Consider the following 68204-nt stretch of genomic DNA (forward strand, 5'->3'; position numbering starts at 1 on the left):
ATGGACTATGTCAGCCAGTGGATCCTGAAGAGATTTCATCGTGCTTGGAATGGCGAGATTGGCAACAATACAGAACAGCTGAACTATCGAAACCACTTGAGCAGTACTCTCGGAGCATGCCCCACATCGGGACCCTGGGATGTTCAAGAAGGTGAGTGCGGCTTTTCCGTTTGTTTCTTACCTTCCTCCAGATACAGGAAGGAAAAAAGAGAATGTGAAAATAATGGTCTTACCCACTTTCTTGTAGCACTTGTCTCTTTGTGCCCTAATCAATTATACAAAGATCATCAAAGTTAAAAAACAAAGAAAACAAAACAAAAACCTTGCTGTGCCACAATCCCAGCTCCCCATGACTGTGACATTTCCCGAAAGAAAATAAGGAAACAAATTTTCCTGTGGGTTAAGGTACCTGCTGACTTTTTTTTCCTGTTGACTCTTGAAATGTTCAGTGTTATTGTCCCCAGTCAGGTGAAACTCAGGTGGAAATACGTCACATTCTGAACTGGCTATAACCTGTCATTAAACCATTAAATGCTAAGAATACAGTCAAGGTAAATGTGCCAGCCAATAATCTGCAGTTATGCACTCTGAGTTAACAAGCTGGGGAAGGGCAGGTGTTTGCACAGAGCCTGACTACCCTTTGCTGCTACACAGAGAATGGTTGTGACCCACACTGGGCTGCTGATTTCTTCTGGCAGCTTGAACTGCTACAAAAAACAAACAAAACATAAGGCAACATTACATTATGGATTAAAAAAAAAAGATTTATTTACTTTTCCTGAAGATCAGAATTACAGAGAGAGGGAGGGAAAGACAGATCTTCCATCTGTGGGTTTGGTTCATTCCCCAAATGGCCACCATGGCTGGAGCTGAGCCTGTCTGAATCCAGGAGCCAGAAGCTTTCCCAGTCTCCTACATGGGTGCAGACCCCAAGGGCTTGGACCGTTCTCCACTGCTTTCCCAGGCTATTAGCAGGGAGCTGGATCAGAAGATAGACCTATCAAAATGCTGACATAAGGAAGGCATGGGGAGAGGGAAGAGTTTCTTTTTTTGGGTGGTGGGGAGGTTAGCATTTCGTGTACACTTAAGAAATAGAACATTTAAGAGTCTCATGCTCTACCGACTAAGCTAGCCAGGTTTAAGTACAGAACATTTAAAAATGAGTTTTATATAGTAGACACTAGATTTGAAAAGAGTAGAGGTAGAATCTGACTAAAAAGAGTAGGAATCTTTTATGATTTATGTGGCAAGACATTTTCATTTTCCATTCTGTTATCACCAGGAATGGGAGATATTCCCAGATTTCTGTGAATCCTGGAGTGTCAGTGCTGGGAAGGACTAATAAGGTGGTTTGTACAGTTCCTTCATTCTACAAAAGATAAGGTGACTCAGGGAATCAGCACAGTCTCAGAGATGCTTGCAGACATAATAATTGAGCTTATGGGATTGGCAGTCTGGATTTGTTATAATAGGAGGAAAGCCAGAGCTGGTCAAGTCAGGCTCCAAGGAGAAAAGATAGGCACCACCTGTTATGTGCTCTCCTCCATCGATCCTTTAGTGGAGCCTTCACACCTAGATTTTCTGCACTATCGCCCAGCTCTGCTGGGGCCTTGTGTAAGGACAGTAACTCGTGCACCCCTCAGAGATCGATCTGCCTCTAGCTGTTTACTACAAGCTGCCAGAAAGCTATTGGGTATCCTGATGTGCCAACAGCTGAGACTCAGTGTGGTTGTCTTGCACATCCTCCAGCATTTTGCATTCCGTATGTTGTGCTTTTTCTACCTTGTGTTATTACCATGTTAAGCTTCCAGGGGCAGCAGTTTGGTCTTAGGCGAGTACCCTGTCTGGTGCCTGGCAGTGCCATGTGTGCAGCCAGATGTTGCTGAGTTCCTGGCTTCGAGCGCCTTCTCTTCCTGGAAGATAGACTGGATCTGTGCCCTCACTTTCCAGTCTCTCACCAGCAGAATTGTTTATTTCCAGTTTTTGTTCATGCACTGTCTGTATTGCCTCCTAACAGAAAATGTGCCTCAGGAATGGGGCATGCTTTTCCGGGCTTGATCTTTCTGGAATTTGAAGGGAGGAATAAGTTCATGTTCATATACTTCCCTTCTATATTATTTCATTTTTTGGATTTCTTGTCCTGACTTCATTTTTTTAAAAGTCGTTGAAAACATATATTGGTTTTGAGAAACAGGTTTACAAAGAGAGAAAGAAGAGACAGGGAGATCTTTTATCTGCTGGTTCACTTCCAAAATGACTGCATGGCCAGAGCTGAACCAATCTGAAGCCAGGAGCCAGGAACCTCTCTGGATCTCCACATGGGTGTAGGGTCCAAGGCTTTGGCCATCCTCTGCTGCTTTCCCAAACCACAAGCAGGGAGCTAGATGGAAAGTGGAGCAACCAGGATAAGGATTGGCACCCATATGGGATGCAGGCACTTGCAGGCTGCATGTTAGCCCGTTGAGCCAGTTGAGCCAGTGTGCCAGCCTCTCTTGTTTCTAACTTATTCCTAGATCTGAACAGGAAATCAGACCCAAAGGTGTGATTAGATTCTGGTTACATAGTTTGAGTAAACACACTTTATGTACTGGTTTCCTGTGAGTGATATGACACCTTATCAGAAACCTAATGGCTTGAAACAACAGACTCATAAAAAAAAAAAAAAAAAAAAAACAGGTCTGGTGGCATGGCCTAGCAGCTAAAGTCCTCACCTTGATCGCGCCAGGATCCCATATAGGTGCTGGTTCTAATCCCGGCAGCCCTGCTTCCCATCCAGTTCCCTGCTTGTGGCCTGGGAAAGCAGCAGAGGACGGCCCAAGGCACTGGGACCCTGCACCTGCGTGGGAGACACAGAAGAGCTCCTAGCTTCAGAAGAGCACAACTCCAGCCATTGCACTCACTTGGAGAGTGAATCACTGGGTGGAAGATCTTCCTCTCTGTTTCTCCTCCTCTCTATATATATATCTGACTTTGAAATAAGAATAAATAAATCTTAAAAAAAAAAAAGAAAGAAAGAAAAGAAACTGGCTAACAGACATGGCAGTGGAAGTCTAAAATCCATTTCTGTTGGGCTAAAATCACTGAATCAACACGGGCCTGTTCCCTCTGGAGGCCATTCTTGTCGTTCCACCTGCTGGGAGCTGCCGCCTTTGCTGGAGGTGGTGGCTTGTGGTCACATTACTGCATCAAACCTCCCTCGACCTCCCTCTTGGAGGACTCCTGTCCCAGCTGCAGTGCCCACCTGGGGACGGTCCTTAATTGAATTGCGCCTGCAGCGATCCTGCCTTAGTGCCCCGCCCCACACGGTGACATTCTTGGCTTCCAGGGTTTGAGTCCAGGACATCTTCTGGGTGATCAGTTTTCAGCTTCCACCTAGCACAGACTTAAAAATACTTCTTAAGGGACCATGGTGTCTGCTTCTCTCATTCTTTCTGATCCCAGCTTGATCACCAGATTAAATAGAGACCCCCAGGTCTCCATTGTAGAAGTGTTTTCCTCCTCACTCCCTGGCTCTGAGTGAGGATGTGGCAATTAATTCTTCGGCATCATGTGAATGAGTCCAGTTCCCCATCAACTTACCTTATGTGCTGACTTTAGCAGCCGTTGTTGATGGTTGTCTGACTAATCTCACTGGAGTTTACAAAGAGTGACTTTCTGCTTTGATTATTCTTCCAACAGTTACTAGCTGGCCTTCTTTGTAAAATAAGTAATAAATATATCATCTTATCAATTGGTGGTTGCCTGACATGGACAAACACTAGAGGCAGTATAAGTGATTCATTATTTTCCTTTGTTTACAATACTATGGTGGGCAGAAGAAATTGATGTAAAAGTCTTCACTAATGACACCAAATTAATTTCCCCCTCTCTTTTGTAGAAATGAGAGCAGGAAACTTTGTTCTTGTTCCTTTAATCTTTTTTAAAGATTCATTTTTATTATTTTTTTATTGGAAAGGCGGATATACAGAGAGGAGAGACAGAGAGGAAGATCTTCCGTCCGATGATTCACTCCCCAAGTGAGCGCAACGGGCTGATGCTATGCCGATCCAAAGCCAGGAGCCTCTTCTGGGTCTCCCACATGGGTGCAGGGTCCCAAAGCTTTGGGCCGTCCTCAACTCCTCTCCCGGGCCACAGGCAGGGAGCTGGAAGGGAAGCGGGGCTGCCGGGATAGAACCGGCGCCCATATGGGATCCTCGGAGTGCAAGGCGATGACCTTAACCACTTGAGCCACCGCACCAGGCCCAAGGGTTCCTTTAATCTTAACCAGATTTCCTTGGAAACACGGAAATGCCAAAGCACTGGCCCTACCCTTTGTCTCTCCTTCTAAAATTATGGCCAAGGAACTGGTGCAAGGATTAACATAGCCGGACACTCCCAGAGAACTCAATGCAGTATCCAGATATACCTCTGCACCCCACACGGGTACAGGGTCCCAAAGCTTTGGGCCGTCCTTGACTGCTTTCCCAGGCCACAAGCAGGGAGCTGGATGGGAAGTGGAGCTGCGGGGATTAGCACCGGCACCCATATGGGAAGGTGAGGACTTTAGCCGCTAGGCCACTCCGTCGGGTCCATAAATAAATGTTTTTTTTAAAATGGTAGAAGTCAAACAACTGGTAAACAGAACATAAGATAAGACCGTTGGTTTGGACTGAAATCCTGCACCAGGCATAGCAAAACAAGACCATAGCTTCTATTCACTAAGCTGACACTAAATCTCTTTTCTGATCTTTCAGGAAATCAGGAGGGAAATGAGGGTCACATCTCCAAACAGGGACCAGTGCTAATCCTCTGCCTGTACATGAGCATCCCGTATGCGGGTTGGTTCAAGTTCCCCGCTCCACTTTCCATCCAGCTCCCTATATATGGCTTGGGAAAGCAGTGGAAGATGGTTCAGGTCCTTGGAACCCTGCACCCACATGGGAAACTCAGAAGAAGCTCCTGGCTCCTGGCTCTCAACTCTTTATTGGCTCAGCTCCAGGCGTTGCTGGCCATTTGGAGAGTGATCCAGTGGATGAAGATCTCTCTCTCCCCTTTCCAGAAAATAAATGAATCCCTTTTTTTATTTTTTATAATGATTACATGGTTGATCAGGGTAGGAAGGATCAAGGGTTAGGGAAAATTGGGTGAACTCATGGTTTCCAAATTTTCTATTTCTTCTTGTTGTTTCTGGGGAAAGGGAAGAGACAAAGGGCGAAGACACACGACAATCCAAACATCCCAACACTCAGGGATGAGGAACCGCCACCTCACATCAACCCAAGTCTCAATGTGTGCATATTCCGAGGCTTCTGCCCAAGTGGTTTGGATAATTCTGAAATACTGTCGATTTCTCCAATCCAAGGATGATGCAGCTCTCCCAGGGTCCCTCAGCCAGCATAAGTCTCAAGTCTCCATTTTTTGCTATCATCGTTTGACTGCAGTAGTTGTCCAGTCTGTTCTGTTCTTCTGCTACAGCACCAAATGAGCTGCCATATTCTCCTTTTACATCAGGATCTGCATCCATTGCTTCACTCTTCTCACTGAGGAGGGCATGTTCCGGCAGGTGAGCCCAAGGACCCAGGCCAGGCATCCCAAGCCTTGCCAGATCCCCACCCCTGGGGCTCACTAACCTAGCACCCACGTCCCAGGCAGGCCTCAAGACCCAAAAATAAATGAACCTTAAAAGCAAAATCTGTGAACAGGTCCATCTTAACTGGCATGATAAGTCCCTATATTTTAGCTTGTGCAGGAAAAATGACTTAGAAACCACCTGACTGCTTTATGCGCTTCCCTTTGGCTTTTCTCAGGCTCACTCTTTCTTTCTTTCTTTCTTTCTTTCTTTCTTTCTTTCTTTCTTTCTTTCTTTCTTTCTTTCTTTCTTTCTTTCTTTCTTTCTTTCTTTCTTTCTTTCTTTCTTTCAAGATTTATTTCACTTTTTGGTTGTTATTAGATAAACAGACAAGAGAAATATTTTCTGTCTGCTGTTTCACTCCTCATATGGCAGCAACAGCCAGAGCTGAGCTAATCTGAAGCTAGGATCCAGGAGCTTCTTCTAGGTCTCCCACGTGGGTCCCAAAGCTTTGGGCCGTCCTCGACTGCTTTCCCAGGCCACAAATAGGGAGCTGGATGGGAAGTGGAATAGTGGGGCCACAAACTGGTGCCCTTATGGGATCCCAGTGTGTGCAAGGTAAGGATTTAGCCACTAGGCTACCGTGCCAGGCCCCCTTAGACCTCATTATTTATAAACCAAACTTTGCTCAGTTTACAGAGTACTCATTCTAGGTTATAGAATAAGCCATTACACGATTCTAGAACAGCAAATAAATGCCAGGAAGAACTTGAAGTTTGTCATAATTTTAGCTTTTTACACACACACACACACACACATACACTTGTAAATTGCTTGTTCATAGGAACACTGCAAAGCATTCTTGGCTAGACACCAAAGCTAGGGCAGGCAGCTGCTCTAGCTGTTATCCCACATCAAAACGGGTGCATTTGCAATCTGACTTCCTGCCTACATACAGCTTGGGAGGCACTAAGTGATGATTCAATGTTTGGGTCTCTGCCACCTCTGTGGGAGACCCGGCTGAATTCCCAGCTCCTGGGCTTGGCCTGGCCCCGTCAGCTGCTGTAGACATTTGGGAGTGAACCAGCAGATGAGACCTTTCTCTTTTTCAAAAAACTCAAACAAAAAATACTGAAGCGAAAAAGCTAACCATATTGTTACCGAACAAAACACCCAGTCATTTCTGCTCACTGCTGGACCACCAAATCATCAAGAAGGATTTATTTCAGGAAGCTGAGCTGATGGTCATGAGGAAAGAAAGATCCCTTGATCCAAAATGTGCTCTTTCTGCCAAACAGAAAGGCAAAGAGAATTTGTAATGAGACAGGGTGGCTGCAGCAGGTGGTAATGGAGTATTACCAAAAGAAAAAAAAGCCTGATCAGTCGATAACGGTGGATTTTCAGGATTGTTTCGATGCTAGTCCATCCAAGAAGCCCAGGGCTGGTGGAGTGCAGGGTTCTGGTTCTGAAACTTACCATCACTTGGGTGGAGCTTCCTCCTTAGTGGGATTCAACCAGTGTCTGCCACTTTGATTTGATTTGTTTTTAAGATTGATTTCTTGGGCCCGGCGTGATGGCCTAGTGGCTAAAGTCCTTGCCTTAAACGTGTCAGGATCCTATATGGACTCCAGTTCTAATCCTGACAGCTCCACTTCCCATCCAGCTCCCTGCTTGTGACCTGGGAAAGCAGTTGAGTACAGCCCAAAGCCTTGGGATCCTGCACCCACACAGGAGACCTGGAAGAAGTTCCAGGCTCCTGGTTTCGGATCGGTGTAGCACCGGCCATTGTGGGTACTTGGGGAATGAATCATCAGACAGAAGATCTTCTTCTCTGTCTTTTCTCCTCTCTGTATATCTGACTTTGCAATAAAAATAAATAAATTTTTTTAAAAAGATGGATTTCTTTCATTTATCTAAAAAGTAGAGCACCAGAGAGAAAGACAGAGAGAGACAGAAAGATCTTCCATTCACTGATTCCCTTCCCAAGTGGCTGTAATAGTCAGGTCTTGGCCAGACCAAAGCCAGGAGCTGGAAGCTTCATCCCAGTCTCACATCTGGAATCCAACTGGCGCTTCAATATGGAATGATGATGCTGCAACGTCAACCTCCTCTCATTTGATATTTTAAAAATATTACATTAAGGGGAAGGTGGTTTGGCAAAGTGTTTAAATCACGGTTCAGGACACCTGAAAGTCATTTTGATGCTGATTCTCGCTAACGCATACCTTGGGAGGCAGCAGGTGAACACTCAAGTATTGAAGCGCATGCCCCTCACATGGGAGACTCAGAATTAATTTTAGGCTCTTGGCCTTGACCCAACTGTTGTGGGCATTTGGGAAAGAACCAGCAGATGAAAGATGGTCTCTCAATCCGTTTCTCTCTGTGTCTCTGCCTCTCAAATAAATCACTTGATTTTAAAAAATAAAAGATTGCATTAGGACATTATTTAGGGGTTAGCATTTCGGTGCTGCATATTCAGCCACTGCCTGCAATGTTAGCATCCCATATGAGTGCTAATTCAAGTCCTGGCTGCTCCCTGCTCCTTTGAGCTTCTTGCTCACATACCTAAGAAAGCAGCTGAGGACGGCTCTGCTAATTTTGTGGGAGTTGCAGGTTCCTGGCCAATGCAGCCATTTGAGGAGTGAACCAGCAAAGCAATCCCTCCCCCTCTCTGTAACTCTTTGAGAAATATAGGTAAATCCTATTAAATTTTTTTCTTGCCCCCTGGAGTTTTACATATTTGGCAGGTGCCTCATTTAGTCCTGCTTTGTTAGGGAGAGGGCCTTTGTACATAACTTCCAACCCTTCTCATGCCCCTGATCTTGTCTCCTGATTGCAAACTTGTGATTTACTGAAACCATGAGTTAGGCACTGGTTTTCGCCAAGACTCCCAGGGAAAAAGCTAGAAGTTTCAGGAATCTTTTCCTCCTCCTTTTTTTCTTCTTCATTATCTTCTTCATCATCTTCTTTTTTCTATCATTTGCAGCTTCTAAGGGTTTCTCTTTTTCAATTCACAGTTCATTCTTCCCCTCAAGTTTGTTTTTCAAAATGCACTATCCAGATGTTGGTGTGATGGCTTGGTTGCTTAAACTTCTGCCTGCAATCTAGCATCCCACACAGGTACCAGTTCGAATCCCAGCTGCTCCACTTCTGATTCAGGTTCCTGCTAGTGTGCCTGGAGAAGCAGTGGAGGATGGCTCAGGGAGCTGGATCAGAAGTGAAACACACAGAACTTAGGTAGTGGCTTTTGCCACCATGCCACAGCACTGACCCATCAACTTCAAGTCTTTCAGTTAGTTGGGTTCACCAAGCAGTGGTTAAACTCTCCCCACTTCCACTCTCTGACCTTTGTAGACATTTCAGAGATCTCGGAATTTTTTTTTTTTAATAGAATACCAGAAAAGAGAACACATGTCCTTTCATTTCTCTTTTTTACATTTTTAAAATTATTTTTTGTTAAACATTTATTTATAGAGGGCTGGCACAATGATTCAACTGGTTAATCCTTCCATTGAAAGTACCCAGATTTCATATGGGTGCTAGTTCGTGTCCCCTGCTCCACTTCCATCCAACTCTCTGCTTGTGGCCTAGGAAAGCAGTAGAAGACGGCCCACATTTGGAACCCTGAACCCGGGTGGGAGTCCTGGAGAAGGCAACTGACCTTGGATCGGCTCAGCTCTGGCCATTGCAGCCACTTGGAGAATGAACCAGTGGATGGAAAATTTTTCTTTCTCTCTCTTTTTGTAAACATGCCTTTTCAGTAAAAAATAAATAAATCTTGTGGGTCTCCCACACAGTGCAAGATCTCAAGGCTTTGGGCCATCCTCCACTGATTTCCCAGGCCAGAAGCAATGAGCTGGATGAGAACTGGAACAGCCATGACACATATGAGATTCCAGTGCTTGCAGGGAAAGTATTAGCCAATTGACTCATTGCACTGGGTCCCTCTTCTCTTTTGAAATGTCAAAAGAAGAAGCTGGGCCCAACACGGTGGTCTAACGGCTAATGTCCTTGCCTTGAATGCGCCAGGATCCCACACTGGCGCTGGTTCTAATCCCAGCAGCTCCACTTCCCATCCAGCTCCCTGCTTGTGGCCTGGGAAAGCAGTCGAGGACAGCCCAAAGACTTGGGACCCTGCACCCATGTGGGAGACCTGGAGGAAGTTCCTGGCTCCTGGCTTCAGATTGGCACAGCACCAGCCATTGCAGTCACTTGGAGCGTGAATCATCAGATGGAAGATCTTCCTCTCTGTCTCTCCTCCTCTCTGTATATCTATGCCTTTCCAATTAAAATAAAATAAACCTTTTTTTTTTTTTTTTAAACAAAAGAGGCCATTGTTGTGGCACGAGTCAAGTTGCTTCCTGCAATGTCGGAATCCCACAAGAGCACTGGCCTTTAAGTTCACTTCCAATGCAGCTCCCTCCTAACACACCTGGGAAAGCAACAGAAGATGGCTAAAGTACTTGGGTCCCTCTACCCACACAGGAGATCCAGAGGAAGCTTCTGGATCCTAGTTTAGGCCTGATGCAGCCTTAACTCTGGGGGTGGTCTGGGTAGTAAACAGTGGATAGAAGATTCTGTGTGTGTGTGTGTGTGTGTTTGTGTGTGTGTGTGTGTGTATCTGTCTTTCCCTCTCTCTGTAACTCTGCCTTTTAAATAAATAAACACATAAATAAACTTATAATGTTAAAAAGAAGTGCAGAGCTGCCAGAGTCCAGCTCCAGCCAAGTTCAGAACTCGTAAAGGGTGCGTGGAGGAGGCATAGAGAGGAAAGAAATGGACCACTGCAATTTCAGGATGATAATGGACAATGCAAGTGAGAGAGGAGTTAGACTGGGTAGTAGGCAGTTAGGGTATTCTGGGTCCCCGAGTAAAAGAGAATTTCCCCACCATGTCTTGGATTCACCAGGGCAAAGGACAGGGGTGCTATTAACATACCAATTCCCCACCTGAAGTATCGGCCATTACCTCCGGCCATTGTGGGAGGACCTCAGGCTGATCTCATTGAAAGGAGAGCAGGAAGAAGTAATACACACATGCCTAAGGCCTGGAATGTCCTGTGTCTGGCACCTCTGTGGCCTTTTGTCCCAAGGCCAGGTACCATGGAAACCAGGAATTTTCTTTGTTCATGGAGAAACATCTTTGAGGTAAACCTTTAAAAGGTGCATTCCCCACCATTAATACAGGTTTTTCTTGTCCTCCTGCCACTATGGCAGAGCACTAGGGTCTTCTTTTTACTTTTCCTCCTGCCACTATGGCAGGGGGTAAGGGTCCTTTCTATCTCAAAACCCCTTCCTGTCGCTAGGACGGGAGTTTTCTCTTCTCAGCTTTTCTAATAAATCTTGCGTTAAAACTAAACTGTGTCCGCACGAAAATTCTTCTTTCTTGCGAGACAAGAATTGAGGTTGCTGCCGTATTCAGAGTCAAAAATCCTGCAACACAAGAAAGCTGTCCCCTTCATTTACACAGAAACTCTCACAAGCTCTGGCACAGATACTTGACGTCATGGTCAAGTGGGTGTTTCCAAGAATAATTCTGTGGTTTGTTTCACCTAGAAGCTCTCAATACAAGTTCTCAATAGGGCCTGGCGCAGTGGCCTAGTGGCTAAAGTCCTCACCTTGAACGCGCCAGGATCCCATATGGACGCCTGTTCTAATCCCAGCAGCTCTGCTTCCCATCCAGCTACCTGCTTGTGGCCTGGGAAAGCAGCTGAGGATGGCCCAAAGCTTTGGGACCCTGCACCCACTTGGGAGACCCGAAAGAAGTTCCAGGTTCTTGGCTTCAGATCGGGCGTTGCACTCACATGCTGTTGCACTCACTTGGGGAGTGAATCATCGGACGGAAGATCTTCCTCTCTGTCTCTCCTCCTCTCTGTATATCTGACTTTCCAATGAATAAATAAATCTTTAAAAAGAAAAAAAAAGAAGTTCTCAATATTCTCAATTGACGGTGCATATCAATCACTAACACATTCCTACTACAGTTCTTATTCTACAACTCAATCTTGAATCAGTAAGGGAAGAAATGCATCACATTTCTTTGTGAGAACCTAAAGATCAAGGAGAGAATGAAACCCTAAACATAGATCCCCTGATTAGCATAAAGTCGATGGGGACAGCCGAGATAGCATGAATAATGAAAGGCCCTTTTGCAAGATGTTATCAGCAACATTAGCCTCAAAACTCATTAGCCTCACCAACTCTGCAGCAGCAAACAATGCCTGAATAGATTACAGAATTCTCAGTGGGGTGGCCCGGTGTCCATGCAAAAGAAGGTGGAACTGCCTTCAGATGATTGTAGAGACATCCTCTGGGCCCTGCCATGCAGTGGAAAATTCCTTGTGGTGCTGCCTGCAATGGAACAGTATTCTTCACACCTTCGTGTCCCCCACATCCACTGCACGGGCCCCAGCATAGACCTTGGTGCCAGAACTCCCATCCTCATCCTTGTTCGGACAAACATGATGTATTCCTTGCCACTCCCTCCTGGTAATGACTTTTGACTGTGAGAAGTGATAAAAATACAACAAATCTGACTCAGACTCAGTTTCCTCTGCTTTATATTCACGTCACGTATCTCTGGTGTGGCTGCAGAAGGTGTGAATATTTCTTCCATTGGACTATCGATTTTGCCACAGATACGAGCTGAGTACACCATGGTTCATGACAGTCTAGATCCCATAGGCTGAAAATGTCAGCTGCAGATTGCCGTCCCCACTCTGATAGGTGCTTTTACCTATACTTTGGACCAACTGGCTATATTTCATTTTGTTTTAATCTATATTTAAAAGTCAGAGAGACAAAGAGGCAGAGACGCATAGCGATCTGCCATCTTCTGTTTTACTGCCACATGCTGAACCACCTGAGGCTGGGCCAGGCTGACGCCAGAAATCCAGCACTCAATCAGATCTCTCCTGTGGGTGGAAGGAATCCAAGCCATTGAGCCAGCACCTGTTGCCTGCCCCTCCCTGCTCCAAAGTGCATAATAACAGGAAACAGAATTGGGAGTGGAGCTGAGACAGGAGCCCAAGGACTTTGGGATATAAGACTGTGTCTCAAAATAACACATTTGTAAAAATACACATATTAAAAAATATACCAGCTATTTTTATTTTACAAAAAGGAGAGACATCTTCCGTATGCTGTTTACTCCCCAGTTATCTGTAACAGCCATGGCTGGGCCAGGTCACAGCCAGGAACCAGGAACTCAGTCTGGACTCCCATGTGGGTCACCTTGTGCCTCTTTCCAGTGTGCATCACTAGGAAGTTGGATGGGAAGTGGAGGAGCCAGAACTGGAAGCAGGCATTCAGATGTGGGATGTGTGTTCCATGAGGTGGAGAGCGACTGCTCTCTCGATGGGCTATTGGACAGGGTTCTTTCTCATTTCCCTTTATTTGCTTCAGTAGCTCACGGAACTCGTTTACTAATTTATTGTCCAGAACATCACGGAGCCTGCGAATGGAAGAGGGGCACAAGGTGAGGCCTGGGAGAAGAGGCGTGGGGCTCCTGTGCCCACTGTGGGTGTGCCCCCTTCCAGCAGCCTCCTTGTGTTCAGCCTTCCTTAAGTTACCTGAACCCTGTCCTTTAGGGGTTTTATGAGGACATTATTGCTTAGAGCGGGCCGACATGTGTCAACATATGAAGGGACAGAAAGGTTATGATCCCATGTTAACAGACTGGGTGGGGAAACCCAGCAAGGCCTGACTGTGTAGATTGCCCTAGGCCTCTTGGCAATATTCCTTCCTCCAGCGTAGGGAGCTGGGCCCCTATTGGAATGGGGGTCTTAGGTCAGAGAGGTGGGGAAAGTTAGAACTCCAGGGCACACATTGGGGAAGAAAAATTTTAGCTTCTATGGCCTGTCCTGGTGAGAGAGTTTGCAGCCAGAAACTATAGCCAACAAAGATAATATAGGGCCCGGTGCCATAGGCTAGTGGCTAAATCCTCACTTTGCATACCTGGGATCCCATATAGGCACCAGTTCATGTCCTGGCTGCTCTATTTCTCAACCAGCTCCCTGGTTGTGGTCTGGGAAAGCAGTGGAGGATAGCCCAAAGCCTTGAGATCCTGTACCTGCATAGGAGATCCAGAAGAAGTTCTGGCTCCTAGCTTTGAATCAGCTCAGCTCCAGCCATTGTGGCCACTTGGGGAATAAACCAGCAGATGAAAGATCTTTCTCTCTGATTCTCCTTCTCTGGGTAAATTTGCCTTTCCAATAAAAATAAATCCTTAATTTAAAAAAGATAGTATATGTGTGTGTTCATATAAAATATAAATATTTAAACATATTTATATGAACATAAATATTTCATATAAAATAAATAAATCAGTGGGGAAAAAAACGACATGGGGCCTGGTTCCTGGTGTTGGCTGCTGGGTCAGTGCTGTCCTCTCTTCTATGTTGAAGGGTCAGCTGATTAGACTGGGAGGACCCACAGCTGCTGAGCCAGAGCTCAGGGGCTCAGTGTATGTGTGAAGGGGAGGAGGTAAGCACCCCAAAATCTAGCACACTTCCCAGCCTACCCAGGCTGGATGGGAAGTGGAGCAGCTGGAACACAGATCAGGCCTGGAAGCAGGCTGATTACAGAGCCCCACCTCCACAGCCTGGGATCCTCCCAGGTCAGGTGGGCAGAGGAGCACTGCAGGGAGAGGCAGGCCAAGCATTTCTAACATGCCCAGGTTGTTGCCACCTGGAGAACCCAGGCCCAAGGCGTCAGCATCCTGTATTTATCCTTGCACATGAAATCACCAGCACAGGCCAGGTGGTGTGGCAGACTTTCAACACCCTGGAGTAAACAAGGGCAGGTTTGGCTCCTGACAGCTGTTATTGTTCTTTAGATTCTTTCAGGCATTAAAAAAAAAATTATTTATTTGAAAAGCAAAGAGAGGGAGAATCTTCCATCTCCTGGTTCACTTCCCAAATGGCTACAGCCAGCAGGGCTGGGCCAGGCTGAATCCTGGAAGCTGGAACTCCATCTGGTTCGCTTCCCACATGGCTAGCAAGAGCTCAGGTACTTTAGCCATCCTCTGCCTCTTCTCAGACGCATGCGCAGGGCTCTGGGTCAGGAGGGTGGTAGTCCACACTCCAATCTACGCTGATGTGGCCTGTGGGCATCCCAGGTGGGAGCTTAACTCGCTCTGCCACACTACTCAGCCCTCCTGGCATCTCTCATATGGGTGGCAGGAACCTAGCTGCTTGGGACAGTCCCTCACCTCAGCTTTCTGTTCCAATATGGAGCAGGAGTCAGGAATCTAACCCAGTCACCCTGACACAGGATGTGGGCATCTCACAAGTGGTGACTTGACCACTTGGCCAAACATCCCACTCTCTGTTTTCCATTTGGAGAATTTTTTTTCCCCAGATTTCGTAGTCTCTTCCTAAATCTAGGCTTAGTGTTTAGGTGCATGCTGTGATTCTGCAGCGCAGGTACTCAGGGTCCGAGGCTCCTGCAGTGCCTGCAGCCTGGGGGAGGCCTAGGGTTCCTCTTCAGAGAAGTGGGGTGTCCTTGCGGATCACTCTGAGGATTCTCAGCTGTGAAGAATACAGATGGCCACTTCTCACAGGCCTGCAGCCACACCCGCTCTGCAGCCAGCAGCTCACGGGCGGCATGCTTAGTGTCATCTCCCTTCTTTCCACCCATATTTCTGACATGTAACATTGTCAGTGAGGCTTTGTCAGACAGGGAGGTGGTCACACTGCCGACATCCCAATTGCTGGGGACACCAGCCTGTTTTTGCTCTACACGCACCTCCGGATCTGTACTGGAAAGGTGGCCCTGGGGTTGCCTTTCTGTAAGTCTTCTGATGCTTGGCCTACTTCCTGGAGCCAACAGATTCCCCATTTGCCCCATGGGGCAACAATGTGGTTTACTGGCAAAGGCAAGTTATTACTTCACTGCAAACTGGTAATTAAAGGGGAAATTTAACCATTTGTCATGCAGTTCCTGTACTGTTTTTTGGTTTTTGCTTATTATGATTCAGTGTGACCAAATAGCCTTGATGTGGAAGACTTTTTGAGATTTATTTATTTGAAAGGCAGTTACACACAAAGAGGAAGAGATGAGGAGGGAGAATCTTACAGTTCCTGGTTCACTCAAATGACTACCATGGCTGGGGCTGGACCAGGCTGAAGCCAGGAGTCTGGAACTTCATCCTGGTCTCCCACGTGGGTAGCAGGGGCTCAAGGACATGAGCCATAACCTGCTGCCTCCCAGGGTGCACACTAGCAGGAAGCTGGAGTCTGAAGCAAGGCTAAGATTCGAACCCCAGCACTCTAAGATGGGATGCAGATGCTCAAGAGGTGGTATAACAACTGGGTCCTCCAAATTTTGTTTTACTGAAGATTTTTAGCTAATATTTATAAATGAGGAAAAATAACAGAATTTAAAAAATACCAATAAGGCCAAATGGCCACAGGTCAAACTGTTAGCTGAAAGGTCAGCGGTGAAAACTCACAGGGAGGCGTCAGACTATGTCCATCACCCCCACGGCTTGATCTCCACTTCACCCTGAAAGATGGCAGCCTCTTGGGTGCTCCTCAGGGGACACTGCAGGAAATAGCCAGCACCAATGGAGGAATCCTGTCCTCCAGCCAAGTCAGAATACAAAGGACAGAGGAAGAAAAGTGACCACAAGGATACATCCAGACAAAGAAACTTTCCATAGGACAATGGCTCTGCTTCTGCCTGGAAGGAATTAGAGAAAGAAAAGAGAGCAGACTGTTGTAGATCTAGAGATTTAAGTTCAGTAAAACGCAAAGTGTAAATAAAAAAAAAAAAAGATTTATTTAGTTTTAATAGAAAGATAAATTTACCCAGAGAATGAAAGACAGAAAGTTCTTCCATCCACTGGTTTACTCTCCAGTGGCCACAACAGCTGGAGCTGAGCTTCTCTGAAGCCAGCAGCCAGGAGCTTCTTCATGGTCTCTCACACGGGAGCAGCATCAAAAGGCTTTTGGACCAACATCCACTGTTTCCCAGGCCATAAGCAGGGAGCTGGACTGGAAGAGGAGCAGCCAAAACACATGCCAACAAAAGGACCAGCCAACTGAGCCATCACGCTGGCCCCAAGAATGGGTTTTTAACTATTATCTGAAGCTGCTTCTCACTCATCACCCCCTGCAAGCTCAGTGTCACAGGGAAAGCAGGATTGGAGCTACCACCTTCAATTCCACAGGCTCCGGGCATCCCAGCTTCTCCCCCAGTGGCACTGGCAGCCTCACCTGTCCTCCGGAAAAACTCACATCACCGGGTATACAGAGACACAGACACTCAATGCATGTTCATTCTCCTTCATTAAAAATTAGAAACACTGGTTCATAAATAGTCACAGGGAGGAGGATACACCCAGTTTCACTCTCTGAAATCAAACATCCTGGCCCCACCTCCCCGCCGTCCTCAAGGACCTCCTCCCAGCCTCCTCATGGCCAGATTCTTCTCCCAACCCCAAAAAGAGGAAGCTCAGGCTTCCTCAGTTCCCTGAGTTCACATTTATTTGATTCCACAGGCCCGCCCTGCTGAGCCTGGGAAAGGAAGAAATTACTGGCCTGGAAGGGCAGAGAGGCCAAAGCCTCGGATGTGAGCTCAACTTCCCAGGTGGAGCAGGAAGCAGTTTTGCTCCTGACAGAGGGGCTGCTCTCCCAAAAAGAAGCTGACTCATCCAAAGGTAGGCAGCCTGTCACTGAGCCACCTCCACTGACCCTCTGAGACTCGAGGTCCACACTTCTCCCCTGCGGCAGGGGCACACCTCAGAGCTCGCCGTAGATGCTGACTTTGACCAGGGAGATGCTCTCAGTGTAGTGGCTCTGGCCTTTCTCGTACAGCACGTAGAGCTGGGAGGCCTGCTGCCCATAGGCATTGCCCTCCAGAGCCGTCAGGGACGAGTAACCGCTGGGCCCTGGCCACAGCTGCACCGTCTCTTTCTGCCAGGAGGTGCCGTTGCTGAAGCTCCAGCGGAGGGTCAGGTTCACTCCTGGGAAGAGCAGTGGAGTCAGGGAAGGGAGGGGCCCCGGGCTCAGGGAGCCCCTGCCACCCCCTCTGTCTGGCACTCACGGAACTCGGGGTGGGCCGGATTGGAGAAGAAGACGATGCCAGAGTTGGTGGCCACAGCCCCTGCGGCTACCACTGGGTCCACAAGCTCGGGGTCGAAGGTCACATCGCGGGGCCTTAGTGTATCACAGGCATCGTAGCTGTGCAGGACAATCCGGCAACGGCAGTGGTAGTTGTTCTGGTTCCGGGCGTTGATGACCACGGAGCCATCTGGGAGCTCGTAGGGCTGAGGGGAGAGGAGAGAGCCTGAGCAGGACCCTGGGGCCAAGCGCCGAATGGTGCCCTGGAGCACGGGGCCTAGCGGGGCTCCTGACCTGGCATTCATCTGGGTTGAAATCATTCTGTCGCTTGGGCTGGCCATAGGGGATGCCACTGATCATTCCGCCATAGCGCCAGGAGGCACCATGGTCATCGCTGAGAAGACAGGAGACGCCATCTCGTTCCAGCGTGCCGTGGCCACACACGATAAGCCGGCCTTTGTGTGGCTCATGCCGCTTCTGTGGAAAGCAGAGCTGGTGTCACACGCGGGGACCCTGTGGGAGGCTCACAGCCTCACATGTGTGGGGCTACGTCTGCTCCTCTTCAGCTGTGTCCTTTCTCAGTGCAATTCTAGAAAGTTCCACAGAGAGACTGCAGCATTAAGTTCTTCCTGAGACAGGCAACATAAAGGCTAAAAACCCAACCTGCCCCCACCCCATCAAACCTTGCACCCACACAGGCTTGGGAGCACCCAAAGGAAGCTTCAAGAAGGGCACCTACAAGGGCAGCAGGCACGAGCACACCTCCCCAGGGGGGCCAGTGACACAGCTCCATCACCCCCTGCTAGGGTGGTTCCCTCAGGATGTCCTCTACCCAGGAATCCCACTCAAGCCCACCTTCCCAGCCCCCTCACAAGGCAGCCCCCCCACCCCATGTCTCCAGAGACCTGGATGCCAGAGCCTGGGCCAGGGGCAAACATTTCCGTGCCGATGTCCACTGAGAGGTTCCGGGGCGGGCTCCAGGAAATACCATCATCCTTGCTCCAGATCAGCATGGTGGAGGCCACTGAGCAGCCGGCCTTGTGTGCACAGAGGCTGTAGATGAGGAATACCACTCCCGTCTCGGTGTCACTCACCACTGCACCCAGGTTCAGCCCATCAGGGGTTTCCCCATCATCCACAATAAACGCGGTGGGGGACCACGTGCTGCCTGAAAAAAAAAAAGAAGGGAGACGTGCACTGTGAGGACACTAGAGGTATCCTTCCTGCCATTCTCTGTTCATTTCCTGCCTCTTCCCAGGGACCCAAGGCATTCCTGGGCCCAGAGCCCTACCAGGCCTAGCCCTCCTGCAATCGGGGAGCTTGTCTGCTATGCCTGCTAGCTCACTCCATCCAGCTACAGGGCATCCTTCCCTTACGGAGGGCCTCGGCACAGGACTGAACCCTTCCTCCACAGCTCACTCGGTGCCTCCCTCTAGTCTTTGCTTGAACATCACTCATTTAAAATTACAATCGGTAGTCAACATGGTGGTGTATCAGGCTGATCCTCTGCCTACAGTGCTGGCATCTCATATGGGTACCAGTTCATGTCCCAGCTGTTCCTCTTCCAATCCAGCTTCTTGTTTGTGGCCTGGGAAAGCAGTGGATGGCCCAAAGCCTTGGTACCCCATACCCATGTGGGAGACCCAGAAGAGGATCTTGACTTCAGATAAGCTCAGCTCTGGCTGTTGCAGCCATTTGGGGAGTGAACCAGCAGATGAAAGATCTGTGTCTCTCCTTCTCTCTACAAATGTGCCTTTCAAATAAAAATAATTTTAAAAATGAAATTACAACCAGACACTGGCACTCCTCACACCTCTTGCTCTGCTTTAGTTTTCTCTATTGCATGAATCACATTCAAGACAAAATACAAACGTACTGATTATGCATACTTCCTGGCTCCTCGCAGCAGAATCTAAGTTCCATGTGGGCAGGGATTTCCCCTCTTGATGGCTGCATTCCCTTAAACAGTTCCCGGTGGAGTTGGCATGTCGAAGGGAGTTAAGCCACTGCTGTGACACTGACATCCCACACTGCTGCACCGGTTCAAATCCCACCTGTTCTGCTTCTGATCCAGCTCCTTCCCTGCTAATGTGCCTGAGAAAGCAGAAGATGGCCCACATGCTCCTCCTCGGGCCACTGTTCTTCCTGTGGGAGACACTGACGGAGTTCCTGGTTCCTGCTTTTAGTGTGGCCCAGCCCAAACTCTGGTGGCCTTTTGCAAAGTGAAGCAGTACATGGAAGCTCTCTCCCCTGCCTCCAATTCTGTTACTCTGCCTTTCACAAAAAACTTTAAAATTTTAAAACTCACCTGCCCCCAAACAAATAAACAAACAAAACAGAGCTTGGGATGTAGTAGATGCGAAACCAATAGATCGTGAATAAAGGTTACTTCTTGGTAGCTCCAACGTCTGGCTCTCTGCCCTGGAAGCCTCCCCATCCCTGGGCTCTTCCTACACCTCAGATTTCCTGAGAAGCGGCTGCTCCCCATCCAGCCACTCAGCACTTGCCCTTTGGACCCAGGCATCTTCATACCCTGGTTGGTGGACCTTCGCAGTGCGATGAACTTGGCCCCTTCATCAGAGGCAGACATTTTCCTGGCCTCTGCGAAGGCGAGGAGAGTGCCCCGAGGGGTGACTGTGATGAGTGGGATGCGGAAGGTGTCCACCTGGCCGATCTGCCTCCCGCTGACCCACAGCAGCTGCTCCATGGTCACCAGTGGTTGCACCTGCCGCGGGAGGAGGAGGGGTCAGAACTGACCAGCTCGATCCGGGATTTTAGGGTACAGAGAGATGGGTAACGACGTGAACTCGGTTCTCATGGGAAAGTAAGGGGAATGGCGGTCCCCAGAAAGAGTAGGGACCCCAGAACAAGAACTGGGAAGCTGAGAGTTTGCAGCGAAACTGGTAGCGTGGAGCGGAAGGGGCGCTACAGAGAGGGAAGCATGCGCAGGTAGGTCAGAGCTGGGAGGAGGAGGAAGGGACGCTGAGGGCGATGGAGGGGCGAGGAGTGTCCCAAGCACGTTGGGCAGCGGCCACCCGCCCGGATCGGGAATGCAGACCGGCGAGGGGTGACTCACCAGACTGAAGTCATTAGCGCCAGCTTCGAGGCCGGTCAGGGTCAACAGCAGCTGGACGAGCGCGGCCCACGCCTGAACTCTCCCACGGCCTCTACGCAAACTGGGCGTCCGCCGGGCCCAGGCTCTGGCCAGGAGCGCCGAGCCCAGGCGCTCGCCGGTCATCTCTTCCCGGGGCGGCCGCGACCCTGGCCGCCAAACTAGGCATGGGCTGGAGCCAGTCAGCTGACCCGGGCCCTTTAATCACTCAGCTGTCACCCTCCAAGCAGCTCCGCGCCGGGCGGCAGGCCTCGGGGCGCGCACTGCACTGCCGCCACTCCCATTGGTCCGCAGGCATCCTGGCCCGCCCCCGAGGTGAAGCCGTGCCCGAGAGCCTGGCCTTCCGATTGGCCCTCCGGAAGGCGCCGGAGCGCGTGACTCGCCCGAGAGTAAGTAAGCCCCGCGGAGCGGGGCGGTGCTCCCTAGTGCGAGTGCTGTCATTGGCTGTGGCACCTGGTCGCGTCACGGGGGCGGGACCTGTTTTAAAGCGCCGGCGCGAGGCGCAAGAAAGGTATCAGGTTGGAGCGAATAGAAGTCACAGACTGAGAAAACAAAATATGCATCTTTAATAAAATCTTGGTACTACAAAACCGAGGGCTGCAACGCGAAGTGCGGCTGAGCGTGGGCACAGGTGGGGTGCAGTCGTGCGTCAGGGCCGGCTCTCACTTCTTCCTCTTCTTGGCCTCCGGAGACGCCTTGTTTTTCTTGCCCAGAATCTTCATGAGGGATTTGGACATGTAATAGGGCCGGTCTTGGGAGCCGTCGTTCCGCTCCAGGTCCTCCACTGGGCCGCGACATAGACAGGTTAGAAGGGATGGGTGGGGGGTCCCTCCCGGGAAACCAGGGACCTGGAGATTCCCCGGTTTCCTATCCGGGCTGCAACCCCGCCTGCTACTTGTGCTTTTTGGTGCCCCCCACCCACTCCCAGGCAGGTTTTTTAGACCCAGACCCGTCATGTAAAGTAGGATCTATAACACTACACTTTGTAGAGGGATGTTTAGGATAAACTGCTAACACACGGTACTAGTACGCACCCATCTGGTTAAGAAAGCCCCTCTCCTTGCAGCCCCCTGCTGGAAAGTCTCCCTTGTGGCTATTTGCAAGATCCCAACCGCCCGGGCCTCAGGCTTGCCTTTCTTCCCCGATCCCCTGGACCTCGGCCCTCAGCAGGGGCACCGTCTGCCTCCTTTAGCTCACAGTACTACTGTTTCCAGAAGCACCAGATCTCCAGAAACCACCTGAAATGCCTGGCACCTTGAAAGCTGGACGAGGGGCAGGTGGCGGGGGCTGCCACTCACAAAAACAGAGGAAGAGAGTGTCCACACACATGCCGAAGACACCGAAGAAGCCGCTGGCGATGACGTAAGCCCCTACGATGGAGGTCTGCGAGACAAGGCCTGTTGGGGTCGCTGGACTCCCCTGGGGAAGTTGGGGGTGTCAGGCAGAATGAGGAGTCACTCACCATGATGGGCAGCCAGTAATAGTTGAGTTTGGGGTTCTCAAAGTTGCTACCCAGTCCGTGGATTCGTCCGGAGAAGAAAAAGAAGGACAGGACACCTGTGGGCGAGTTCCAGAGGTCAGTGGGCTCCTCTGAGGCCACCTCTCCAGCTGCATTCTGCCCCCACACTGCTCTGCCCTGGCACTTACCAACACCTCCGACCACCAGCAGCTTCCCAAAGAAGAGCAGCAGGTCGGTGACTTTATCCAGGACCACCACCCTGTACCAGGAGTCAGAGCAGGGGGCTGGTGAGGGGTGGGAGAGCAGAGCTGACTGTGTCATGCGTGGGACAGGTGCAGGATGAGAACTTCAGGTCCCCAGCGACAGGGCTCTGCTCCGCCCAGCATGCACAGCCATGGGAGGGAGATCTGAGGAGGAGGCTGGGGTCGGCCTGACCTGAGTACATTCCGCATGAGCAGCAGGAAGGCGTTCTTGGCTGAGACACAGAAATTCTTTCCATAGATGGCGATCTGAGGGGGACCAGAGGGTCAGTGTCACCTGTGGGGAGGAGCCAGCTCTCCCTGCTCAGGCAGGCCTGGGCCAGGGGGGCACTGGCCCTGCACACCCTGTGCTCACCATGATGTACGCATTGCGGTTTAGGAACTTGATGAACTTTTCCAGACACCACAGGCAGCACTTGAAGCAGCACATGATGCAGCGGGCTACAGGGTTCTGAGCTCCTGGGATCAAGGAAAGCTCGCGCTCACTTGCCAGACTCTGCCAGTGCCCTCCCCAAGGCTCCCGGGCTGCCCCAGGAGGGCCTGTCCCCCCACCCCTGACGTCCTGTTCACCTCTCAGCTTGTGGTCAATGTACTCCAGGATGATCCGGGCTATCTGCACGAGGGTCAGGATGAGAGATCCAAATGCCAGAGACCCGGTGTGGTAACTGCGGAGAAAAGGACGAGGTCAGGCAGCCCTAGGAGCCCGAGCTGTTCTTCACCATGTTCACAATTCCCCGGCCCCCGGCTCACCGAAGGGTGCGGATGAAGGAAGAGGCCAGGGGGAAGGTGGGGATGTCTCGGGGCTTGTGGAAGGCCCAGTAGAAGGAGGCGAAGGCCCCGGCCAGCACACACTGGCCCAGGGCCAGCACCCAGTTAATGGTCCAGAAGAGCCCCAGGACCCCGTAGATTTGCAGGTTGAATATTGAACGTTGCACGAGGCCTGTGGTGGAGTAGCTCTGGAAGACGCACTTGAGACCCAGGCACGAGTAGTTGGTCTGGGCCTGGAAGTGGGCAGGGGGAAGACAGCAGGTTCAGGGCCAGGCTTGAGATGCCTGGGTGCAGAGCTCCAGCCTCTGCCACGGCCAGCTGGCTCCTGTGCCACCCAGAGCAGAGGGAAGTAGCAGCTAGGAGCTCATCTCCATGCTCAAGCTGGCTTCAGACTGCCAAATGTGTGAGCCCTTAGCTTCCTGCTTGCAGACTGGCCCAGGGACTCTGAGGCTGTCAGCTAAGCCATTATGGCATACATGAAGGCAGTCTGAACCACGCCCTGCCATACTCATTCAGCAGCCCCTCCGGGGTGCCTCTGTAGCAATACTCAAAGCATTTCCCAGAAAACTGAATGGATGGATGAATGGTGATGGTAAAGGGTTATTGTTAGCTTTGTCATGTATTATGGTGGGACAATGGTTACGCCTGTTAAAAGTCCTTGTCTGTTGAGATCCATCCTGGCACATTTACAAGTGAATATATGATGTCTAGAATTTACCTTAAAAGAAAAACTCCAGAAAAAAAAAATTCAGATGAGGAAGACAGATGAAATAAGGATAGCAAATTGAGAGTTGAAGAGTCTGGGTACCGGGATTCACTGTGTTTTTTTTTTTTTTTTAATTTATGTGAAAGGTGCTCTCTTTCTTTCTCTATGTGTATGTGAGAGAGAGAATCTTCCATCTGCTGGCTTGTCACCCCCCTGGCTGTAGCTCCTGAAGGCTGAATCAGGAAGAAGCCAGAAGCCAGGAACCGAGAACCCTATCAGGTGTTGCCATGTAGGCAGTAACAACTCCGGTACCTGAGCTGTCATCCACCGCCTCCCAGGCACATCAGCAGGGAGCGAGTTAGGAAGCAGCTGGGACTCTAACTAGGACTCTGGCGTGGGGCATGTGCGTTCCAGACGGTGGCCTGACCCATTCACTGCACCACACCTGGCCCTCACTGTATTATCTCTTTGTATGTGATTGAAATTTGCCATAGTCAAGAGTAAAAATGCACAGAAAGCAAACCCTGTCCAGCAGATTGACCCACAAAAGTCTAGATAATTTCTGAAGCTGAATGTCTCTTTGAAATTATCTAATAAGAAAAAAGGGGCGGGCCTGGCACAGTGGCCTAGTGGCTAAAATCCTCGCCTTGAATGCACCAGGATCCCATATGGACGCCGGTTCTATTCCCGGCAGCTCCACTTCCCATCCAGCTCCCTGCTTATGGCCTGGGAGAGCAGTCTAGGACGGCCCAAAGCCTTGGGACCCTGCACCCATGTGGGAGACCTAGAGGAAGTTCCAGGTTCCTGGCTTCGGATCGGCACAGCACCGGCTGTTGCGCTCACTTGGGGAGTGAATCATCGGACAGAAGATCTTCCTCTCTGTCTCTCCTCCTCTCTGTATATCTGACTTTGCAATAAAAATAAATAAATCTTTAAAATAAAAAAGGAAAACAAGGGCATGCACTGTAGCACAGCAGTCAGCACTGCCGAGTGGGGCAGCTGCGTCTCATGTCAGTGCAGATCTGAGTACTGGTTCCAGTCTCAGCAGCACCTCCACTTCCAAGCCAGCTTCCTGCTAATGCACATCCCAGGATGCAGCAGATGGAGGCTCAAGAGCTGGAATTCCTGCCACACATTGTGAGAGGCCCTGATGAAGTTCCAGGGCTCCTGGCTTCAGCCTGGCCCAGTCCCAGAGGAGGTGGACATTTGGGAAGTGAACCAGACGATGAAGATTTTCTGTCTGCTTTTCAAGAGATGAAAGTAATTAAATAAAAGAGAAATGAATCAATTAAGCAAATCCAAGTAAACAAATCTAAAGAGGAATGAACAACTTTCACTTTGTACTCCTGTCCACTGCTGGATCGTGGGCAGCTGCTATGTCCTATCCTGTCCACTGCTGGATCGTGGGCAGCTGCTATGTCCTATCCTGTCCACTGCTGGATCGTGGGCAGCTGCTATGTCCTATCCTGTCCACTGCTGGATCGTGAGCAGCTGCTATGTCCTGTGGGCCCTCTATCAGCATGGCTGAGCCTCCCTTCTGTTATACAAGCTCAGCTGAGGTGATGTTAGGAACCAAAAGCATGATGAGTAGCCCCTTCCCAGCAGTCTAATGCCACCCCCAAAAAACTTTACAGGGGATTTTGGGAGCAGCTTTCCTCCCAGGCACTCTGTCTGCATGTAGGGCAGTGTGCTAAGGGAGCAGGGCAAATCAAAATGACCCAACGAGTCCCGAGTCCTTCTCAGGAGCCAGGCCTTGCATTAAGCCCTGTGTATGTTCAGTGTCATCACTTAATCCTCTCACCACCCCAAGGGGCAGGACTTGTGGTCACCTTCATTTCACAGAGGGTTGCCCAGCACTCAGCAGATACAATGTGGGACCCAGGTCCTGCCTTGCTATTAGGCCATTGCTCTTATCTGAGCCTCTGTGTCCTTCCCTGCAGACCGGTTCAGAAGGAAGAAGTGGAGGTTGGGGCCAGTGGCCAGGCTGCTTCCTCTCCACTTGGGGCCCGTTGTGTGACTTGGAATGAGCCCCTGGACTGATCTCAGCTTCAGGCTCCTTTGTACATTGAAGGATTTGGACCAGTGGCTCCTTAGATACCCTCGAGCCCATGAGTGCCCCCGCCATGCCTTCCCCACATCCTCTCACCATGGGGTCACACGTTTTGTTAATTGGCACTTCCTCACAGCCGGGTGCGCTGGCATTGGGAGCCCAGTAGATGTACTGGGGTTGCCCTGATGTGGCCAGGTATCTGGAGGGGAGTCAAGGAAAGCATGGGACATGCACAGACCATGCCTTGGAGCCCCAGCCCAGGTGCTGACACAGGGTGCTCCCCCCTGCACAGATGGGAGCTGGAATGCAGACTGCACCCAGGCTTTCAACCTCACGCAGGTGCAGGGCTGTGCCTGCCCAGAGCAAGGGGCCCTGTCCTCCAAGCAACACTGCTGGAAAGTGCTGCTCGTCTGCCCCACCCCTGCAGACACACACACCCTGCCCCAGGAGGGCAAAGGATACAGAGCTGTCATAGCCCAGTAGGCAATGCAGATGAGCAGGAGGACAAAGGTGACCAATGGGTAGAACATGGTCAACAGCATCTGTGCCACAGCCCTGCAGGAAGACACAAGCTGCTAGCAAATGGTCCACCCAGCTCCTCCCAGGGCTGACCCTGGCACAGGCATGCCCCACCCCCCTCCAGGCTGGAAATGACCAGGCGGCCCCTGGGGGCATTGCCAAGCACACAGTAGGTGCTTATTGAAGGACCTGACATGAACAAGCCAGGTTCAGGATCCCCCGATGAAACTAGCATGGTTCCCAGAGCCTATGAAACTGTCATAAAATGATATAAAAATTAAAAAAAATAAAACTAGCATGGCAAAGAAGCCACCTGTGGCAGCTTCCAGTATGCTCTTGATAGATCTGGTAGCTCCCAGCCGGGGGGCAAGCTGCTGCTGCTCCCTGCCAGGATCCCGGCCACCTCCCACCCTGCAACCAGCATGCTCCTCTCAACCGCTTCCAGACAGGTGGCACCATGTTCCAGGAAGTGGGTGGAGTGGACTCATTCAATCCTCCTAACAGCCTCAGGCCATAGGGACTGTACTGCTCCCATTTTACAGACAGGGACAGTCAAAGAGCTGTGCTTTACCCCGCCCTTCTCCTCTGGGACTTCCTGCCAGTCACCCCCCAAGTCGGGCCCCCACCCTTGCCCTCATCCCCCATCTCCATCCTAATCAGGCTCTGACTTGCTGGCCTCGTTCAGGAGGGCGATGGCGATGCGAATCCGCTGTCGTAGGAAGATGAGCATCAGCAGCAGGATGCCTTCCAGCACGGCCAGCACTATCACTGCGGGGCACAGGGGCAGGGGGTACTGGCATCAGGGCCAGGCCAGCTCACGGCCCAGGGCAGACCTCCAGGGAAGGGGTGGTGGTGGAGTGGGGTGTGCAGGGCACTCACAGGCAGCCAGCCACGTCTCCTGCACACTCTTGTAGGCACTGAGGTTGGTGGTGAAGCCCAGCTGGGAGATGGAGGCACCCTTGTCCCGCAGCACCCGGTACTCCTGCCAGCAGTGGTAGATGCCATATGCCAGCACACCTAGCACCCCGAGGATCAGCAGCAGCACCAGCGGCCCGGCCACCAGGCGCAGAAGCAGGATAAACAACAGGCTCAGGACCAGGGCCACTGCCAGGGCACTGCAAGTGGGACAAGGTAGCTGGAGGATCTCCCACCCCATGTCCCTCCTCAGTCCCCTCAGACTAGGTAGCACCCCTACTCCTTCTCCATCTGCCCTGAGCTCCTCCCCTTCTGCTCTGTCCAAATCATGGCTTTCACTATCAGGCCATGGAGAAGGACCAGGGCCTTAGGTGACTCACACGAGAATCCAATGCCAGGAGTGGGCGAAGTCTTCAAAGATCTTCACGCTGATGTCTCGGGCATTGAGGCCGTTTAGGAGCCCACTGCCAGGGGGAGAGTCAGTCAGCTGGGACCAGGGGTAGGAAGGATGTGGGGTGGAGAGGTGCAGGGCTGCGGAGAGGGATGCCCACCTGATGCCCTGAGAGATGTTGTTGTTGCTGATGCCTGGTATTTCTGCGGTGCTACTGTTAGACCATGGAAAGCAACGGCCCAGGGCTGCAGGGGAGAGGCAGGGTTGCTGGGTGAGGACTTTGGGAAGTCACAGAGCCCTCAGTAGGCTCCGCTCCCCTTCATGGCCTGTTTCAGACCCTCCTTCCCCTGACCCAGCCATACTTCTTCAGGCAATCCTCCAGGAAGCCCAGAGGGCTGCATCACCCTGCCTGTAGTGGCTGGCCAGGCCCCCTAGATCTGCTGCCTGAGCTCCACTCACTCTGACCTCAGCTCTGTGTTTGCTCTTGCACAGTCTCCCTCAGTATGCTCTCCCTCCCCTTAGAAATTCCATCCATTATTCTCTGCAGCTCACCTCCTCCAGGAAGCCTCCCTACCCCAGCTCTAGGTCCTGTTGGCACCTCCTGGGTGCTATTTGCCAGGCAGGCCTGCTTTGCCATTACCATTCTATTGATCAGCATGGGAGTTTTGACCTGCTCTGTTTCCAACCAAGGCCAGTTCATCCTTCCTTAGGCAACCTGGTGGTCCCCTGCTCCCGGTGTGGTGGTGTCAGCATATTGATGCTGAGCTTGGTGCAAACACCCAAGCAGCATGGTACACTACAGCCCAGAATTCCTGTACTTGAGTGATCCTTTGGCCCCAGCCTCCCAAGAAGAAGCAGAAGAAGAAGAAAAATAAATAAAGATGAAGAAACAAGAATCAGAGAAGTTGAGGAACTAGCCCCAAACCACACAGCTGAGAAATGCCTGGGTGGAGCTGACTTTTCAGCCTTCATTTCAGATGTTATCTAGTGTCCTTCATGGAAAACTTTTATCCCGCCATAATTTGCAAGAGGACATTTTTCTATTTAAAAAAATAACACTTGATATTGCCAAAGACAGAAAAAAAAGAAAAAGGTGGGTTGGCACGCTACTGCCCAGCCATGCTCATTCTCAACATTTGGTTGTGTATCCCCAGGCTGCAATTGTGTGTGTGGTGTTGCCCACAGCTGTCTAGTGGGATGCTGTCTCTGCGGGCATCTCTGATGGGCACATGCAGCTCACACAGGGAGAATTCTCATCTCCCTTGTGCCCATGCTGAACGCCTGACATGCAGTGGGAATGAGGCAAGTGCCAGCGAGTTCAGCCCCCTCCCCAAGGGGGAAGAAGGAGGTGAGGGCTTGCTGCCAGTCTTAGTTTTTGCCACTCAAGGGGTTCCAAGGCTCTATGTTTCTGGGCCTGGCTTCCCCTCGTGGGTGGCACCAACCCCAGGCTACACGATGCCTGAGAGGGATTGCATCTTCTCACCTGCAGAGGAGGGTAAGAGGAAGCGTGGACATAGTTCCTGTTGCAGGCTGTCTTGCAGAAGCTGCGGTGGTGGTGGGAAGACAGAGATAAGCCGATTCAGAATACAGAAGTGGGTTCCCTCAAACCACCACCGCCACCGCCACCTTGGGGTTCAACTGCCCCTCCTCCCCAGGTGACAGCCAGCTCCTGTCCAAGCCTTGGCTGCTGAGGGCCCTTTGGGAGCAACACTCACCATATCCGCGGGGACCCCCGGGAGGCAGAAGCTCCAGTTTTTGGCATAGAAGGCATCCCCCACCGTCTGCGAGTCTTGGTTCTCTTGTGCGACCCACAGGCGCTCCGGGCAGGATGACACACACACCTGAGGAAAGCCAGAGGAACTGAGGGGCTGCTCCCCAACCCCTCCTGTCCCTCCTATTCCCCAGCCCCAGTGAGGGGGACAGCTCTGTGGCAGAGGCAGGCCCCAACCTCTGACCTGGGGCGTGGAGCAATGGAGACCCTGGGTGGCAGCCGTGATGATGTTGGCATCCAGGATACAGTTGAAGATGTTGAAGTATAGGAGGTAGGGTTTCTCTCTGTAGGGAGGGAGGAGGCGTGTGTGTGAGTACCTGGCCAGGTGCTGGGGTCGGTGAGAGACTGCTGAGGTCCTCCCCAAGGCACACGCAGCCAGGGTGGCCTCTGCATTTCCTCCAGTTCTCCCATGTGGGTGCAGGGTCCTAAGGGTGTGGGCCATCCTCCCCTACTTTCCCAGGCTATAAGCAGGGAGCTGGATAGGAAGTGGAGCAGTCCGGGCACGAACTGGTTCCCACGAGGATGCCAACACTTGCAGATGCTGGATTTGCCAATTGAATCATCGCACTGGCCCTGGCCTCTGTACTTCACAGCCCAACCCCTGGCCTTGGGTCAAGCCAGGCCAACAGGTGATACACCAGCACAACTTCTCAGAGTCCTTGAGCATTGTGGCAGCCAGCAGCGGGCTACAGATATGCCCTTGGGTGGAGCAGCCACTCAGCTGTGAATGGCACCTACCTTCTCAGGCGTGAATGCGATTGTGGGTGTTTAGGGTACTTGTGCAGTGCACCTCTATTATGCAGTCTCATTTTCTACAGCTTCAATTACTATTTCTCAATTATAACCAGAAAATAAGGAGAGGCAGGCCTAATGGTTAGGACACCGTTTGAGATGCCTGTACTCGGATAAGAATGCCGAGGCTTGAGTTCAGGCTCCACTCCTAGTTCCAAGTTCCCGCTAATGCGGCTCATGGGAAGCAGTGTGGTAGCTCAAGGAGCTGGGTCCCTGCCATGTTTGTGGGAGGCCAGGATTGAGCTCCTGGCACCCAGCTTTGGTCCAGCCTAGCTCTGGCGATTGGGACCATTTGGAGAGTGAACCAGTAGATGGAAGCTCCAATCTGCCTCTCTGCCTCTCAACTACAGACATACAAGCGTGTTTTAAAATAAATACTTATTTGGTTGATTTCATTGAAAGGCAGAGTGACAGAGAGGGCTTGTTTATTCCCCCAATGGGTGCAATAAGCAGAGCTGGGTCAGGCTGAAGCCAAGAGCCAGGAGCTCCGTTGAGGTCTCCCATGTGGATGGCAGGGTCCAGGCACTTGGGTCATCATTCACTATTTTCCCAGGTGCAATAGCAGGGAGCTGGATTAGAAGTGCAGTAGCCGGGCCTGGTGCGGTGGCGCAGTGGCTAAAGTCCTCGCCTTGCACGCCCAGGATCCCATATGGGCACTGGTTCTATCCCAGCAGCCCCACTTCCCTTCCAGCTCCCTGCCTGTGGCACGGGAAAGCAGTCGAGGATGGCCTAAAGCTTTGGGACCCTGCACCCACGTGGGAGACCCAGAAGAGGCTCCTGGCTTCGGATTGGCATAGTATCGGCCGTTGTGCTCACTTGGGGAGTGAATCATTGGATGGAAGATCTTCCTCTCTGTCTCTCCTCTCTGTATATCTACCTTTCCAATAAAAAAATAGTAAAAACAAATCTTATAAAAATAAAGAAGTGCAGTAGCCAAGACTTGAAGTAGTGCTTTGATGAAGGATGCCGTCCCAAGCTGAGGCTTTATTGACTGCAACACAATGCCAACCCCAATACATAGTTTAATAAAGAAGGGTCCAGGGTCCTGTGTGGTAGCCTAGCTGTTAAAGTCCTTGCTTTGCATGTGCTGGGATCTGATATGGGCGCCGGTTCTAATCCCGGCAGCTCCACTTCCCATCCAGCTCCCTGCTTGTGGCCTATGAAAGCAGTTGAGTATGGCCCAAAGCCTTGAAACCCTGCACCTGTGTGGGACACTTGAAAGAAGCTCTAGGCTTCCGGCTTCAGACTGAGCTCCAGCCATCGCGGCCACTTGGGGAGTGAACCAGGCGGGGGACAGAAGATCTTCCTCTCTGTCTCTCCTCCTTTCTGCATATTTGCCTTTCCAATAAAAAGAAATAAATCTTTAAAAGAAGAAGTTTCCAGCATAGTGGGGTATCATGCTAATCCTCCACCTGTTAGCACTGGCCTCTCATACGGACACTGGTTCGAGTCCTGGCTCCCAGGTTCGGATCAGCACAGCTCTGGCTGTTGTATCCATATGGACAATGAACCAACAAATGGAAGATTTCTCTGTCTCTGTAAAATCTGCCTTTTAAATAAAAAACTTTTTAAAAACATTTTTTAAAGATTTATTTATTTTTGGGCCCAGTGTGGTGGCCTAGCGACTAAAGTCCTCACCTTGAACGCACTGGGATCCCATATGGACGCCGGTTCTAATCCTGTCAGATCCACTTCCCATCCAGCTCCCTGCTTGTGGCCTGGGAAAGCAGTCGAGGATGGCCCAAAGCCTTGGGACTCTGCACTCGCCTGGGATACCGGGAAGAAGTTTCTGGCTCCTGGCTTCGGATCAGCGCAGTAATGGCCACTGCACCTATTTGGGGAGTGAATCATTGGACAGAAGATCTTCCTCTCCATCTCTCCTCTTCTCTGTATATCTGACTTTGTAATAAAAACAAATAGATCTTTTAAAAATTTTATCTATTTTTATTGGGAAGTCAGATTTTACAGAGAGGAGAGAAAGAGAGGAAGATCTTCCATCCCCTGGCTGGTTCACTCCCCAAGTAGCCATACTGGTCAGAGCTGATCTGAAGCCAGGAGCTAGGAGCTTCTTTAGGTCTCCCTCACTAGTGCAGGGTCCCAAGGCTTTGGGCCGTCCTCAACTGCTTTTGCAGGCCACAAGCAGAGAGCTAGATGGGAAGTGGGGCAGCTGGGATAGAAACCAGTGCCCATATGAAATCCCAGCACATTCTGGCTGAGGACTTTAGCCACTAGGCTACTGCACCACGTCCCCAAAAATAAATCTTAAAAAAAAATTACATGGGGAGTTCTAGAAAGAAGTAACCTGTAACTTTTTGATCACCACTCACTTTGAGCAGGGTGAAGAAGACCATTCATGTAGTCTGCATCCAGCATGTCTACACAGGATGCTGTCCTTGTGGCAGGCTGCCTATCGTGGCCCATGGTGCTCGTGCTCAGGTAACCTTCACTGGACTTACTGACAACCCCAAAGCACACTGGCAACTCAGCTTTGCAGAAGGAAGCCATAAACGGCTTCCTTTCTATGGAAAGGTCAGAGTACAAGCTATTTCAAGAGGGAGAAAAAGCACATTCACATAACGTTTATTACAGTCAGTTGTTATAACTGATCTGTTTTATCATTAATTACTGTTAATCTCTTACTGTGCCTCATTTCTGAGACATTATCACAGATAGGTATGTCTAGGCAGATAGCCCACACATGGTTCAGTACTGCCCGAGGTGTCGGCATCTGCTGGGGGTCTTGGAGCGAGTCACCCCAGGAGCAGGAAGCACTCCTGCACTGCCTGTTGGGGACACCGTGAGGGCCAAAGAAAGAGCAGCACCCTGTTGTCTAGCCAGCATTTCCTGCTTGTGGGAACCCAGGGTGCTATTGCTTCTCAAGCCATCCTTCTGTTTCGGAGGAGGAAATCAGAGCCCAGAGAGATGGAGTGACTTGCCCGAGGCCACACAGTCCAAACAGAGCCCAGCTGGGGGACAAACACCAGTCTCTAAAGCCATGCATGTCATCAGGATTCTGCACTGTCTCCCAGGTCTGGGGGGAAGAGGGGGAAAGGGGAGAAAGGAGCTGAGAAGCTCCTCCAGCCCTGGAAGGTTCTAAACGCAGTCTGGAGAGGTCAGCCTCTGGAGGGTTCAGGGTGTGAAGAATACAGACTAGTTTGGAGTCTGAATTGGGGAGATTTCCCGAGATGCACCCCAACTTTCATACTCACTTGTTTGCCCCTATGCCACAGTAGGCTCCAGTGGAGTTCCTGGGGTAGAGGACTTGCCGGGGGTCTCCATACACCCAGGCTGGAGACAGATACAGATGACTCACTCACTGTAGGGCAGGGCAGGGGCTTGGGGATTGGGGAAGTACGTGCTGCGGGTGTGACCCTCCTTCCCTCCCTCCCCCATGGCTCCAGCCCTGGGCAGCTGTTAACTCACCCACGATCCCCACCACGATGTAACCCAAAATGAAGACCAGGAAGAGGACACAGCAAATGACATCTGTGCAGCTCCTGGGAAAGAGATGAGGGGCGGTGGGAGTTTGGGGAGCCTTCCAGGATGGGATGTTGGAGGCTAGAGGGCAGTGGCAGGTTTTATTAAAGAAAATCTGTGTCTGTGGGGGGCATGCTTTCTCCGGAAGTGGAACGCAGAAATGGGCGTCGTGTGTCCCAGAGGCAGTGTTCAGCTGGCTGTTTTCCCAAAAGGCAGATGTAGCCGGTATCACCCACACCCAAGCCAGGAAACAGAACAGCCCTGACACCCGGAAGACCCTGGAGCCCCAGGAACACAACTAGCGCCCAAGGGCACCATGTGTCTGAGTCAGGGAGAGATTTTTTTTTTAAGTTTCTTACTAATATTTCAGCAGAGATAAAGCAAAAGCAAACAAAATGCCACCTACCCCTCCACCTACTTCCTCCAGCCTGCCGCCCCCCCAGGCAGAACCCAGAACTCACCTGTTTTTGATGGGACCTCGGAAGGAGGGATCATATTTGGCTGGGTTCCCTGAGGGGCAAGCAGAAGAGCATGGACAAGGAGGCCCCATAGCTGGTCCTTCCTGCCAGCCTCCCAGGTGTCTGGGGTGTGTGTGTGTGTTGGGGGCGGCGGTAACAGCAGAGCAGTACTGGCAGGACAGGGGAGAGTACAGCAAGGCCTAGGACCCTGCCTGCTCAGTGTCTCAACCAATCTCCAGGAATTTCACTCTGGCTGTGGCTCCCACCCAAAGCCCATCAGCTAAATAACCTTGCTTCCCTGCTCAGGCTCCAGCCTTCATGGCATTCACGCCCCCTCCTCATCCCTTTTCCCTCCCTCCCTTCTGATCTCTTTTCCTTCCCTTCAACTCCTTTCTGGCTGTACAGCCTCAGAGCCCCTCAAGCAGGTCACAGCCCCTCCCACAACCCAGATACTACCTCCACCCATGGTCCAAGTCCACAGGGAAAGCCAGAGCTGTCAACCGCTGCAGGGCATGGGGAAGAGGTAGGGTGGGGGTCCTATGGACCTCCACTCTGACAGGACCTCCGTCCCCAGGCTCCTACTGTGCTCCAGACAGGCAGTTGGGCGACACCTGAGCCCAGCCCGGAACTGTTCCTGGTCCTCCCTGAGTACACATGGGGAGGAGGTGGGGCCTGGCAGCCAGGGTCCCTTGTGGGCACCCAGGAGGACAGACAGAGGCTGGGCAGCGTGGGATGAGTCCTCCCAGGGGCTCTGGACTCTGTTCCTCTCCTGGCTCTTGGACAGGAGGTCAATGATTGACCCAAAGCTGCTCCAGGAAATCTACTGGGGACTTCCACCTGCCCCTTACCCTATCCCTCCAGGGGACACAGGCCCTAGCCCCCAGCTCCCCTCCCCTCCAGCCACTCAAACCCCGGAGGCTGGCTGCCTGGGGTCCCTCTCCTGGGGCCCCAGCTTCTAATCCTTACCGATCCTGGGAATCTCTAAGCCCTCACCCTTCACCAAAGGTCCGGCTCCCTAGCCCCCACCCCAGCCCTGCACCACAAAAGGTCCAGCCCTTGTTCTTCAAAATATACTGGACAGGTTTGCACTCTTGGGTGGTTGGCCACCAGCATCTTCCCCCAAGGACCCCAGTAGGCAAAGCCCAATCTGGGTAGGTTCTCTTTAAGATCCTGCCTGGCTGGCCCAGCTCCTTCTCCCGGAATTGTAGGGCCCAAGCCCACACTACCCCAGCCCATAGGTCCCTGGGAACGTCCCCACCCTCACAGGCTCTGCAAATGCCCCTGGTCCCAGCACTCCCTAAGCTCCTCTACTGCTCACTCCCCCAACCTGCCACCTCCTCCCGCAGGATTTGTCAAGACCTTGCCTTTAGGGGCCCTTCCTTCAGTCATGGCCTGAAACACCAAGCTCCATCCCCCAACAAGGGTCTCATCGTCACCCCCTCCCACAGGCTCCCCCAGCAGTGGTCTCAGGGCCTCAACCCCATCCTTCTCCCAGAATTCTGCCTGCCTCCTTCCATGGCTCCCGTTTCCCTGGCCCCTCCCCTCAGGGACCCAAAACTCTCCTTGGTTCCTCTCCCTGGAGCTGGGGCCAGGCACCCTGCTCACAGCGTCATGGTTCTCGTTCCCTCCTTCTGCAGGCTTTCTCCTTCCCTGCTTCTGCAGGCTCCGAGTGGCCAGCAGCACCCGCTCACGCTCACCGTAGGTTTCCTCCTTGTCCTGCTTTCGCCCCATGGCTCAGTCTCCGGAGTGATTGCAGCCAGGGAGACCTGGCGGTTCACCTGCGCCTGCCCCGCCCTCCCCCACGTCAGAGCCCCACCCCCTGTGTGGTCCCCGACACAGAATATATTCTAGTTCCTGCTTCACAACTCTGCCCAGTGGGCTGAGACTGGACTGGGGCTCCGGGGCTGCCAGTGCCCAGTGTGAAGGGCTTGGCACGCTCCAGTAAGAAAACAAGCCATTATCCTGTAAACTTCCTTCAGTCTGGCACTCTGGCCCACACTCTCCCCACCAAAGATTAAGTGTCCAGATTTGCCTTTTGGATAACCAGCCAGACCCTGCTGCCAGGGCTTGCCTCTCCCCACTGCCCCACTGGGCCCCTGTCCACCCACTTCCCACAGTGTGCTGCCCCTTGGACCCACATTTCCCCGTGTGTGTCCTTCCTCCTTGCTTTCTGGAAGCAATTACCTAGACAGTTTATTACCAAACCCAGCGTTTACTGACATCAAGGGGAACCAGTTGGCATTGAGGCCCAATTTCAATTCATCAAATTTCAGTGGAGGTGGGGAGCAGGGGTTGGCCAGCCCTGACATCACCTTCCCAGGAAGGAACCAGCTCTGGGAGTCGGGGGGCTGTCAGACCTCCAGGGCCTGGCTGGGGTGTCTGCTGGAGGAATGTGTGGAGGGGCAGTAGAAGAGAGGAGGGCTGTGAGCAGCAGGTGGCAGAGGTGGCTGGGCTGCTGGCCTTCCGGGGTGGCATTGGGGCACAGGGTCAGCGGGTTTGGTCCAGGCTCAGGTGCTGACGGGGGGCAGGGAGCCGAGCTCAGGCAGCAGCTCAGGGTGAGGATCCATTCGGGCCAGGCGGCTCTGCTCCAGGGCGATGGCTTCAGCTGAGTGCTTGCACTTCTCAGAGCCACACTGGCACGTGAAATATTTGCTTTTGATGTCCCAGAAGCGGTCACCGTAGTCAAATCTGTCAGGAGCACAGGAACTTGAGGGGCTGCAGCTGCCCCACCCCACCCAGATGCACTCCAAGGGTGCACATGGGCTCCTCCTGTGTGCACTTGAGCCGTCCACGTGACAATTTGCTAGAAATGCACATCTTGCCCTCCTCCCCCAAAACTTCGGCGAATCATTCCATGAGGCTTAGGGCTGCCTTAGTGCACCCCAGGGGCACCATGTACACTCCGTCCTGGAAGGCAGGTGCACTGCAGCTGCTAGATCCCGGGTTGCTGCGTCTCCCGCCCTTCCAACGGAGCCCTGAGACGCCTCACCCTAGCTCCTCTCCGGTCCGAATGTCACGCGAACTGAAGAAGGCGATGCGTGGAAACCGCAGATCTTGGTGCAGCATAAAAACGCGGACAGGGATGATGTTGGGGTCACACAGGTGGTTGATGAAGCGGCTGATGTTGCCATAGTAACGGGCGTCAATGCAGTAGACCTCTCCATCCTGGTGTGGGGGCAGGGAGGTGTCATCTTTACATATACCTGAGTCGCAAGCCTGGCCAGTCTTAGCCCACTACCTATCCAGTCCTTCCTCCCGGGTTTCCACCTGCTGACTTCTCAGGAGGCTCCAGAGAACTAGCCTCTGGTGGCCCAGGGACAGGGCCAGAGGGATCTCCGGCGCACCTTATTGTCTAAGTCGAAGAGGTAAGAATCATCCTCCCGGACGTCGGCCTCAGCATCAGAGATAAGCTCCCCAACATACCTACAGGGCAGGAATTGGTGGTTCTGAAGTGAGCAGGGGTCACAGAGGGGCAGCCCCAGGTTCTTTGCCACTGTCTGCTGCCTTGTTCTGTCCACAGACTCACAGGTCCACATACTGGGGCTGGACACAGAGGGCCCAGAAGGGGCGTGGACACCATAAACAGGGGACATTGTCCTGCCTGCCAGCTGGGGTCCCCACTAGACACCGGAATAACAGGACTGGCAGGGTGGTGAAAGCTCTGGGCGGGAAGTCAGGAAGCCGTGGAGAGGCTGTAAGCTGTGTAGCTGGCCGAGCCTCTGTGGCTACAGGGATTAGTAGCAGGGGCAGCTGGCTGAGGTGTGGAAGTCAGTGGGCTTGATGGCTTGTGTACTGGAAACCACCCAGCAGGCGGTAAGTGATACACACAGCCCAGTTGGAGACAAGACAAGCATCTGATGGCAGAGGAAGAGGAGCTGAGGAAGAGGAAGTATGAATGAGCCAGTCAGAGACGTGGATATTGCTATGGGAATTGGGGTGCTCTAACAAGGTGGACAGAAGCATGGAGCACCAAGACCTAGCTGCACAGGACAGGAGTGAGAGAGGAAAGGGTGAGGGTGATGGCGGACTCTGGCTGGGAACAGGAGCGAGCAGAAGCTGAGAACTGAGGCTGGTGTGGCCCTTGAACAGGCAAATGGGACTCAAAAGACCTAGGATTCAGACATGGTCTAGCTAGATCCCAAGTAGTTGGCAGAGAAAGCTGCTATGAGAGTGCCAGACCCCCAAGGAGGCTCACACAAAGGCAGCTGCTGTCCTGTCCATTTACAGACAAGAAAAATGTGACTCAGAGAGAATGAGAAACCCGGCCAAGACCAGCCAGCAGCAGAATCCAAGTTGTCTCTACACGGGTACTTTCGCCAGCTAGGAAGGCTGTGCGTGATGCAGGAACCCACTGAGGTGGGGGAGGGGAGACGTGAGGGGGAGGGCTGCAATATAGGCAGTGGTGACACTGTAGTCCTTGGTGGCAGAGAGGGGTCAGGAGAGGCCAGGGCCTGCTGCCGAGGAGGGTAGGGAGAGGGCCTGGGAGGCGGCAGTGTCTTCCCTAGGTGCCAGGGTAACCCCTGCTGACTCACTCGCAGATGAAGGTCCCCTGGGGGATGGTCTGCAGGGCGCGGACCCCCCAGCCCATCTTGGCTGTTCGGTAGAGCTGCAGGCGCACCCTGGCGGTGGGAGACAGGATGGGGTTGGTGCAGGGAACTTGGGTGGCGGTGGCGCCCTGGGGGAGGGGGAAGTAGGGCGGGGGAGGGGGCTGGAGAGGCAGGGGCTCACTTGATGCCGCTCTGCACCACCCGGTTCTTGCAGTTTCTCCAGCAGGAGCATGCCTGGTTACACTCGAAAATCAGAGGGGGCTCGATCTTGTTAAATTCCTGGAGCAGCCGCCCATCCTGGGACGCAGAGGGAGGGGAAGGAAGTGGTTTCTGTAGGGGTCCATTTGGCTATCCAGGACCCCCAGGCCTCCATGGAGAAAGTCACTGAGGACCCCAGCCTGGAGCCGGGAAGGACGGGGAGGCCACACACACACAAGCTCTGAGCCAGAGAGCCAGAAACGCACACAAGCATTGTCCCTGATTTGCATACTTGGGGCACAGGTTCATCTCAGACCTGGCACGGGCCCAGGCCCCGCCCTGCCGTCTTTATCATTCCCCTCACAGGGCAGCAGGTGAGGAATAAAATTGCAGGGTTAGGCTGTGGAGGCCAACCCCTGGGAAGCAGCAGCAGCGCCCCTGCGGGCAGATGTGGGGCACCCACCTTGTCATACCAGCATCGGATGCTGAGCTGGCCGCACAGGCAGTTGGAGCTGGAGCAGTCGTCCACACACGTGCAGTGCTGCAAGCAGAGGCAAAGGGCTGGCTCAGCCTGGGCTCCCGGTATCCCTGCAGCTGGTGTTACCCAGGCTGAGGTACTCACACCATGGGGGCAGGGGGGGGGAAGGTAGGGGTGGAGGGGGGGGCGCGCAGGGCTGCACGCACCTGCAAGTGGGTGATGTTGCGGTCAATGTTCATGGTGGAGGTCTCGCAGTTCTCCGAGATGTACTTGTAATCCTCAGGGCAAGGTTCCCCATCCACTCCGTTGACGCAGGGAATGGGCACGTTCTCATAGCCTCGAGCCACATCCCTGCAGCAAGGGGGAGATGGGACTGAGACCTGGGGCACGGGGGTGAGGGGCTCCCTAGGCAGGAGGTTTGGGAGATTCAGCAGAGTGTGGGGAAGAAGTCTGCCTGATACAATGCAGAATGTTCAATTCAACTAGAATTTCACGTGAACAAGGAATAACACTTCAGTGTAAGTACATCCCAAGTACTGCAGGTGTGTACTAGCTAAGCGTACATGTGTACCTCTAAAATCCTCACACAACTGGCCATCCTCCTCAGAGTTACTAGATTCGCCAGCTCTGCTCCAGGGGGAATGAGAGTCATGGGTAGGAATCCACAGGATCCAGGCAGGGTGGGCTCACCGGCAGATAATCTTCTCAGTGCGGATGGCGCGGTTCCCCACCCCGAGCCGGAGCTTGCGGTTGAGCTGGAGTGCAAACCACACGTCGGAGCGTTCAGGGGTCAGGTCCCATGCTGTGTCCCCCTCCTTATTTCGTAGCTCAGGGTTGGCCCCACGTGAAAGGAACAACCTAGGGGTGAGGACAGGGAGCCATCTGTGCCATGAGGGACTGCAAGAGGCAGGGTGTAGGTAGGGTAGGCCAGGGCTTGGGGCGAGCCTCACAGCACACAGTCGTGGTAGCTCTCCCGGGCCGCGATGTGCAGCGGCGTGTCCCCATGGTAGTTGACGGCATGCAGGTCGCAGCGTGCATTCAGGAGGACCTCGGCGATGGCGGCGCTGCCAGTGAAGGAGGCCCAATGCAGGCAGATATTCTCCTCCTGGGGGTGGGGGCAGGAGGGCAGGTTGTAGGTGGCTGGAGCTCTCCAGAAGGCCTGGAGCTGTCCCCAGCTTTCCCTGCCCCCATGACTGCCACTCACATTGTCAGTGAGGGTGACGTCAGCACCCCGTGTCAGCAGCATGCGGATCACTTCAATGTGCTTGTGTTCTGCGGCCCAGATGATGGGCGTCCACCCGCCGCTGTCCTGTGGGCAGGAGGGGGGTGAGGGTGGTGGACAGCTAGCCCTATGCCCGAAGCAGCATAGCGGCCGCAATACACACTGCAGAGCCTGACCAAGACAGAGTCCCAGCTCCTCCAGCCTCAAGCTGTTGACTGAACCAACAAAACAATAAAAAGGCACATATTTCTTAAGCCTGCCAGCCCCAAAGTTCCAGGGGTCATAACCCAGAAGCAAGGGTGTGACATGGAGGTCACAGATCACCTTTTCTAGAAAACATTTCTCATGTTAAGGACCCAGATTTCTCAGCAACATGAGACAATCTGGGTCCAGGGGAGGACAGACACTGAAAGGTGGAAGGTTGGAAGTTTTCAAAAGCTGCTGGTCATGTCCAGGGCCACAGAAGGAGCAATTTCAACAACAGTAAGAACGAAAATAATAAAAACACAGCCAACATAAGACCCAGGAATCTAAGGATTCCTTAGATTTCCTTTTAGAAACCTAAAACCTGATCTTTTAGAAATTAAAGCAGGAGTTCATTTGGAAAACAGATAAAGAGCAAAAAGCAAGAAAAACATGGGGAGAAGTACAAAGAGGAAGAGATGCGGAGAGACTCAAGTAGAGTGAGACGGAGTGCAGGGGGACATCAGAGGACAGGCGAAGGGGACCCAGAGCCCAGACAGAGGCCAGCCACCCAGGCCGCTGACCTGGGCATTCACGTCCACTTGGCCCGTGCTGAGCAACAGGTTGACCATCTCCAGGTTCCCAATCTTGGCTGCATGGTGGAGGCAGGTGGAGCCATCCTCTTCCTGAGGGAGACATGGGGGCAGGTGAGGATGGCTGATCCTCCCCTGCCCCGGAGGCCATCCTGCCCACGCCCGGCTCAGCCCCAGCACCTTGCTGTACACGCAGCCGCCGCGCTGCACCATGTAGCGGGCCACGTCCAGGTGGTTGTGCACCACAGCCTCCATCAGAGGTGTCCGCTGCTGCTTGTCCACTGCATTGATGTTAGCTCCAGCCTGTGAGGAGGGAGCACAGGGGCTGGCACCAGGGAGGCACAGGCTGAGGGAGGGGTCCCAAGGCCCGGTCAGTGAGGCAGGGGGCCAGGCCTGTGCTGACCTGCAGCAGCACATGGCAGATCTCCACGGAGCCCTTCTGGGCAGCCGCGTGCAGGGGCGTGCGCTTGCTCTGCTGGTCACTCTGGAAGTTGGGGTCCAGGTTGTCCACTGCAGGGAGAACCCGCCACACCGAGAGCGGGGGACAGGTGGTAAGTTAGCTAGGGGGCAGGTGGCATTCCTGCAGGAAGGCTTCATGGGGGTCCCAACCCGGATCATGTCCTTCCTGGCATTCTCTCTCAGTGCGGCACTTAGTGAGCAAGGGGCTGGGACTTTCAGCTGTGCCTGAGTTCAGGACCATCACACGTGGGCAAGGCACTCACTGTCTGTAGCTCAGCTCCAGGCACCCAGATGTCACCACCACCCCCAGCTTCCAAGCCACCCCACTGCACCCTGTCGGCTATCTTCCCTGGAGCCCAGCCCCCCACGGGACGAGGCTGTTGGGGTGGGAGCTACAAGTGGTGTACTCACACAGCATGAGGATCACTTTCTGCAGCTCACCCTGCTTCACTGACAGGTACAGCTGCCGGGGGTGGAATCGGAGCTTCTTCCTCCTACCATGTGAGACACAGAAGATGCTCACACATCTGCTCCTCTGCCCCAGCTGCGTCTGCCTACCTACCCCTCGCCACGCACCCAACTTACCTCTCTGATTCCTGGATGACCAGAGCCTTTTCCAGGGCCTCTCGGCCTGGCCCTGGTGGCAGCCCCACAGCTGACAGGCAGCCCCCACTGGGCAGGGTCAGAGAGGGCCCGGAACTGTCGATGGTGTCAGCCAGGGGGTCACAGGGTGGACGTCGTGGCTCCCCGTGCCCACGCATTCGGGCGCTGTGGAAGGCAGGAGAAGGTGTTGGTTGTCTGGGGACCATGGGAAGGGAGGAGGAGGACTCAGAGCAGTCGGTCATTACCTGGGCTGGGAAGTGTCTGCTCTCCCAGGGGCATCCTGGGCCAGGGTTGGGGGCAGAGGGGCTGCAGTGCCCGCTGGGGATGTCACACCATCGCCCCGGGGGATGGTCACCTCCTGGGCCTCAGAGGCATCCTCCCCACAGTGGGGACAGAAGACCATGCCATTCAGCTGGGACACACAGGCTTTGTGGAAGCGGTGGGCCACACGAAAGTCAGGATGGCACTCCAGGAAGGTGCCCTGGTGAGGGTTGGAAAATGATGGGGTCAGGTGCTGAGAGACCGTCCCCTATGTCCCCGACCAGAGCCACAAGCCCACGGGAGCCTCTGCTACTCACCGCAGTGCAGAAGTAGCCACAGCCCGGGCAGCAGTGGTGCTTGACCATGCGGGCGCGGTGGGTCTCACAGAGCACCATGAGCGCCACACGACTCGATGGCCTCATGGTCTCCCGCTTGAGGATGGCAGCGTTGCATCCCGACAGCTGCAGGCAGGGAGACACCATGAGGCTGAGGTCTGAGGGGTGGGAGCCCCACGACCCTCCCAGTGACCCCGCAGGCCCACCTCTCCATCCACACTTTCAGTGGCCATGCACTTGTGGCCTGCTCTCTCGCTGATGCGGTCAATCTTGGGGGCCTCCATGCGGCAGCTACACAGGGGCAGCTCCTCAAAGCCTCGTTCTGTCTCCAGCGAAGACGTGTCATTGGATACCCCTTGGATAGAGAAAGGGAAATGAGATGCCATGTCCTTTGTGCCCCCGTAGTCCTTTTACCCCCACCCTACCTCTCCCCCCATTCTCCAGAAACCCCAGTCTGACCAGACACCCCGGCCTCAGCAGTGGTTTCCCTCCTCCCCATTCCCTCAGGCCCTGAGGGCGCCCCCTGGTGGCTCCCTGTCCGGGGATTGGCAATTACCAGCGTGGTTGGGGGAGAGGGTCCCCTCGCTGGGCAGCTCCAGGGACCCCAGAGGGACCTCCATGTACTCACTGGGGCCTGAGGAGCCCACACCATTCACTCCTGACACAGAGACAGAGAGGGTGAGAGTGGGAGCTCACGGTGCCTGGGCATGTGGGTACATGCAGGGATGCGCGCGAGTGCCGTGGTCATGCACGCTCTCTGGGGCCGGGAGGGGGCTGCAGGAGGGTTCCCAGAAGCAGAGGAGCCCCCTCACCTCGTGGCTCCTTAGCCCGCGGTGGCTCGCGCTTCCGGCGTTTCCGAGTCGGCTTCACCCAGGGGCTGTCCTTCCGCCACTTCTTCTTGGCTTTGCGTCGCCCACTGGAGCCACTCTGGGGGGAGACAGAGAGTCAGGGCCCAGGGGCCCCTTGACATCACGCCTCCCCTCCCATGAGGACTCAATCCCTTGCTCCTCCGTGGGTGCCAGCATCCGGCTAGTACCCTATCTGACTGGTTGCCTGATTCTTCATCTTCCTCCTCTTCTTCTTCCTCCTCCTCCTCCTCTTCCTCCTCCTCTTCTTCTTCCTCTTCTTCCTCCTCTTCACTCAGTTGTTCTGCCAGAGCTTCAACTTCAGACTGGGAGAGGAAAACTGGCATTGGGAAACAGTGACCACTTCCAGGAGAAGGAGGGAAAGAGGAGGATGGGACATATTCAAGCCCCTGAACCCAAAAGGGTGGGATGAACAAGATGGTTCCTGCTGCCACCATCAGGGAGGGCTCCTTGGAGGAGGTAAGTGCAGGTAGAAGGGAGAGGGCTGGGAAAGGCCAGACACAGAATATTACACAGCAGTGAAAAAAAGCTGCTATGGTTACGCAGGAGGGTATTTAAAGTCCAAGGCATGTCATTTCTTTATAATATCCATTTTCCATGAACTTTAAGATCCCTCACACAACAATATGTGTGACTCTTGACAATGCAATAATAATTAAAAAAAAAAAAAAGCTATAGGAAACAAACATAAAGTGCAATGTCATTGTTATGAAGTTCCCAAACTGGCAAGGATACCAATGACTGTTGTAATACTAGATGGCAGGTGCACCTTTGGCCTGAGGCTAAGACACCATCTGGGATATCCATACCCATGTCAGTGCCTGGATTAGAGTCCCAAGTCACTTTGGGTTTCTTGCTAACGTGCACCCTAAGAGGTAGCAGAGTGTGACTCAAGCACAAAGCTCCCTGTCATCCCTTGGGGAGACCTGCCCTGAGGTTCCAGCTTCAGCCAGGCCCAGGTCAGGCATCTGGGGAATGAACTAACAGAAATGGGAGTTATCTTTCTCCAAACCTTAAATCAATTAAAAACCAAACACAAGGGGCCAGTGCCATGTCACAGAAGGCTAAACCTCCACTGTGGCATCAATATCCCATATGGGTGCCAGTTCTAGCTCTGGCTGTTTCACTTCCAATCCAGCTCCCTGCAAATAGCCTGCGAAAACAGCAAAGGCTGGCCCAAGAGCTTGGGCTACTGTCCCAACATGGGAGACCTGGAAGCTGTAGCCTCCAGCCTCCAGCCGGCTGTCAACCAGCAGATGGAAGAGCTCTGTCTCTCCTAACTCTGCCTTTAGAATAATAATAATAATAATAAAAATCTGAAAAACCAAGTAAGGACAAACACCAACATGTGATGAAGCTATCATGAACATCATAGTGAAGGGGCCAAGTCAACTTCATCTAAACCCACACGTCGATCTCGAGGTTCCTAACAAGACAAAGGGCCAGACATCCAGTGTCTCCTGGCAAGGCAATGGCAGGTGCACACACCCACTGTCCACAGTTCTTGTTCATGTCTCTGTACAAGGTAACACTGGGCAGACAGGCACACGTCCATCCCCACCCCACTAGCCAGCTTCCACACACGAAAGGAACCCGACTTCTTCAGTAAGTAAATGGTGAGAACAAGGTTTTAGAAAAGGATGTAATCCATGTCCATACAAGAGAGACGTAAGAGAAATGTCAATCAAACCAACAGGTGGACCCCATCTGGACCACTCATGAACTCAAGAAATGTGAAGACTGATATGTGATATTAAAGAATCATCATTGGGGGCAGCACAGTAGCCTAGTGGCTGAAGTCCTCGTCTTGAACACACTGATACTATATGGACGCTGGTTCTAATCCTGGCTGCTCCACTTCCCATCCAGCTCCCTGCCTGTGGCCTGGGAAAGCAGTAGAGGACGGCCCAAAGCCTTGGGATCCTGAACCTGCATGGGAGATCCCAGAAGCTCCTGGCTCCTGGCTTCTTCAGATTGGCTCAGCTCTGGCCATTGTGGCTACTCGTGAGAGTGAACCAGTAGATGGAAGATCTTTCTCTCTGTATCTCATCTCTGCTTTCCCAATAACAATAAGTAAAACTTAAAAAAAAATCACCACTAATTTTTCAGGAGTGTTAAAAAACAAAAAGCAAGCTTATGTGTAGAGATTCATATAGAAATGCTACTGGATAACATATGACACCTGAGGAAGGCTGATACAATGGCTCAATGGGCCAGTCCTCTGGCTACCAAGTGCTGGGATCCAATATGGGCTGTGGGCATTTAGTCAGTAATTGGTTTATGTTCCAGCTGCCCCATTTTCCATCCAGCTCCCTGCTTATGGCCTCAGAAAACAGTAGAGAATTGCCTAAAACCTTGTAATTCTGTACCCGTGTGGGAGACCTGGAACAGGCACCTTCCAGCCATGGCTGGATTGGCTCAGCTCCAGCCTTTACAGCCATTTGGAAAGTGAGCCTCTGTCCTTTTGATGTAGATTCCACATAAAAATAAATCAATCTTAAAAGAAAAAAAAAGGATGACTGGTATTTTTGTTTTAAAATATTCCAGCTGGGGCTAGAGTTGTGGTGCCTGTGGTATGGTAAGCTGACGTTTGCAATGCAAACATCCCTTATCAAGGATGCCTGTTTTGGGCCCAGCTTGGTGGCCTAGGGCTTGAACACGCCTGGATCCCATATGGGTGCCAGTTCTAATCCCGGCAGCTCCACTTCCCATCCAGCTCCCTGCTTGTGGCCTGGGAAAGCAGTCGAGGACGGCCCAATGCTTTGGGACTCTGCACCCACGTGGGAGACCTGGAGGAAGTTCCTGGCTCCTGGCTCCAGATCAGCACAGCACCGGCCATTGCGCTCACTTGGGGAGTGAATCATCGGAAGGAAGATCTTCCTCTCTGTCTTTCCTCCTCTCTGTATATCTGCCTTTCCAATAAAAATAATCTTAAAAAAAAAAAAAAAAAAGGATGCCGGTTTCAAACTGCCTGCTCTGTTTCCAATCCAGCTCCTTGCCAATGTACCTGGGAAGGCAGCAGAAGATGGTTCAAGTGCGAGTTCAAGTGCATGGGTCCCTGTCACGTCCTTGGGAGGCGAAGGCCTAGCTTCTGACCCAACCCTGGCATTTGGTCAGTAAGCCAGCAAATGAAAGGGCTCTCTCAAGTAGATAAAACACTAAATGATTCTGTCCATGTGTATCAAGGGAAGAATAGACAGGTCCAGGCTGGCTGGGAGTAAATAATGGGCTGGTACTAAAGCCCACTGGAACTGCACATCGGGTAACCAGGGGTTCACCCTTTTCTCTGGTGTATCCTTGAAAGTTTTCATGATAAAATGTTAAAGCCAGATACAGAACAAGGGAGAAAGCCAAGACATACACAGGTGACACAACGGGATGCAGAACGACAGCGACAGGGTGCTAGCAGCAAGGGGGCTGGTGGGACACACTCTGGAATGAGTTGTAGACAGCGTGGGGGTGCTCAGAACAAAGGACAGCCTGGAGTGAGCCCTGGACTGGGGGTGCTGGTGGGGAGGGCGGCTGGCCCACCTTGCTGTCCGAGTCCACGCGCTCATCCACAGAGTAGGAGTCATAGTAGAGACTGAAGTCGTCGCCCACCACCGTCTCCCACTCCTCCAGGGACCTGTGGTCCCCCTTCTCCAGGGTCACCTCTCCTGAACCCCGAGTAGAACCCAACTCCTCTGCCTAGGAAAAGATGAGAGAAACTGAGGCCACTGGTGGTCTCCCGCCCCTGCCCCCCACCTTCCCAGAGCACAGGGTGCAGCCCTGGTTGGGGGGCTGCCTTGCTCCCTGCTCTGCTGCTCACCAGGCCACCTCCCGTGTTCAGCTTCCTCCTTTTGGCCACTTCTGGGGGGAGAAAGAAAAAGGGAAAGAGTGAGGCTGCACCCTGAATCCTCAGGACATGCTGCATCCGTAACAGGGGCAGGGGACAGGAATGGCACGGGACACTGACCAGAGGTCACCTTCCCCAGCGAGTGGACATCGTCGCTCATGCGGAAATGCTGCACTTCAGGAGGCCGCTTCTCAGGTACCGGGGGCTGGGGACAAGGAGGGCACAGTTAGGGTCAGGAAGCACCTGCTGGGTCTGCTAGGATCAGCCTGGCGCCCAGCAGGGGAGGAGAAGCAGGGAACAACCAAATGTTTACCGATGGATCAGCGGACACATGCAACATCCAGCTGGCTCTGGGATCAACCATAGGTAGAAATTTTGGAGTAAAGGAAAAACGGTGCTGGTACCTAGACTTTTCCTTGTCATTAGTCCACAAACAACACAGCCTAATAACTTTGCATACAGCATGAGCTGTGTCACCCAGAGATAGCAATGCATGGGAGGGTGTGCATGACCCCACCTGGAGGTGAGGGTCCTAGAGCTAGCTCCCCACCCCTACACCAGGGACTGCTGTGCCCCTATTGGAATATTTCTTTCCCATAGAGTAAGGAGGCTATACCACAACATGGACAGTCCCCCAAACACAAATGCTGCACTTCAAAATGGAACCCAAAGACAATTATTGGGGTTTGTACTTGGGGCAGCAGTGAAGTCACCACTTGGGATGCACTCATCACCTATCGGACTGCCCTGGTTCTCTGCTTCTCAAACTTCTGCAAAGTTAGATATAAAGAGAAGAGGAGAAGACAGAGAGGAAGATCTTCCGTCCGATGATTCACTCCCCAAGTGAGTGCAACGGCCGGTGCTGTGCCAATCTGAAGGCAGAAGCCAGGAACCTCCTCCAGGTCTCCCACGTGGGTGCAGAGTCCCAAAGCTTTGGGCCGTCCTTGACTGTTTTCCCAGGCCACAAAGTGGGAGAGCTGGATGGGAAGCGAGGCTGCTGGGATTAGCACTGGTGCCCATATGGGATCCCGGCATGTTCAAGGTGAGGACTTTAGTCACTAGGCCACCATGTTGGGCCATAAGTTTCATCTTTACAAGTTGAAAGAGACCGCTCATTGCATATGAGCATATTTAATCTAAACCATTACCTGCTTAGAAGTAGTTTATTAGGAGGATGGTGCTGTGGTATAGTGCGTTAAGCTGCTATTTGCACTGCCAGCATCCCATATGAGAACTAGTTCAATTTCATTTCCAACCCAGGTCCCCGCTACTGTGCCTGGGAGAGTAGTAAAGTTTGGCCCTGCACTCACAGGGCAGACCCTGAAGCTCCTAATTTTGGCCTAAACCAGTCCTGGCCATTCTGACCATTTGGGAAGTGAAGCAGCAGGTGGAATATCTGTTTCTGGTCTCTGAATTTTCAAATAAACAAAGAAGTAAATAACAGTAGTTTAGATGGTAAACTTTACGTTATATACAGTCTAACACAAGAAAAAAGTTAAAAGTAAGAAGACCTTGACTGAGGCCACAAACCACACCCAGAACACAATGAAACCTGGAGCCTCAAACCTGATTTCTCAGTGAAGGAAGACCTAAGCCTTGGGCCGCACCACCCGGGGGGACCTGGATGAAGCTCCAGGCCCTGGCTTCAGCTTGGTCCGGTTTGGCCAGCGGAGCCATTTCCAGTGAGCCAGCAGGCAGAAATCTCTCTCCTTGTCTAACTTTGCCTTTCAAATAAACACAACCTTTTTTTTTAAAAGATCTATTTATTTTTATTGCAAAGTCAGATATACAGAGAGGAGAGACAGAGAGGAAGATCTTCCATCTGATGATTCACTCCCAAGGTGACTGCAAGGGCCAGTGCTGCGCCGATCTGAAGCCAAGAGCCAGAAACTTCTTCCTGGTCTCCAGTGTGGGTGCAGAGTCTCAAGGATTTGGGATGTCCTCAACTGCTTTTCCAAGCCAAAAGCAGGGAAATGGATGGGAAGTGGAGCTGCTGGGATTAGAACTGGTGCCCATATGGGATCCTGGTGTGTTCAAGGCGAGGACTTTAGGTGCTAGGCCACTGTCCCAGCCCGATTTTGGTTCTTTATGATGTATTTACTTTGGGTCCAGCGTGGTGGCACCTGCATGGGAGACCCAGAAGGGGCTTTGGCTCCTGGCTTCAAATCGGCATAGCACCGGCAGTTGTGGTAACTTGGGAAGTGAATCATCAGATGGAAGAATTTCCTCTCTCCCTGCACTTCTCTGCATATCTAACTTCGTAATAAAAATAAATAAATCTTAAAAAAAAAAAAAAAAAGAACCAGAAACCAGGCCCAGCTAAAGTTCTTGTCTTGCACACGCCAGGATCCCATGGCTCATGTCCCATCCAGCTCCCTGCTTGTGACCTGAGAAAGTAGTAGAGATGGCCCAACAAGGCCTTGGAACCCTGCACCTGCATGGGAGACCCGGAGGAAGCTCCCGGCTTTGGATCGTTCCAGCTCTGGCCATTGTGGCCATTTGGGAAGTGAACCAGCAGTTGGAAATCTCTCCCCGTCTCTGCCTTTCAAATAAATTAAAACATCTTAAGAGATGTATTATTTTACTCCTGGGATTCTGGGGCCTCCACCTCTTTCTTAGTAGGGAATACCATTAAAAACTTCACAAATCAGACTAGAGCAGTTTCAAAGGACAGATGAAAAAGTTCCCTTGGGGCTTGGCTTTGAGGTAAAAAGGAAGGGTGGTTACAAATTCCTTTACATGCTCATTATCCTAAGAGTCATGAAAAGATTAGCTGCATGATTAACTCTTTAACAGCTGCTTTCCACACTCAACACACCTTCACGGGAGGAGCTTGTTTGCTGATAGTTAAGGCCCAGCTTTCTGACACAAAGTAGCCCACGGTAAACACTAGCTGTGAAATAATTAGGAGCTACCAAAAGCTTAACCAAGAAAAAAAAAAAAGGCCATTAAGGGTTTTCAAGTCCCTGTCTACTCCCGACCCACGCCCCTGCTGAACCCTCACCTGTCCATTTCCCGGCTTGGACATGGTTTTCCGGGCTCGGTGGACCTTCGGCTGCGCCTCTGGACTGGTGGTGGTGGCCGGAGGGGGCTCAGGCCCTGCTGCTGCGGCTCCCTGGGCCCCAGGCATACTCAGCAGCCTCATGGCCAAGCTCTGGACAGAAGGAGGTGACTTGCCCGCCCCTGTCATTGACATCTTGGCACGGCTGGGGCAGGCGCCCCCTTTGCTGGGGGACGAGGGGAAGGACTTGGTGGCATGGCCTAGGAAACAGGAGGGCCGGCAGAGGAGCCGGTGAGAAGGCAGGCAACGTCAGAAGGCTCCCCCACCCCGCGCCCCGAGGCTGCCCAGACGCTCACCCAGCAGCATGCGGCCCCCTGCCAGGTCTCCATCTCCCTCCAGAGTCTCGGGTTCCTCTCCAATGAACGGCGTGGCCCCGACCGGGGTGTCGGCCCCCTCGTCGCCCACGGTGACAGTGACAGAGGCCGGGGAGGAGGGACCAGAAGGCTCCAGGGACTCGGGGGTGGTCTTGGGTAGGGTCTCCTCGCTCCGGGGAGCATCCCCCAGGGCGCCGTGAACTGCGGAGGAAGAGAAAAAGTTCAGGGCTGAGGGCTCCGGGGACCTTGCGCTGGGAGAGCCGAAGGCTCCCGCCGTACTCACCTCTCTCGGCGGCTCCTCGGGGCTCCTTCTCCAGCAGAAGCGCCCCCATGTCGGCGGGGGCCTCCCCCTGGGAGGGGAGACAAGCGACAGCGGGCGGACTGGTCAGCCTGGGAGGCAGCTGGGGGGCCCAGGACGCCTGGGCCCTGGGCAAGGAGAGCAGGCTCCGGGGCCTACCTCTGCCTCGATGGGGGCCCCCCCGGCCGCGGCCGCGGCTGCCCGCAGGGGCCGCACGACCCCGGCCCCGGGCCCGCATCAACCCCCTCCCTCTCGGCAGACCCCGCATCTCTGGGGCCGAGAGCAGAGGAGGGGGAGGGGGCGGGGCCTCGGCGCCCCGGCCCCGCCCCCTCCTCCCGGCTGCACGCGCCGCTCCCCCTTTGTCCCCCAGGCCGCGGGGACCCCGGGCACCAACCCCTCCGGCGCCCGCGGCCCCCCAGCCCGGCGGACGGCCCCTCGTGCCCCTCGCGCGTGCTCCTGGGGGCCCGGCGCCCGCCGCCCACTCGGGGACGGCCGGCGGCTGCATGCGCGCCTCCGTGCCCACTCCCCCCACCTCCCACCCCCTGGTCCCCTCATCCGCCCCCGGTGCTGGCCCCCCGGTTTGCTGCAAGTCCCGTCCGGGCCCCCCGGCCCCGTTGCACCCCCGGAGCATTGCACGGGCGCGCGCTTCCCCCGGGCGCGCGCGCGGGCATGCACCCGCCTCTCCCCCTCCCCTTCCGCACCTCGGCGGCCGCCGCCGCTGCAGCTCCCGCCGCCGCCGCCATCGCCGCTTGCGCGGGGGGCCGAGCCGGCGCGCGGCCGCCCCGGGTCACGTGGGCGCGGGCGACGGGCGGGGAGAGGCCTTAAAGGAGCCGCAATCGCCGCCCGGGCCATTTTCTCCCGGACCGCCTTTGGAGATGGCCGCGCCTGGCCTAAGCTGGGGCCGCAGAGGATAATTCCTGCCCTTCCCGGCCTCGGCTCTGCAGGGTGCAAGGGTAGCTTTCCCTCCCCGCCTCGGCGTGGGTACCCAGCGGGGAGTCGCCTCTCTGCTCCCTGGCCTGCGTGTCCTTCCTCCCCTGCCTCTGGCTTTTCTTTTCTAATTTCTGGGTCACCACGCAGAAAGCTTGGCCGCAGTTTTCGGCCTCGCTGTCCTAAACGAGCAGGGAAAGGGGGAGATCTGGGCGCACAGAAGACGCCCTTACTATTGGCTGCTTCTACTGTGCCGCTCCGTATCCCCTTTTGAAAACCTGGGGTTCAGTGGGTGCCAGCCAGGCCTGGCACGCCACCACTCGCACTAGCAACCCAGGTGAGCCCCGCTGCGCTAGGCACTTGCTCTACGGAACCGTTTTTGTCACACTTGGTCAGCACGAGCTCACCCCGTGCTGCCCAGCTGGTAGTTCCCGTACGGATAACGTACAGCAACATACACAGCTCTCAGGGCATACTGAGGGTTCTGCCCTCTGAGGACTTACACACCGGCCAGCCTGGAAATGCCCACTGGATTTCACAAGCAGTATTTGACTAGAGTATGCGGTTGGGCACTAGGGTACCTGAGGCAAATTTAAAGCCTTCTGGGAACTGTAGTTCTCTTTGGCAAAGACCAACTCCTGAGCTTTCTGGGAATTGTAGTATTCTTGTACCCTGATCCAAACTTCATGGTTTTTGAAAGCTTTCCTGAAACTATGAAACCCTTTCCCCGGATGCAAACAAACCTAGATCCAGACTCCAGCTTACAATTCCTTTGAGCACCCCAGCCACCTGTAACCCAGCCCTGGCATTGGTACCATCTGATCCCAGGCATCACCAGGACTGCCAATTACTCGTGCTGGGAGGTATCTGGCTGGGGGCTGAGGGTGCAGAAGTGGCGGACCTGGCTACATCAGGCACCAACCTGCTCGAGTTGGCCTCTGATACTGCTGAGGCTGCTGACAGTGGGATGGTCATACACACACAGTTAACAGAATATAAAGAAAAAAAAAAAGTTGTTTCTTTTATTTTTGTGGAAAACCAAAGCAGAAAAACTAAAAGCCCAAACTCCAGAAAAAATCCTAAAAAATACGTTTTGTTTTCTTAAAAAATACTGTATACGTCTCTACTCCTCTCCCGCCCCCCCATAACAGCCCTTCCTGTGTCCGCTTTTCCTAAGTGCCCTACCCCCTCCCACCCCTCCGCTAGCCACAGTGCTTGCTATCGAACCCCTAGTTCCCGTATCTACCCAGGATGCTCACCCACCCTGTGTTCTCCTACCTGGCACTCGCCTTGTCATCCCCCGGGCTTTGGCGAGCCTCATACCCACAGTCCCATTTTCCCAGCATGCAAGAACTGCCTCCCATTTCATTTCCTGGGATTCAATCATCTGCTACCATGCCCTCTCCCAAGGGCCTATTCTAAGCAGGAGCAGGTAAGCTGCCTCCTGCGAAACTCCCGCCCAATCCCCCCACCCCTCTCCCCACCTCCAGAAATGTCACAACCTTCTCCTGGGCAGCCTGAGCCAGGGATAAAACGTCTTCCAGTCTGTTTCTCCTCCTTCTACAGGACCCTACCCCCTCCCTCCACAAAGCCATGCACCATAAGGGCAGACAATCTTTCTCTGGGACCTCATATTCCCTTGACCCACCATCTCAAGGAACCCTGTCCCCAGGCTCCACATTTCCTCCCACTCTCAAGAGGCAAGGTCCTCTCTGCAAGGACCCTTCCCCTGCCCACGCTCCTCACGATGTGTGTTGTCTGCCCATGTCCCCACCCCCCCAACCCCTCCAGGGCTAAGGCGCCCTCTCTCCCATCCGGCCCGGGGCCTCAGCCCCAGCGCCGCCACACGCGTGCTAGCGAATGAGGACGTTGATCTCGGCCACGCTGGCCTCCAGCACGTTCTCGGCTGTGGTCTTGCCGTGCTGCTCCTTGAGGTGCCGCCGAATGGCCGGCTTGTGGGCGAAGCGCACGTCGCAGTAGGAGCAGCGGTAGGGCCGCGCCCCCGAGTGCAGGTTGAGGTGGTCGTGCAGGGTGGACTTCTGCGTGAAACACTTGCCACAGATGCCGCACGAGTGCGACTTGACGCCGCGGTGCACGTTCATGTGGCGGTTGAGGTTGCTGCTGTGGTTGAACTGCTTGCCGCAGCGTGGGCACATAAAGATGAAGTGCTGTGCCCGCATGTGGAAGACCAGCTTCTCCACACCCTGGAACACCTCCGGGCACTTGGTGCACTTGATGTTCTTGAGGGGGTTTCCACTAGAGAAGCCCCCGGGCAGGGGGCCCCGGCTGCCCCCTGCCCCCAGACTGCCCCCCGCCCCCCGGGCAGCCATGGCCACCGCTGCCGCTTCCACCAGGCCAGAGGTGGCCCCCACGCTGGCCCGGCCTCCGGGGATCAACAGCAGGCCCTCCCCTTCCGCGTCCTCAGACAGGCTGTAGCATGCCTTCACCACACCTTGTGGCGGGGCCACAGTGCTGGGGGGCACACTACTCTGGGCCAGCTCCCCGAGGTGGCCGCTCACGTTGCCCCCGAGCCCCAGACCTCCTCCCAGGCTGCTGGAGGGTTTGAGCCGGTGTGCCACCTCCAGGGCTGACTCCACCTTGACGATGCAGATGTCAGACACGTCCTCATCCTCATCCTCGTCCTCCTCCTCGGCCTTCAGCTCCAGGTCCTCGTCCAGCGGGAATTCCAGCTTCACAGGCCGCAGGAGGGGAGGGGGCAGAGGGGGCGGGGGCGGGGGCTTGGGGGCTGGCTTCGGGGTCCTGGCTGGAGGGAGGAGGGACTTGGTGGCGCTCACACTGCTCACCAGGCTGGCCTCACTGACCCCATCCTCTTTGAGGCCTATCTTGGGCTCTATGAACTGGCTGAGGGCGTTGCGGCATTTCTCCACCACGTGCTCCATCTGCAGGTAGGAGGCGGCCGTCAGGTAGTTGACGATGTCCCTGACGGCGAACTCGAGGGCCCCCGTGTAGCAGGAGAGGAGCAGGTCGGCCACGATGCGCGCGCTGTGCATCAGGGAGACCTGCAGCTCGGAGCTGGGGTTCAACAGGAACTGGTCCCGCAGGAAGGGCGAGCAGGCCGCCAGGATGACCTTGTGGCCGCGGAACTTGAGGCTGTCCGCCACAATGGTCACGTCGCAGAACCGCTCCTCGGCGCGGAGCTGGTTCATGTTCCTCAGCGTGGCGGCCTCATGGCCAGGGAGCTGGAAGCGCAGGACTTCCACCCCAGAGGCCATTGCGGCGGGGGTGGGCAACCCTGGGCGGGGAAGGAAACTAGTCAGAGACAAAGGTCTCTGGGTCTCCGCAGCCCAGGCCCCGGGCCCCTCGCCCCCATTCCCGCCCAGCTCAGCCCCAGCAGCCTCAGTTTCCCCAACCCTGGGGAGGCGCGGTCCCTCGGCGAGGAGGGAGGCGTGGTTCCTGGGGGCGGGACGGCGGCGTCCACACCCCCCAGTCACGGCAGCCCTCGAGGCTGGGGCGAGCTCGCACGCCCTCCGGGGAAGGACGGAGTGAAAAGGGGAACCGCGGCCTCGGGGCTCCGGGCTTGGGGGGGGTGGCCCCCGTGGCTGGCTGCTCACCCCGCCCCTTGCACCGCGGCCTCCTTCCTCGCCCCCCACCGGCCTCCTGCACGCTTCGTGCACGCCCCCCCGCCTCACGCTCAGAGCTCGGTGGCACGCCCCCCCAGCCCCACGACCCTGAGTGCACGCGCTCTCACCTGGCCGGGTTCCGCGCGCTGTTTTTTTACCCCCAATCTCCCCCACCCCCCCGGGGCCGGCGGTGCCCCCCACACACGGGCAGGGCCTGGGCAGCGCGCAGGCGCGGAGGTGCGCGGGGCGCGCGCGCGGGGCCGGCTCCGCGTGGGCGGCAGGAGGAGGGGCGCGGGCAGCTCGCGCCGTGTGTTCCAGGCCCCGCGCGCGCGGCGGCGGCGGCGTCGGCGCGGACTCGGGGAGGAGGAAGAGGGGAGAGGGAATTAAAGGAGCAGGATCCCACTCTCCGACCCCCCTTTATTCACCAGCACCCCCACGCGGTTAAAGGGCTGGACGGCCTGGCCTCCCCTTTGGCCAGGATTATTTGTCCGCCGGAGCGGAAATACGTTCCACACTCCCCTCCCCGCTCGTTCTCCCCCTCCTCTGTGCCTGGGGCCCGCGGCCCGTCTGCGCGTGCGTGCCAAGGGCCGCGCCGATGCCCGCGCGCCCGGGCCCGCCCTCCGCTCCCGCCCGCCCCGCGCCCCGCGCCCCGCGCCCCTCGCCCCTCGCCCGCCCGCCCTCCGCTCCCGCCCGCCCCGCGCCCCTCGCCCCTCGCCCCGCCCGCCCTCCGGCCCCCCGAGCGCCCCGCGCCCCTCGCCCCCTCCCTGCCCTCCCTCCGGGCCCACGGGCGACCCGCGCCCCGCCCGCCCCTCGCCCCCTCCCTGCCCGCCCTCAGGCCCCACGGGCGACCCGCGCCCCGCCCGCCCCTCGCCCCCTCCCTGCCCGCCCTCAGGCCCCACGGGCGACCCGTGCCCGGCCCGCCCCGCGCCCCCTCCCTGCCCGCCCTCCGGCCCCACGGGCGACCCGCGCCCCCTCCCGGCCCGCCCTCAGGCCCCACGGGCGCTCCAAGGCCGCGCTTCCACCTGCTCCCCGGGCAGGGCTGCTCCCAGGGTCCGCGGAACGGCCCTCGACTGTCGGCGTGGGCGGCTGTGGCCCCACGCGCGTCCTCTGCTGAGGTTCGCCCAGCCAGGCGTTTCCAGCTCTTATGGAGCTAGTAGTAACCTCCCTGACCCTCCTGGACTGAACAACGAGCTCTCCTGCCTTCACAAAGCCAGACTCTCCTCTGTGTCAGTCTGCTTAAAATCACTCCTGCTGTCCCCTGTATTCCCTGGCTGACTTCTTGTCTACTTGGCGTTGCCCTGAACGTGTCCATATCACCTCTACTATGTAATTAACCCCAGGACTAATAATTCTGATTTGGTGATTATTTGCTTAGTATGATTCGACCTCCTTTCCTCGTCCTTCTGCACCAGCCCGTCTCCAGACCCTCTCATGACGCTGGGCCTCAGTCGTTCCCAAGCTCCGGTTTCCAGCACCCCACCGCCTGCAGCCCCCAGCACATTGGCACCCACCCCACCGTAGGCATAGTTCCTCACACAGGTGGAGGTGAGGGAGTAGGAGTACCAATTGCATTGTCCTTACACCTCAGGTTTTTTGGTTTGGTTTTTTAGGATTTATTTATTTTTGTTGGAAAGGCAGATGTAGAGTAGAAGAGGCAAGACCTTCTATCTGCTGGTTCACTCCCCAAGTGGCCTCAACCGGAGCTGAGCTGATCCCAAGTCAGGAGCCCAAGCTTCTTCAGGCCTCCTCGTGGATGCAGGGGCCCAAGAACTTGTACCAGTCTCTGCTGCTTTCTCAGGCCACAAGCAGGGAGCTGGAGGGGTGGTGGGATCCTGGTGTTTGCAGGAGTATATTTAGCTCATTGAGTCCTGGTGCGGGCCCTACACCTCAGTGCTGATGCAGCTGCCCCTGTGTGTTCGGTGGCCCTTTCCCCAGGAGGTTGTAGAGTTCTTGAGTGTGGCAGTTATGCTTTGCAAAGACCAGGCAATAAATGACATTTGGAGTCATGGCTCTTCAGTTCAGTCAGCTTGTACTCATAAAAAGCTTCTTCCTTATCCAAAGTCACCCAGTGTCCTGGGGAATGTCGTCACTCTTGGCCTATCACTTTGAATCCTCCAACTTTTACAGTCCTGTTTTCTGTGTCCTAAAATGCCTGCTCTGCATCAGGTCCTGTGGAAGGACAGGTCCTGTGGGTCAGGCTCCTAGGCTGAGGACTAAAGGAGTTGCTTAATTCCTGAGTCACAGTGTCTTAATCTTTGAGTGCGGCCCGATTCCCCGTAGGCCCTGATTCTGTGAGTGAGTCTGGCATGCAGCTGGTACGGAATCAACCTTAGTTCCTTTCATCTTTGCTTAAGTGGGCAGCAGACTGGGAGTTTTTAAAGATTTAATTTTATTTTTGATGTTTACATAGCACAAGGATGCATACCTATAGAGACAACTGATTAAGGTGGGGAAGGTTGTGGCTTGAGGGAAGGAGGGTGGAACAAATGCTTTCAATTTCTTTTCCTTCTGTATCTTGGGGCAGGAACAAGGCCTGCTCCTAGCTGCCCAATGACATCAGCGCTGGGGATGGGGATGTATGCTTGATATAAAAAAAAAAAAACAGTGTGAAGAAGGATGTTCCAAGGGTATTGCTTGAGTGATTTTGTTACTTCTGATACTGTTGGTTTTGCTGCACCAAGATTGAGAAAATCCTTCCAAGGTCTGTTGGCCGACAGAGTCCACCCTAGTACATCCCCTCACCCAGATACAAGCTGCCCATGCTCAGCTGGAGAATTATCCAACCAATTCTGTTCTCCATCTTCTGACATAGCACTCCACTTTCTCTGCAGGCCTAAATGAGCTGGCTATCATGTCCTCCATCTGGGCTTGCTGTCCATTGCACAGGTCTCAGTAATTGAGGAGGTTCAGTTCTGATACATGCATTTCAAGGTTGGACCACAAATCCTGTGGTTTTCCCTGTGGCTAGAGTGTTGAGTTCAGCAGTCAAACGGAGGTGTCCCAGACAGAGAAATTTTCAAAAGGAGTTTAAAAAATATATATATATGTATATATATAATTTTTTTTTTAATATATATACATATTTTAAATTTGGGAGGCCAGCACAGTGGTACAGCCAGCTAATCCTCCACCCTGTGGCTCTGGCATCATATATGGGCTTCAGTTTGTATCCTAACTGTTCCACTTCCCATCCAGCTCCCTGCTTGTACCCTGGGCAAGCAGCAGAGGATAGCTCAAATCCTTGGGAGCCTGTGCTCATATGGGAGACCAAGAAGAAGCTCCTGGCTCCTGGCTTCAGATCAGCTCAGCTCTGGCTGTTATGGCCATTTGGGGAGTGAACCAGCAGATGGAATACCTTCTCTGTCTCTTCTTCTGTCTGTATATCTGGCTTTGCAATTTAAAAATCTTTTAAAAATGATATTTTTCTGGGCTCAGTGCCATAGCTTAGCAGCTAAAGTCCTCGATTGCCCATATGGGTGCCGGTTCAAATCTCAGCAGTCCCACTTCCCATTCAGCTCCCTGCTTATGGCCTGGGAAAGCCGTCGAGGACAGCCCAAAGCCTTGGGACCCTGCACCCATGTGAGAGACCTGGAAGAGGCTCTGGGCTCTTGGTTTCAGATTGGCTCAGCTCTGGCCATTGTGGTCACTTGGAGAGTCAATCATCGGATGGAAGATCTTTCTGTCTCTCCTCTCTGTATATCTGACTTTGCAATTAAAACAAATCATATTTTTCTTTTCCTCATTGCCACACTTCTCTAAAAGAATAGTTTATGTTCCAGAAAGAACAGACATGCAAGAAGGTGTTGAGATGGAAGTTGGCGAAGTTTTAGCTCCTATTTGTCAAGCTATTTCTCAATTCTGAAAATGTGGGTGAGATGGGGGCTCCATCTCAGACTACCACTTAGGACAGGTGATGCTTGGAGGCCAAAGAATTCTAAGTGTTCAGCCCACCTGGAATCAAGCAGATGTGTACAGAATTGCTTTCCTGTGCAATTGACAGGGGGGTGTTTCCCACATACTGCATTTAAAGGGGGCTAGAATCGTCTAGGTCTAGTCCTGTTCTTTAGTTTCTGCTGGTGTAAAACAAGGGGTTCTATATATTTTTTTTCTTTTCTTTTTTAATTATTTTTTGACAATCTTTACATAGTTAATTAGGGTAAAAAGGTTCAAGGGCTATAGGAAAGTGGGTAAGACTATTATCTCCATATTGTTTCGTTCATGTTTAAAGGGGGATATTGAGGGAGAAGCCCCACCCAGTTTTCCACCCACCCCAGCTCCTGGATGTTGGGCATGCTCCGAGGTTCTTGCTCAAGTGGTTTTGATAGTTCACCAGTTATGAATCACTGCTAATCTTGCCACTCCAAGCACGATGAGGTCTTTGAAAAATCCACTAATTGACATAGTCCATCATAGAGTCTCCGTTTACCCAGTATTTCGCTGCCAACATATAGCTGAGATGGTTGATTGACCTGTTCTGTCTTTTGTCTTTTCTTCGTTAGGGTTCTGAGTCTGGCATTTCGATTGGGGAGATCTCCAAAGAAACTTTGTCTGAGGTGTTCTCAAACCAGATTCTTGTATGAACTAGCAAGTACAGGGCCCGGCACAGTCCATCGCCCCGATCAGCTGGTGGTTGCAATCGCTGGGTTGGTTCTGTTTTCAGCCCCGACTTTCACTGGAATCAATGGGTGTTGCAGTCCAGCCTGGTTCTGCGCAGCACACACTCAGCCCTCGCATAAACCAGTGGGAGCTGTAGCCTAGTTGGAGTAGACAAGGGGTTCTAATGTCCCTAGATTATGGTACCAGCTACTTCAGTGTGGTGTCAAGGACAGAAAATTCAGGATTGCTGGTGGGCTCTGAAAGAGCATCTGGAGATGGAGGGGAGGGAGGTCTGGCTTGGCAGTGAGGTTGCTGCTTGGGATGCCTGCATTCCTTGGTGGACTTCCTGGGTTATGGTTCCAACTGTACACCCTATTCCAGCTGCCTGGGAATCAGCAGGCAATAATTCCACATGAAACCCTGATAGAGTTCCTGGATATTTCAGTCTCAGCCATCTTGGGCATTTGGGAAGAGAACCAACCAATGGGAGCCAACTCTTATCTCTCTGCCTTCCAAATAATTAAACATTTTAAAATAAACATGTTATTTTTTATTGCAAAGTCAGATATACAGAGAGAAGGAGAGACGGAGAGGAAGACCTTCCATCCAGTGATACATTCCCCAAGTGGCTGCAATGGCTGGTGGTTAGCCAATCCAAAGCCAGGAGCTTGGAGCTTCTTCCAGGTCTCCCATGCAGGTGCAGGGTCCCAAGGCTTTGGGCTGTTCTCCATTACTCTCCAAGGACACAAGTAGGGAGCTAGATGGGAAGCAGGGCTCCTGGGACTAGAACCGGAGTTCATATGGGATCCCGGCATGTTCAAGATGAGAACTTTAATCACTAGGCCACCGTGCAGGCACTCATGAAACTTAAAAAAAAAAAAAAAAAAAAAAAAAAAGAAGTACAGGGCCCGGCACATGGCCTAGTGGCTAACGTCCTCGCCTTGAATTCCCCTGGATCCCGTATGGGTGCCGATTCTAGTCCCAACAGCCTTGCTTCCCATCCAGTTTTCTGCTTGTAGCCTGGGAAAGCAATCAAGGATGGCCCATATCTTGGAACCCTGCACCTGTTTGGGAGACCTGGAGGAAGTTCCTGGCTCCTGGCTTCAGATCGGCACAGCACCAGCTGTTGCGGTCACTTGGGGAATGAATCATCGGATGGAAGATCTTCCTCTCTGTCTCTCCTCTCTGTATATCTCACTTTGCAGTAAAAATAAATAAAAATTTTTTTAAAAAATTAAAAAGAAGTACAAATGACTAGAGGTGTATGGAACAATGAAGAAACAAGTCTAGGTTCTAGTCCAGGTTAGAAGTCACAAAGGCTCCAGTGTTCTAAGTAATGGAGAGATTGCTCTCTGAAGTCTCTTCCAATCCTGTGAATCCATAATAGCTTGTGTTGAAAAGGGGGTGTGTGTATTTTTTACTTATTTGTTTGAAGCACACACACAGACAAAGAGGTACTCCATCTAGTGGCACACTCCTCAAATGCCAGGACAGCCAGGTCTAGACTGTGCTGAAGTGTGGAGCTGGGAACTCAACTCGGGTGTCTGGTGTGGGTGGCAGGGATCCAAGTACTTGAGCCATCACCTGCTGCCTCCCAGGGTGCGCATGATCAGGAGTCAGAAGTGGGCAAGTCCCTCTGATATGGGATATGGGCAACTCGGGCAGCTTCTGAACCATTGTGCCACATTCCTGCCCCAAGGACATGTGTATTTTTGTGTGCATGTCTGGGAGAAAGTGACCAAGAGTTAGCTCAAGGCTGAACTACACCTGGTTTCTGATGGAAGAGAGTTATGGCCGTGACAATCCAATACAGGAGAGGGTAGACATTTTTCCAAGGCTTCACATATCATAGGCAGTGGAGACCTGTTCAAATCCAGCTACTTTGCTTCCCTTCTAGCTCCCTGCCAATGTGCCTGGGAGGGCAACAGAACAGGGCTGGCTACCCATATAGGAGACCCAGATGGAATCCCTGGATCCTGGCTTCAACCTGGTCCAGTTCCAGCGATTGTGGCCATTTGTGGAGTGAGCCAGCAGATAGAACACCTCTCTCTTTCTCCCTTTCTGTTTGATTCTCTGCCTTTCCTGACTGTGTGGTGGAACAGGGAATGGGTCACACTTGGCAGGCTCAGGACACTAACCAGAACACGAGAGAACCAGGTCTGGAAGTAGATTCTGTGGGGGAAGTGTGGACCCAACCCTGTGGAAATACAAGTCCTGCTGGTTAGCTCTCAAGCTAGGGTGGTGATGGGCTTAGTTAAGTGTGACCATGAAACCTGCCATCACTTACAGATAAAGGAACCGACAACAGTTTGGGTAGGACAAGGCAGCAGCACCCAAATGTGCATCCTAAAATAGGATATGGAGTAGGCTGAGTTCCAGCTGGAAGGGGGTGGACCAGGCAGGGCAGAACAAACCTCAACTCACAAGAAGAACAGGAATCAGGATGGAGCACAGGTCATGCCTAGCTAGGCTCTTAAACTGGGCCAGTCTGCATGAGCCAGGGATACTAGGTCACTGCATCGAAAGCAAAGGCTGAGACAGGTAAGGGGCCATACCAAGCTGAGTCAGAAAACTACTGGCATGCGCGTACTCTAGGACTGGGAATAGGCTCGGTTGGGGAGCTGTGAGAGTACACCCTTGCTGGGTTGGGGTTTCCATGGGAGAGTGTGGGAGCTAGAGTGGGAGCTACGGTCTGGTCTGGATATGGCTGCAATCTCCCTTGGCACAAGTGTGAACTGGGGCTGGGTACACCAAGCTGGGCTAGACGCCAGCACCATCTGGTGCTCTGGAGAACCAGGGTAGATGTAGGATGGTCTAGGCTAGGTCTCTGCCCCTACTGAGACATGTGTGAGCTGTGTTTGGGTATGGATGAGCATTGGATGAGCTGAAACATGCAACGATAAGAACCAGAATGGGTTGAAGGCCAGTCAGGAAAGGCCACTGTTCCTTTCAGGACAAGAGGTGGACTGAATAGGGCTGGCCCATGGACCCACTAGTATGTTCAAGATCTGGCATAGGGAGATATTCTGATGGAGGAGCTTGGGAAACTCCTCTGTCAGAACACAGTCTCTGCAGGTGAGCGCAAGAACCACAATAGGGAGCAACCCAGACAAGGCCAGAGAAAGATACTCACCAGCATACATTTGGCATAGATCGGGGCAGACCAGGCTGAATCAGTTTACATCACTTCCTGGAGAATCCGAGCACCAGAACAGAGTGTGAGTCGAGCCAGGTTCAGTCGTGACACAAACCAGTGCACATTTACGGAATGCCAAAGTGAGGTGAACCCTACCAGATGTGATCACAGCACCCAAACAGCACACATGAGAACCAGGGAGGGATGTGGGCTCTCCTGTTGGACAACCACTCCCGCTGGAGAGTGTGAATTCGGATGGGGGCAGACCAGACCAGGCAGGGCTACAATACCTGTGGGCCTCATGTGTGCTAGATCAGGGAAAAGCAAGTCTTGGTTGACTCTCCCTACTGGTGCAAGCAAAAATTAGAGTGGGTGAGGGTTGGTTTGGCTTTACCACAGCATCAGCTGACAGAGGCTGGCACTGGGGGCTAATTCTGTCGAGTTAAATGGCAGAACCACCTGGAGAGTGCAGAATCTGGGAGTGGCCTAGTAGGGAAATAGTGGGCACCTCCCTCGTGGGTAACCACTCCCACTGGAGAGCACAAAAACCAGGACGGGGCAGAGGTGGCTAGACAGAGAGGCATCTGCCAGTATGTGTGTGGGCTGCATAATAGGTGGGTTGGGTTGAACTAAGCTCCAATGCTCATTGACATGTATGAGAGCTGAATGGTGTGGGACAGACTGAACAAGTCTGCAGCACAAGTTGGCAAGCATGGGAACCAGGGTAGGGGGCAGGCCTGGTGGGGGTTATGGAGAGTCACGTCAAGTAGGCTATAGCTCCCACTGTCTTGCGTGAGGGTCGAGTATGAAGTGGGCAGGATTGAGCTGGACTGCAGCAACCATTGGTTCATGTAGAAGACAGGGCTGGAAACAGAACTGAACCAGCAGTTGCAACCACCAGCATGTGCATAAGCTGATTGGGACGACAGACGGTGCTGGACCCTGTACTGGCAAGCACACACAAGAATCAGGTCTGGGATCACCTCAGATGAAGTTTCTTTTGAGTTCCCTCCAACTGAACTGCTGATTTCAGAACCCCAACCGTGAAGAGACTGTATCAGTCAGTGGATTCTGAATAGATTTCAATCTTGCTTACAACAGCAACATTGGCAGCAATTCAGAACTGTTGAACTATCAAAACTCCTTGAACAGTACCCTTGGAGCATGCCCCACATTCGGGACCTGGGATGGTGAGCAGCTGGGTGGGGCTTCTCCTTTTGTTTCTTCCCTGATCTCAGATACAGGGGAAAAAATGATATTAGTGTTGAAATAATGGTCTTTCTCACTTTCCTGTAGCCCTTGACCCTTTGTGCCCTAATCAACTACGTAAGATTATTTTTAAAATAAATAAAAAGAAATATATAATGTATTTTAAGATTTATGTATTTTTATTGGAAACGCAGGTATACAGAGAAGAGGAGAGACAGAGAGGAAGATCTTCCATCCGATGATTCACTCCCCAAGTGACTGTTATGGCTGGAGCTGAGCCAATCTGAAGCCAGGAGACAGGAGCTTTTTCCAGGTCTCCCATGCGGGTGCAGGATGCTAAGGGTTTGGGCTGTCCTCTCCTGCTTTCCTATGTCATAGGCAGGGAGCTGAATGGGAAGCGGAACCTCTGGGATTAGAACCGCTATTGTACCGGGCCCAAAATATGCAATAATTGTATCATCTGTGTGTGGTACAATATAATGTGATAGCCTGAATTTATCAAAATCAGTTTCAGAAGGAGTAGTTAGTAGATGAGACCAGATAGTCCATGTTGATGGCTGTTGAAGCCAGGAGTGGATGCATGAAGCTCATTTAATGTTTTTCCTTCTTTTCCTTGTCTGAACTTTTGTAAAGTAACAATCTCTAGAGACCCTGGGAGGATTTTAGGATTTGTCAGTTGCAGTCCAGTGAGGAGGGTCTAGGGCATCTGGGAGCCTGCAGGCCTCTTTGCCCACAGAAAGATGTTCCCTTGTTTATCCTGCAGGCCTAGTCTGAGAGTGCAAAGAGCTTCTTCCAGGCAGAGTCTCTCTGCCAGCTTCTGGAACTTTCACCTCAGTTCCCTTACGTTTCTTTCCACCTACTTGAATAGGTATCATGTGTGGCCAGTGTAATGACGCAGCAGGTAAGTCACCATTCTATATGCTGCATTTCTTTTTCCAGCTTCCTGCTTGTGGCCTGGGAGAGCAGGGGAGCAGACTCCCATGTGGGAGACTCAGAAGAAACGCTTGGCTCCTGGCTTCAGATTGTCTCCAGCCATTGCAGCCATTTGGGGAGTGAACCAGCAGATGGAAGACCTTTTCCTCTGCCTGTGACTCTGTCATTCAAATAAATAAATATATATTTTAAAATAATAGGTATCATCCTGGCATCACAACAGAGGACAGAACAAATCAATCAACTACCCCAGCCATATGTTGGCAGTGAAAAACTGGGCAGAGATTCTAATGTGGACTATGTCAATCAGTAGATTCTGCAGCAACTTCATTGTGCTTGAAATGGCAAGATTGGCAGCAATCCATAACTGTTGAACTGTCAAAACTACTTGAGCAAGACCTTCGGAGCATGCCCCACGTCAGGGACCTGGGATGGGTGGGCAGCTGGGTGGGGCATCTCCCTTTATCTCCAGCTTTACCCTAGATACAGGAAAAAACCAATGTGGAAATAATAGTCTTACCCACTTTCCTATAGCCCTTGAACCTATTTGCCCTAATTAACCATGTAAAGATTGTCAAAAATAAAGGAAAAAAAAAGAGAAATGCTAAAAAAAAAAAAAAGGTATCACATGTACTTGATAAGATGTTTAAGCAGACCTTGTACAGTGGATCAATTAGCGATTCCTCCTCCGGCAAGCACCACCATATGGGCACCGGCTCTAAACCGGCAGCCCTGCTTCCCATCCAGCTCCCTGCTTGTGGCCTAGGAAAGCCGTAGAGGACGGCCCAAAGCCTTGGGACCCTGCACCCATGTGGGAGACCTGGAGGAAGTTCCTGGCTCCTGGCTTCAGATCGGCACAGCACCAGCAGTTGCGGTCACTTGAGGAGTGAATCATCGAACAGAAGATCTTTCTTTTTGTCTCTCTTCTCTGTATATCTGACTTTGTGATAAAAATAAATAAATCTTAATTTTTTTTTTTGTTGTTTAAGCATTAACAGAGAGCCTTGGTCTAGAGCGTTTTCCTCCTTGCTGCACATTCTAATTTCCACCCCTAGAGGGAACTCTCTCCTCTAGCTTCTTGAACCCCTTTCCAGAGAATTTACCCACAGAAAAAGGGCACAAGTGAAAAAAAAAAAAAGCAGGGGAGTGGTGCAGTAACCTAGTGGCTGCAATCTCATATGGGTGCCGCTTCTAATCCAGCTTCCTGCTTGTTGCTGGAGAAGGTAGTTGAGGATGGCCTGGGGCCTTGGGACCCTGCACCTGCATGGGAGACTCAGAGGAGGCTCTTGGCTCCTGGCTTTGGCTCCAGTCATTGCCGCCACTTGGGGAATGAATCAACAGATGGAGGATCTTGCTCTGCCACTCCTCCTCTCTATATATCTGACTGTCCAATAAAAATAAATTAATCTAAAAAAAAGTGCAAATGGCTACCAACTTGCCCCTGTTTATCCCTTCTAACAATAAAGAGTTGTATCCCATACACATACTTCTGATGTCTATTTAGTTAAAATGTGCATTGTGGGGCCAGCGCAAGAGCCTAGTGACTAAATCCTCTCCTTGCAGACACCAGGACCCCATATGGGTACCAGTTCATGTCCCAGCTACTCCACTTCCCTTCCAGCTCCCTGCTTGTGGCCTGGGAAAGCAGTCAAGGATGGCCCAAAGCTTTGGGACCCTGCACCCATGTGGGAGACCTGGAAGAGTCTCCCGGCTCCTGGTTCTTGACTTTGGTTCTGCTCAGGACTGGCTATTACAACCATTTTTGGAATGAACCAGCAGATAGAAGGTTTTTTTTTTTTTTTTTTGAAAGGCAAATATAGAGAGTAGGAGAGACTGTAAATCTGCCTTTCCAGTAAAAATAAAATCAATCTTTAAACGATATGCATTATATCACATGCAGTATCCTGAGACTTTCCACTTTGCACATGCAGAGAAGCCTTAAGCTTTTGGAGGCTACATTGGACTCCAGTGCCCAGCACCACAGTGCACTGTGCTAACAGACACAGCTCATTCCCAAGCCTTTGTTCCTCGTAACAGCAGAGGCTGCAGTGAATATGTAGGTACATCTTCCTTCCACACCTGCACATCCACCTTGCACATGTGCACACTTCCCTTGCAAGTCTTCCTCTCCCTTGCACACCTGCACACCTCCCTTGCAAGTCTGCATACCTCCTTTCCACACCTGCACACCTCCCTTGCAAGTCTGCATACCTCCTTTCCACACCTGCACACCTCCTTTCCATACCTGCACACCTCCTTTCCACACCTGCACACCTCCC

At 53.0% G+C, this 68204-nt stretch overlaps 4 protein-coding genes across 8 annotated transcripts; all 4 read right to left on the bottom strand.

Moving 5' to 3' along the window:
• Window positions 1-16822: 16822 nt before the first annotated feature.
• Window positions 16823-20974, bottom strand: NEU1 (neuraminidase 1). The gene is made up of 6 exons (XM_040988388.1): window positions 20689-20974; window positions 20145-20337; window positions 18518-18780; window positions 17907-18089; window positions 17596-17818; window positions 16823-17515 (listed from the first exon to the last, which is right to left on the bottom strand). Exons 1-6 carry the CDS (start codon window positions 20848-20850, stop codon window positions 17292-17294), a joined length of 1248 nt encoding a protein of 415 aa, XP_040844322.1. The 5' UTR covers window positions 20851-20974; the 3' UTR covers window positions 16823-17291.
• A 296-nt stretch (window positions 20975-21270) lies between these two features.
• SLC44A4 (solute carrier family 44 member 4) lies at window positions 21271-36021 on the bottom strand. The gene is made up of 21 exons (XM_040988379.1): window positions 35988-36021; window positions 34294-34342; window positions 33779-33852; window positions 33565-33643; window positions 29748-29847; window positions 29508-29633; window positions 29276-29336; window positions 27953-28037; window positions 27782-27865; window positions 27366-27601; window positions 27155-27254; window positions 26430-26522; window positions 26064-26166; window positions 23194-23444; window positions 23014-23108; window positions 22799-22902; window positions 22619-22692; window positions 22372-22442; window positions 22187-22281; window positions 22023-22107; window positions 21271-21508 (listed from the first exon to the last, which is right to left on the bottom strand). The coding sequence occupies exons 1-21, from the start codon at window positions 36019-36021 to the stop codon at window positions 21387-21389; spliced, it is 2121 nt and encodes a 706-aa protein (XP_040844313.1). The 3' UTR covers window positions 21271-21386.
• Window positions 36022-36486: 465 nt separating this feature from the next.
• On the bottom strand, window positions 36487-52311 carry EHMT2 (euchromatic histone lysine methyltransferase 2). Of its 5 annotated transcripts, XM_040988392.1 has the most exons (28): window positions 52245-52311; window positions 51529-51595; window positions 51228-51446; window positions 50875-51131; window positions 47991-48075; window positions 47844-47884; window positions 47567-47722; window positions 44206-44340; window positions 43982-44096; window positions 43726-43827; window positions 43376-43524; window positions 43152-43295; window positions 42819-43054; window positions 42556-42738; window positions 42382-42464; window positions 41915-42021; window positions 41692-41814; window positions 41503-41604; window positions 40718-40822; window positions 40464-40618; window positions 40204-40371; window positions 39720-39864; window positions 39499-39576; window positions 39019-39134; window positions 38823-38909; window positions 37635-37713; window positions 37280-37455; window positions 36487-36978 (listed from the first exon to the last, which is right to left on the bottom strand). In XM_040988392.1, the coding sequence occupies exons 1-28, from the start codon at window positions 52284-52286 to the stop codon at window positions 36798-36800; spliced, it is 3636 nt and encodes a 1211-aa protein (XP_040844326.1). In that variant the 5' UTR covers window positions 52287-52311; the 3' UTR covers window positions 36487-36797. The 5 variants fall into 5 exon arrangements, with proteins under 5 accessions (XP_040844326.1, XP_040844327.1, XP_040844328.1 ...); XM_040988393.1 differs by lacking the exon at window positions 43726-43827; XM_040988394.1 differs by lacking the exon at window positions 47567-47722 and having other exon boundaries at window positions 52245-52280.
• Window positions 52312-54023: 1712 nt separating this feature from the next.
• Window positions 54024-56421, bottom strand: ZBTB12 (zinc finger and BTB domain containing 12). The gene is made up of 2 exons (XM_040988399.1): window positions 56180-56421; window positions 54024-55723 (listed from the first exon to the last, which is right to left on the bottom strand). The coding sequence occupies exon 2, from the start codon at window positions 55701-55703 to the stop codon at window positions 54324-54326; it is 1380 nt and encodes a 459-aa protein (XP_040844333.1). The 5' UTR covers window positions 55704-55723; window positions 56180-56421; the 3' UTR covers window positions 54024-54323.
• Window positions 56422-68204: the final 11783 nt, after the last annotated feature.

The sequence above is a fragment of the Ochotona curzoniae genome, unplaced genomic scaffold (genome assembly GCF_017591425.1).
Source record: "Ochotona curzoniae isolate NIBS_2020 unplaced genomic scaffold, NIBS_Ocur_1.0 contig_4862, whole genome shotgun sequence".
NCBI classification, from domain to species: domain Eukaryota; kingdom Metazoa; phylum Chordata; class Mammalia; order Lagomorpha; family Ochotonidae; genus Ochotona; species Ochotona curzoniae.

Excerpts from the sequence above, each read along its gene's own strand:
- NEU1 (XM_040988388.1), bottom strand. The coding sequence starts at position 20,850 with ATGACCGGCGAGCGCCTGGGCTCGGCGCTCCTGGCCAGAGCCTGGGCC. Across the intron at positions 18,781-20,144 it reads GCGAAGGTCCACCAACCAGG|GCAGCACGTGGTCCCCCACC; the intron begins GTATGAAGATGC and ends TTTTTTTTTCAG. Across the intron at positions 17,516-17,595 it reads TCCGGCCCACCCCGAGTTCC|GAGTGAACCTGACCCTCCGC; the intron begins GTGAGTGCCAGA and ends TGCTCTTCCCAG.
- SLC44A4 (XM_040988379.1), bottom strand. The coding sequence starts at position 36,021 with ATGGGGCGAAAGCAGGACAAGGAGGAAACCTACG. Across the intron at positions 29,848-33,564 it reads TGTGGCATAGGGGCAAACAA|AGAGAAACCCTACCTCCTAT; the intron begins GTGAGTATGAAA and ends CCCTCCCTACAG. Across the intron at positions 28,038-29,275 it reads CCTCTTACCCTCCTCTGCAG|CCCTGGGCCGTTGCTTTCCA; the intron begins GTGAGAAGATGC and ends TCTCCCCTGCAG.
- EHMT2 (XM_040988389.1), bottom strand. The coding sequence starts at position 51,811 with ATGCGGGGTCTGCCGAGAGGGAGGGGGTTGATGCGGGCCCGGGGCCGG. Across the intron at positions 48,076-50,874 it reads CCAAGCCGGGAAATGGACAG|CCCCCGGTACCTGAGAAGCG; the intron begins GTGAGGGTTCAG and ends CCTTGTCCCCAG. Across the intron at positions 36,979-37,279 it reads CGGACCGGAGAGGAGCTAGG|ATTTGACTACGGTGACCGCT; the intron begins GTGAGGCGTCTC and ends TGCTCCTGACAG.
- ZBTB12 (XM_040988399.1), bottom strand. The coding sequence starts at position 55,703 with ATGGCCTCTGGGGTGGAAGTCCTGCGCTTCCAGCTCCCTGGCCATGAG.